This window comes from Melanotaenia boesemani, chromosome 2 (genome assembly GCF_017639745.1).
Source record: "Melanotaenia boesemani isolate fMelBoe1 chromosome 2, fMelBoe1.pri, whole genome shotgun sequence".
NCBI lineage: Eukaryota > Metazoa > Chordata > Actinopteri > Atheriniformes > Melanotaeniidae > Melanotaenia > Melanotaenia boesemani.
This window is the reverse complement of record NC_055683.1, coordinates 5,532,126-5,585,252: the sequence shown is the minus strand read 5'-3', so window position 1 is coordinate 5,585,252 and position 53,127 is coordinate 5,532,126. Positions and strand designations below refer to the sequence as shown.

The window sequence follows — 53,127 nt, the reverse complement described above, 5'->3', positions numbered from 1 at the left end:
TGTATTCATTATTTATGACGACTGCTTGGCTGCACTTGTTATATGTTTTTCATCTGGAATTAACTAATTAGCTTTTCAATTTGACCCATTATTTATTATGATTTTATGTTGGTTTACTCATAGCATTTTGGTCGCCTGTTGTTTGTTAAATGAATAAACTGACATCAGTGTGTTCTTTCTGCCACTTGGGGGTGATGAAATGAAAGTGTGCAGGCACATCACTCGCTGTGTGTTATGAGTAGCCTTAACTAAATGAATGCTCCCTGCCGTGGACCACCAAATGGTGGTCTCTGTACAATGCTGACTGTTTATTACTCACAGGACAATTTCTGTTAATATTATTTATCTAAAGTAAAACTTAAACATCATTCTATTATTCCCACCACTACACAACACTTACTTACTCAAACACACTACACACACAATTACTTACTGGTGCTCTTATTGTCATGCTGCTGCTAATCTAGTAAATAAATACTCAAAGCTTAGAGTTTACTTCCTACATGCCTCCACCACCACCACCACCATTTGCACTGTGAAATGTGATGAATTTTGAAGGTGTTTGACAATTTTCTGGACACACTGAAAATCACTCACAACCCTAACACACACTGATCTAACTCTACACTGAGCATTTACACTAAAAGTATTTTAAAACACACACACATACATTCTTTAATATATTCATGCATCCACCACTATGCCACAGAGTTTTTCCGCCTGGAACCTGGTTAGGCCCTCAAATGTCATGAGGATGTGATTGTAACCTGTTTATTTTAAAGAATATAAGTTTTTTTTAGTAGGATTGAATTACATTTAAAAGATGAAAGTTGGATATTACTTAAGGATGCTAACATGACATTGGTACCAACAATATGCTGAGATTAGAGCAAGATGAAAGAAATTTTTATTTAAAAATATATTTAGGCCTACCTTTGGAACCACGACATCAATAATGAACTCCACATTCCTCAGATCATCATAGTTCAACTCCAGTGTGGTTTGGACCCCGTTAATGAGCTCCTCCACCTGTAAGATAAAGAAAACAACTCTTTTCTACCTACGCCACCTATTACAGTCTTCACACTGGTCTGGAAAAGTCGCCATAAACATCATAACTTCATACTTACATGCTGTTTGCTAAAAACAGTTGACCTGCCATTCAGGATTTGCTTTAGTGTGAGGTTCTGCCCAGAAAATTCTCTGGGACTTCCTCTCCTCGCTGTCCAGCGAGTGTTTGAGTCTGTTGTGATGGAATTGACATGATGATCATTTGTACAACACCCGAAAAAAGTTTTAAAGACAACGCGATTTGTTCAGGTTGCCCACCTCAGGGTCCACATCTTGATTCATACAGGAGAGAAACCCTACCCCTGCCACACTTGTGGCCCCTGGTTTCTGCAGACCCTGAAGAGCCTCCTGCGCATCCACACTGGAGAGAAAGCTTACTCTTGTAAGAAATGTGACCTTCACTTCCGACACAAAAGCCAGCTGCGTCTGCACCCGAACCAGAGACATGGGGCTCTCACCAACACCAAGATCCGCTACAAGGTGCTGACTGAGCCTTTCCAGACTTTTCTGCCTGCTGAAGAGAGGATCCGTCTCATTCTGTCTGAAAATGTTAAATTTGGTAAATGAATTATACATTTTTTCATTGATGATCATCTGTAACTAGCTGGGCTGAATTGGGCATGACATAAGGAGGAAAAAAAATTACATTTAGAGGAGAAAAAACAACATATTTATTCATTTAGCATAACTTCTTGGATGTGCTTTGGAATGATATCATATCATATCGTGTCATGACTGATATGTTATCAGAAAACCTAGACCGATCTTCTTAAATTGAGACGAGAGAAAAAGGATTTAAGTATTGCTGAAGGTTTGCGATGAGATCTAACGATGGGAAAAGTAAATGGAAGAATGTACAATGAATATAAAAAAAACATGTGCATGTGAATAGTTAGAAAGAAGGACGAAGGTCTAACAGCAAGGCAGTGAACTGTGTAAAATTTGGAGTAAATAAAATGGAGCATGGGTTTAAAATTTACTGTAGCATGTCGTTGTGTTTTCTCCTAAATGTGTATTTAACTCTGATTTACCTTAACCTTATGGCCAGGGACCTGTGTGTTGTCCATAAAAACACTAATGGATGCAGCAACATGAGCTCTGACAGTCCAAGCAGGACTTAGTTCTCTTGTTCTGAATATAAAGTGTAAAAATAAAATAATATGTTTATGACAAAAGCATTTCAAGAAGACCATTTAAACAACTGAATGGTTAATTATAATATAAAATTTGTATTTGTATAAATTCATTTGCAGGACAAATTGAAATTAAATCGTTTTTTTATAGAAAAAAAATTCTAAAGACAGCATACAAAATCATTTAACATCAAGGCAAAACACTGGCTGTAATTCCAGGTATAGAGTCAGAACAACTTGCAATCCTCAAACTAAAGGCCTCGCATCAGACCCCCAGGAACCCAAAACTTAATTTATCAACCAAACTTAACTATGCTATCACCCTGCGTTTTGCTATGTACATTAAGAAAGAAATTGAACCATTCACAAAGCACCCAAATTAAGTGTTTCTTTAGAAGTGTGAAGCATTTTAAGATACAATAACTTAGAAAGTATTCCTACATGATAGTTTGCTGTGACAAACTTGAGAGTGTTATTTCAGACCAGGTGGTTGACCTTAAAATGGAAGAGTCCTAAGAGTTTGTTTGTTTTTACTACTGGAACATGTACTGTGAATAAACTTACTCATGATCAGATGGTGCTTGAAATACTGTAAAATACCGACTGATTACTGAAAATACTAACAAGAATAGCTTTTTCAAAAGGAACATGATCATTATATGTAAACTTATTTTGGTTAAATGTGTTTCCAGCGCTGAACAAGGGAGGTCAAGAGTTATAAATAACAGAAGCAAATAATTAATTATTGTAAATTTTATATAATGAATTATTGTTTTTAAAAAAGTGACCTTGTATGAATTTGAAAAGAGTTGCTCATACATACAGCAATCCTCAGCAAACATTAAAATAAGTAGCCTCATTGCCTGACTCCACTTACCAATGCCTTCGACACTGAAGACTATGGAGTATTTTAAATTAATATTCTTCATATGATGCTTTGTTACAGTTGTTGTGATTTTGCAGTAGGGGGCAGTCCCTGTCCTACGGTGGCCGGGAAGTGCAAAACAATATTCCATGCACTGCAAGTCTTTTGCGTTGTCACGATGCATATTTACATAATAGAAACTGTATTTACATTTACAAAACAAAAGTAGAATGGTGAAACACTTTTACCAACCACAAAGCGCCGTTACATTTACCTGAAACACTTTTACTAGTTTACCGAAACACAGACAGGTGTTTCACCAAAATCTGTGACCCTGCAGAATCTGTGACTGTAGGGAGCCCTCTGCACGTACGTCGCAGGGACCACTGATTTAGATGCCTCCCAGTGGCATGGACCACTCATTACACTGTGGTTTTTGTAGCGGTTCTTGATCTGGATCACCAATGTAGTCGTGGCTCAGGCCAGATCATTTTCCTGAGGTCAAAGACCACGAGCTACAGGAACCGCTTTGTTCCTGTGGCTTTTTCTTTTTTCAACAAGACTGTAAGCACTTTATAATCTCCGATTGTTTTTTTTATTGCTTGTTTTTATGTATTAGTTTGACTCTTATTTCCTATTTTATTCTTTTATGGGTTTTAAAAGTTTTTATGCACTTATGTATGTCCTGGCTTTAGATTAAATAAGTACCAACATTTTGTGGTTGTGTATTGTCCTTCTGTATCTGTTATTGTGTTTTGTTTTGTTTTTTTTGTACAAAGGATGACCTATTTTATTTTTTACTGCAAATCAAAACTACCAAAACTACTGGTAAAATATTTCCAAGGGAATATGTCACTGGTCAGTGTAAATGTTATTGCATCATTCAGTTAATGAATTATGAAAAATGTGGGGTCAAATTAAAGACATTTTTGTTGCCAAAGCCCAGCTGCTGTTCAATACAGCAAGAAAAGGCCACTACTACAGGCCACTACTTGCCTTTCTTCAACAACATAGTCCTCCCAAACATGCCTGACAGCATTTTGTCCAGTCACCCTTCAAATGCGATCCATACAAACCTGCAGCTGCACGAACTTTATCTCTCTGCAGCGCTGATGGATTGAAACAATGCTGCTCGACAACAGGCAGCTTTTGCTCATCTCTGGTAATGGTGGACTTTCAGGTTCAGCTTTCAAACATGAGGCAAGCTTGTTTACATCACAAGTTGCACAGTGAGCCGCCCACACTCAGTTCCTGTACAACATTATCGAAACGGATCATATTGTTGCAAACTTGTTTTCACATCACCACCTTTCCTTCTGCTGCTCCAGCAGGACAATTAGATGCGTTCACAGATGAGCATTAATTATTCATGACACCTCAAAACATGTAGCTGATCTAGACATGAGGCTGTTAGTGTTTTTGGATGTTTAATAATGATCACGTGGCCTCTCACAGCTAGATCAGCCTTTTCTAATATAATGACTATAATCAAGACATAAAAGCAATGGAACATTCAGATCGTGCTTTATTAAAATCACTGGTAATTATACCGTCCTGCACCACTGATGATGAGACTCAAAATGCAGACATAATCTGGCAACATAAGGACACTCGGTGACAAACATGTTAAGCACGCTGGTATGGCTTTTTTCAGATTACATTCACCTTTTTGCATTAGCTTGACATTAGTTTAAAAGGAACTTAACGTGACACATGCTGCAACGATATTCACAAAGCTCAAATTGCACCAAACTGAAGATGGAATGGAGTTAAAATATCAGGTTGTTTTTAAAAAGCCTTGCTCAGCCATAATCCCACTTAATTTAATCCCACAACAAAACTGACGGTACCGACTCGTCTTTGAGTCGTTTCACTGGCCGAAAAGACAGAAAAAAAATAATAAAAACAAATCATAAAGTCATTTTTTCACGTCTTAAAACATCAAATACTTTACGCCAGGGAAGGGGGATTGTTCAAAGCACATACTCAGTAAAACTTTATTAAATAAAGACTAAACTGACCTAAATCTGACTCGAGGTTTTGCATCTAATGGCACAAGAAATAAATTAGTCTAATAATCCAACAGTTTTAAAAACAAAACATCAGTCAGTTCATTTAATGACAAAACTGAAACATCAAGTGATCACCCTGGTACAAGACTGTCTCATGCTGACACCACAACACTCCTACGCAACTTTAAAACAGAGACATTCAATACATTTACGTTAAGTAGCTTTAAAATCTGCCTGAACTACATAAGTGATTTCCATGAAAATGCTCACCAGCAGCAAGAATTTGAAGGTGTTATAACACAAAACTGAAGGGAATAACTTCCGATTAAGATGTCTTCTGGGTTCACTAAGAAGTCTGCTCAGGTAAAAATTCAACATTGTCTTGATTATGTCAACCAAATCTATGGAATGTGTGCTAAACCTCACACATTAGTATTAAAAAAAGATTCATTTCAGGGAGATTTGGACAGATGGAAGATGGTTTTGAAAGGGAGAGGCTTGTCACAAAACCAGCTGTAGCGAGCTGATAGTTTTCCCACCAACAGACGTCTGTTCTTGACAGGCAGAAAATGTCAGCATACATGTGTTTGTTAGTGATACTGGGAAAAAAACATGTTTACGTAAAGTTTGGATGATATCAAAGTGGACAAACTGCTCAGTCACTGAGAGGTGTTAACACAGAGCAGACACTGAACCTGTTAGCAAGCTGGCTGAAGTCAAATCAGCACACACAAGCATAGCCAATGGAGTTAGTGATGCAAATATGTGCATGTGTTGAGGAGACTTGCCTTCAAACATGCCAGTAAAATTGTTTTTTTTTTTTTTTACTTTCCATGGAATTGAAACACATTTTTAAAGGCCAACATTCATCTGCTCTGTAATGTGTGTGTAAGAGAGAGACTGTCAACAAACTAGGGATCAAATACACATAAGTAGACTAGTCAAAGACATTCAGAGCTCAGTCTGATTCCTTTCTCCCTGCAAACAGAGGAAAGAACAAGTTTAAACACAGATAAAACAATAACCAGTGCAGTGAGTTTGACCTTTTCAAGATCACTTTTGGTCCAGAAGAAAAAAAAACAAAGTGTGTAAAATGTGCATAAGAATCCTCCTTATTCTCCTTCCAGTGTAATATTAGATTTTGTATAAAACGTTGGCGGTGTAGTCGAAAGTAAAACAAGGTGCAGCTGCGCTGCTGCCGTTGGCAGGCTGCAGATACTGCTGGGTGATGAGCTGGCTGAGGTAGACCAGTATCTGGCTGTCCTCCTCATCTAGCCCCAGCTGCTCCTGCAGGAAGGAGCGGCGTCTGCCGTCAACGACTTTGAGCCCTTCTGTGGAGCTGACCGGCAGGTGGAGGTGGTGGGTGAAGGTGAGTAAGAAGGCCTTGGCTGCCAAGCGACAGAGCATGCTCTGTAGGTGAAGGAAGTAGGTGGAGCCACGGCGGATGTAGGTGCGGTGGTCGGCTATGTTGGCAAGGAGCTGGCCATGATAAGGCAGGCAGCGCAAAGTCTTCTGGTCGGCGTCTAGGATGGAGATGTAGCGGCTGTAGCGAGACAGCGAGTAAAGCATGCTGGAGCCCACAGGAGATGCAACTCTGTGGAAAACAGAAAAGAACTTTTTAACTTGAACGAAAAAAAACCGAATAACAGCGCCGCCATCTGCAGTTAACTTCTCTGCATTAATGCTGCCATCATAGAAATGTACTGATATGAACCCTGTACCATCACAGAGCCTGGTTTTGGTCTTGTTGCTGATGACAGTCTGGATCAGGGTTATTCAATCCAGTCCTATGAGAACCACAATCCAGCAGGTTTTCCATACTTCCCTGTTCCAACACACCTGACTCAAATTAATGAGTCATTGTGCAGAACTTGATAGGCTGTTAGATCCATTAATTTGATTCAGGTGTGTTGAAGCAGGAAAACCTGCTGGATTGTGGCTCTCACAGGTCCGGATTGAGTAACCCTGGTCTGGATGATCACTATCTTTGGTCCGGGGCACAAGGTTTCAATATTTGTCCCCAAAAATATCTTGAATACTGATTAGTGTGACCACAATACACATTTCTACTGTGTGATGGTCCTTCTCAGATACCTCAGAGCCCGAAGGTTAACACTGCCTCTGGACAAAGTGAACATAAGGCTACTTTTTCAGATGGTAAAGTTTTAAGTTGCATTTGTGAATATAACTCATAGACTGCATATAAAAGATGGAAGGAGCCTCAGTGACGTCACCCGTAGGTTTCTGAAGAGCTGAGCTGAAGCTCACTGGGCGGTTCCCACCGTCGCCATCTTGGCAGTGTCACGTGTGTCATCATTCCCGGAAAATTCATAAAAGGGCAAAGAAGTGTAGCTGAGAGGAGGACTGTTAAGGTGGGGGTGGATGATGGACAACCATCAAACTCCGAGCTGCCTGTAGCTAAGAGCTAACCGAGCCAACACAGAGCTAACGGTAGCGAACCAGCTAACGGAGGTAGGCGGCCTAAAGCTAAAGTGCGCTGTTAGCCGGCTAAAAAACGCGACTGTGCCGCACTCTCTCTTCTTTCCACGGATATTGGATACCTGTCAATCAAAAGGACACTCCCTTAATTATACTGAATTTCAAGATTAAATAGCATCCAAACGAATGAGTTAGAAAAAAAAATCCCCCCCATCTCATCCCCAAACCCCCTCCCCTCCCGCCCCCTTGTTATGAAGGTAAACTTGACCTATTAATCCTAAAATGATTTTTGGCTTTAAACATGTTTATTTCTGCTGTGAAGTTGGTCTTTTGAACATGGGAGTCTATGGGGATTGCTTTGGTTTTGGAGCCAGCCCCTAGTGGATGAGGGGTGAACTGCACTTTGGCAAAGACGTCTCATTTTACAGGCGGAGGTTGCCGCTTGATATAACTCTGTATATTAGGGCTTGACAAAGATAATTCTAAATTATTATATCAGCGTTTAATCAGTTTTTGATACAGGTAATTGGACATTACAATTATTTGATTTACAGATGCCTTAAACAAGGTTTCAGGCATCCTCAGCTTTAGTTACTACTAATTCAGTACTAACTAAAGCTTTTTTTACACATAATTTTTTTCTGGCATTTAATGTTTTCATGTTGCATTGATGGGTTGGATTTTTCTAGAGCTACCAAGTGCTTATCAATTAAAATGTAAAACTCCAATTTACAAATAATCCTAAAAAGTTTATTCTTAGATTTAAAACAGAATACCTAACTCCAACTATTCCATCAGACACTGGACACAGTCAGTTTAAGATTATCAACATTAGTCTGTTTACCTTGGAAAAAACTGGATATTGGAAAAGAAAAAACCCAGCTTATTCTGGGTTAAAATGGGTGCTAAGAAAAAGATTTAATTATGTAATAGATTATTATTAATATTACCAAACAACTTGAATGAATTAATCAAATTAATGAATATCTATTGATGTATTTATTTAGATTACTTAATAATGAAATAATAACATATTATAACAGTAATTGATACACAAAATATATGTTTAAAAATCTAATATGTAAATGTGGATCAAATATATAAAGTGTAAAAAAATATATACAAAATATGAGACAGTTAATAGATTTTAAATATAAAATAAGTCATCTTAAAATAAGAATTTTATCATTGCTAAATATTTGAAAAATAAAATGTTAGTCGTGAAATAATAATAAAAAAAACATAACAAATAACTATATTTATTTATTGATGTGTCAGAAATGCCAGAAAATATTCCTGATTGAGTTCAGTTGCTTTTGGGACAGCAGTGAAATGAAATGTTAAAGTATTTAAACTAACATGGTCGTTTTTTTTGTACTTTAATTAGCCTCCATTCAGACTGCTGTTACTGGAAAAGAAGCCATGCCAGGAGAAAGTGCTCTCACTGAAGTGATGCCCTTCCCGGCATTCCCACTAGATCATCCACCGCTATGTTATTGGCAGTTCTCGTCGAAGCATGACATCATTCACAGACAGTCGCATTTATAAACCCACCTTTTAGATGTCAGAGGTGTAAACATTCTGTTATTTCATTTACATGAAGCTTTTTGTCTGATAAATAAGCCCCGGCACTTCGACACACCACAGTTATAGAGGATGGACTTGTATGTACAAATCCATGAACTTTGTGCTTAAAGTAGAGGTCACAAACGATGCACACACAGTCACCTATGATGCAACAAAATCTCCACCCAGCTTCTCCAACTATTTTAATGCTTGGTAACTTTAAAAGCTCCTGAATGAGCTCAGTGTCTTGACATTTGAATGGTTTTAATATCTTACAGTGTGGGGAAGTGGTTAAGTTTCTAAGAAGTTTCAAAAGTTTAAAGATGATGAAGTTTATTTGGCAAGATGACCTAAAACAGTTGCATTTTATATCCAACAGTCCTTAAGAAGTCACACAGGAAGACATTTCATAGTGCATTTCTCTTCAATTTAATGTTTTTTTAGCCAGACCTGATGTGTCTGTATAGTGTAAAATTGTACATATATACTCAATCATCTGTACATTCTTTATGTGAAGAGGGTTAGGATGTAACAACGGTTTGATTTGTCATCACTCGTACATTTTAAAATCCTCCTCACATTCCTTTCACAGTAGATTACTGAGCTTAACTTGATGTTTAATACATAACAGTCTGGAATCAAAAGGGTGCTTTCTCTGAAGAGACTCACAATATTGAATTTGCTGTTGTGTAAAGCAGAGGTTTTCCAACTTTCTAAGTAACGACCCCAAAGATAAGATGCCTTGTTGTTCGCAACCCCCACCCCCATGCGACGACTTAGTGATTAATTGTGTAATATATCAAATAGGTCATCCTGCAGCATCTTCTAAATCAGTGTTTCTCAATCTTGGTCCTCAGGACCCACCGCCCTGCATGTTTTAGAGGTGACCCTTCTTTAACACACCTGAATGAAATGAATGGCTTGTTAACAGGCTGCAAAGAACTTGATGAGGAAGTTCATTTGAATCAAGTGTGTTGGAGTAGGTTCACACTGCAGGCTGAAGTGACCCAAAACCAATTTTTTGGCCCCTACGTGACCTGTATCTGATCTTTTCATAACAGTCTGAACGACACAGATCCAATTTTTTCAAATGCGAACCAGGCCACTTGGATATGTGGTCCTAAATCTGATATGTATTTGATCTTTTGCCATGCGACTTCAGTCTGAACGGCCAGGTCGCATTAACACGACCTACACATGATACACAACATTGCTTATAAACTGTTGTCTGTAGAGGCCTCGCATCACTCTCTCACCACGCTGACTGCAACTCCATCCCCACATTTCTCTGTACAGACGTTGCTGCCACTGCTCCACAAAATGCTATGGCCAAAAATCTGGCTCTCCTCTTTTGTAATCTGTCCCTAAAACGATGCCATTGAAAACGTGCTGGCAAACACGAAGACGTGACATGCACGCTCACTGTCACATCATCGTGTCTTCTATGCGGGAAACTTTCGGTGCGCATAAGGTTCATACAGGAGATCACAAACAAGTCGCATTTAATTGGAAATGTGAACGGACTCTCAAAAAAATTGGATTTCACAAAAAAAAATCTGAATTGAGCATTATGCCCTGCAGTGTGAACCTAGCCTAAGACATGCAGGGCAGTGGGTCCTGAAGAAACACTGCTCTAAATGTAAGGCTGGAAAAAATCTTCGTAATTATGGAGGATAAAGTGTTTTTTGCTGGTTTACTGCTGTGACAAAGCACATACATGCCCGAAATCAGCATCTTTCGCAAAGATAAGGAGGTTTAGATTTTAAATATGGCATGTGTACTAATTTTGTTGTTTATGCATTACTGTGTTAAAAAGATTATTGTGCTAATTTTAGATATTTATCAGGTAAGAAAAACTTATTTAATTCCAGGTTAAAGTAAAATAGTTTGATTTAAAAGGCCAAGTCTGCACTAATTCTTTTAAGCTTTATCATGTTTTAATACTATTTTTATCTAATGCTGTCTTATTCTTTTCTGTTTTAATTTTAAATTATGCCTCTTATTTTCTGATGTTTCAGTAAAGCAATTTGAATCTCGTTGAGTTGAGTTGTACTATACAAATAAACTTGCCTTGCCTTACCTATTAATTAATGGTGTAATAAATGGTTTTTACATTTATATGGCAACCCCCTGAAATCATCTCATGACCCCCAGTTTGAAAACCTCTGGTGTAAAGAGTTGGACAAAAAGAAAAAAAAGTTAAAGCCTTACACAGGACCACTTTGTCCTGTTTAAGTTATTAAAACTGTTAGAAAAAAAAATAAAGATTAAGCTAAACCATAGTTTAAAAAATCTAAAATATTAAAATACCTTGGGGGAAAAAAATCAAAAGACAAAGTTGTTCTGATTAAATTGAGCAGAAAAATAAGTACGTTAATGGACGGATGTGCAGCTAAGTGTGAAGTAGCTCTGTTGCTGTCCTGCCTGTGTGAGTCATCGAGGACTGAGTCAGACCAGATGAGTAATAGTAGCGTAAGGTGTGATAAAAACAACTACCCTAACAATACCATCAAACTCCAAGGTGTATTCTTTATGTCTTGTTAAAACATAAATGCAAACTGGACATTCTAAGCTTTGTCTTACCTTTGCAATCCAATGAGTTTCCACCTTTGTAGGTCGGTAAGGGTGAAGGGACACGACAGCCAAGCTTGAACCCTCTCTCCACACTTCCCAGGGCCAGGAACAAAGAGAGCCAAAGCAGCCACCAGGCGACGGACTCTCCCCTCATCTGTCCCAAGAACCACCAGGGTTCTGCCGCTCAGCAGACACCACAGAGCTTGCATGGCAAAGGGATACTGACGGACAAACCTCAAGGCACTTTGACCGGCCTTTTTCCTCTGACGGAGGGTCACCACTCCCCCATAACCGAGAGGTGAGGCAGCCCGATCAGACCCGGTTGAAGCACTCATGGTGCAGTCCGATCCATCTTCCATTGAGGTACGAGAAACTGTATCTCCAATGATGCCCACAGGAAGCTCCAGTCCAGCTGCAGGACTTTCTGAGCAGGGAGAACCCACGGTGTAATCATCCTGGAGTGGAAGAAGGGCTTGAGGCTCCTGGTTGACAACCAGGGTTTGAGAGGGCTGTGTGTGGACATCAGGGGCGGATGCCTCATAAAGGAAACCCTCTTGGGCCATACAGCATGCCGTGTCTATTGGAACCAGCAAGTCTGACTCATTCACAGCCTCAACCTCGTCTTCCTTACAAGCCTCCAGCTCAGACACCACTTCCAGCAACGAGACAGGTGTCTGGTCTCCAATGTCACCCTCATCCTCCCCTGCAGTGGTCTCCATTTCTTCACTGCTACTCTCCCTCTCTGGGTCAGTATTATGATCAGGGTCAGGGGTCAAGTCAGAATCAGGATCAGGTCCTTCTGACCTGATGCTAGCCAGACTCTCATGTTTCTCTGTTTGATCTGTTCCACTCTTATCACTGCTAAAGCTTCCTTTAGTCTCCTCTGAGCTTTCCTGTGTTTCTAGAGTCTGGTCTGAGGGGGAAGACTCAAGATGGTTCTCCCCAAGCCCAAGCTCGCCATCCTGAGTGGCACTGGTCTTAGAGGCTGGATCTAATGGACCTGGAGCTTCTGGAGCATCTAGCTCAAGAGGTTCAGGTCCTAGAACAATATGAGGTGGATTTAAGTTTATGTAGTTGACTATAGTATGGTTCACAGCACAGAATGGTCTTAGTGTTCCCAATTCATCATCATCATTGTCAGCAAGTTCCTCCTCAAATAGAAAATTGACAATTGTCAGTTTCCTACGCAGTGCCTTGTCCAGGCGGCGTGTGTGCAGGTAACAAAGGTCCCCCCGGAAACTCCTCTCTGTCTCTTTTAGTAGTTCCACAGTGGCTTCGTAGAAAGTCTCATCACACAGTTCTTGCAGGGTCTTCAGGCGCTTGTCAAAACACTTGGCAGACTTGGCTTTGATCAGCTGTGGCGTGTAGGATGGCTTGCGTTTAACACCCTCGTCCTCTTCCTCATCCACCTCTTCTTCACCTCTGTCATCATCTAGCCAACCCCGCCCTCCTTTGCCTTTCCCACCTTTTTCACTGTAACTGAAAGGCTCGGCGAGCTTTGCGTATTTGTCCAACAGCTCTTCACACTGGCTCAAGCACTCGCTCATGCACTTCTGGCAGGTGACGGCGTGAGGATCCCGACGTGGACGGCGATGGTAGGAGCTGATCTGCTTCAGTAGGTCTCTGTGCTCATAAATACTCTTTTCTACATTTGCAAGCTCATTAGCTTTCTCCACAGCATGAGCTGAGTACATGCACTGAGGGCCAGCCTCTCTCTGCAGGCCCTCCTCCCGCTGCAGCACAGAGTGGGTGTACCTGGGGAGAAGGAAACAGGCTTAGTGATGCACAGGTCATGCATACACAAATGTCAGGATCAGTGTTAAAATATCTCAGCCTAAATAATCCTCTGACACTTCACTTTGTGTCACCAGGATTGAATTTGTTACAGCTGCACCTCTATGACTTAATAGCTAAATAAGAATAACTAAATCTTTTAGGTCTTATATGGGAAAGTAAGTAAAATATTTAGAGGCTCTTACTCCAGGTCCTTAAGTTTCCTCTGCAGCTCCTTGGCAAATGCTCTCCTGTTCCCTGCCTTCAGACACTCAGAGGCTTGCGAGAAGCGGAGGGACAGCTCTTGAAACTGAAGCATAATTTTCCTCTCATCCGCTGCAACGTACGCCATGCAGAATGGCCGCACAAAGCCCCTCGCTTCCAGGTCGTAAAGGGTAAGGTGATGGACATAGGCAAACGCCCCCTCCTTTGAGTCTCCTAGCACAACTCTCGAGTCCTCCACAAAACTGAGCCTTGGATAGCCGCTGCCAGGTGGGTGGCCTACGAAAGAAGCCTGATAGTCCACGGACATGATGCGGAGGGAGAAGTAGTTGAGATCAAAGGTGCCGCAGACTTTGGGATCATTTGGGATGGTGAGGAGAGGCTGAGGGCCCACCTGCTCGGAGAACTCAGAGATAAGGATGAAGTCTTTGGTGAACTTGGCATATGAGGTTTTAGCCCAAGGGTTGGAGTCAGCAAGAGGATGGAGGGGAATAGAGAACTCCTCTGGGAGAGCCCAGGGGTCTGTATTAGTCTGCCCATACTCATCCTCTTTGGTGAAAGCCACCACATCTGGTGAGCCTATCATAGTGGTGTTGCTGAGAAAGGCATGAGAAACAGCAGCACTGCTAACAGTCATAAAAATCCTGTCAGAGCACAACAGTGAAGCACAGCCACATTAAATCCTGCCATCCTGTTCAGACATTATCCAGACATCACTGTTGGTGGTATCAAACCAGGTGTTGATTTAGAGATAAAAATGTTCAACAAAACAACTGGTTTATATAATTTACAAAGGAAGGCCAACACTAAAATGAACATAAAAAAAATTCTGCTGTGCCCATGCACGATATAGATCACAGCATAGGATGATTGATACGTGTTAGAAATTTAACTAAACAGCTCTACTGACATACAACTCTGACTGTTAACAAAAGCAATTATGCGGCGCCAATCACAGCGTCCGAGTAGGCACCATACCATTAACGGTGTGCAGACAGGGGAAACATGTTAAGCATAATCAGCACAGAGCTTCTGTCTTCCTCCTCTTCAAGTCGCCATTTCTCGCGTCCATCACGTTAGTAATCTCTGGGCAAACGTATGACCCGTTGGTTAAATTAGAAGCACCGTTTACAGACAGAGGCGCTACATCTAACGACCACATCCAGAAACAGACGCCATGTTTACCCAGCTGGATGAAGCCCGGTCAGGTGACCAATCCTCCTCCCATTCGGAAAAAAAGCCAACCTAAAACTAAAATTTCTAAATTTTTAATGCTCAATATGCCCCAGAAACGCGGCAATTTGGGCATTGCTATTTAAAAAAAAAGTCAAATTCGTACTTAAGTTAAACAAAACAGCAACGTTACAGCAAATTCACTCAACGAGTAAGATGGAAAGACAGTTATGAATTTGGGTGTATTTTCCCTTTTAACAACAATGTAAATATTTTTATTCTAAATATAACTGTCACTAAAACGGATAAATAGTAATACAACATATGTAGATAACAGCAAATTTGAATATATATATATATAATGTGTTAATCGTTGTAAGCTAAATTACTGTAGACAAGTTCGTGTCTGGTGCTTTACGACAGTTTTACGACCTGGACTACGGCAGTTTTTGACAGCCGGGCGCGGATTTTATAAACACAACTATCATTGCGTCTGAAGTCGAAGTTATTTATCTTGCTGTTTTTGTATATCAAATTGTCTCGTGTTATTTTTCTATTTCCTCGGTGTCTCATTCATCGGAAGTGAAGTTATTCAACCAGTGGCAAGGTTTAAGCTCTTTGAAAAACTTTCTGAGAGCTGATACAATATCTTGAGCTAGCCCCGTCAACAAACATGCTAACACAGTGGAGGGAGAGCAGCATTCTCGCTGCCTGGAGGGTCGGCAGCTGTATGTGAGAGCAACCAGGCATGCTATTGGTGCGTCTCCTTGGGCGATCTTCTCTTCGATCGGGTCTACCTCGGGTAAAAGCGCAGCTCAGGCACTTCTGTGGTGTGCAGATTCGTCTGTGTCCGGACACGCGACAGGAGGCAGACATGATCCGGAGCCGGACTCAAATCAAGCGGGTCCTTTGCGTAGCTGAGAAGAACGATGCAGCCAAAGGCATCTCCGAAATCATGTCCAGCGGCAGAGCCAGGAGGGTCAGTCTTATCTGTCTGTTCGCCTTTAAACACCCCAAACATGTAATGATTATATTTATTTCAAAGCTTTAACAGCCGTTCAGTGACCTACAGACTAATTTTATCTCACAAAAATGCCAAGTATTTGCATCTCCTATTTCTGCTTTTCTCTGATCTACTTTTGTAGGATTGCAGCTAAAAAGTCTGTTGATTTTGCGGCTGTGTCCAAACAAATCAACTTCCAAGGCATCAATTTTTATGGAGCCAGTCTTTATGTGTTTAGTGTTAAATGAGTTGTTGAACATCCCAGATTGGATTATAGCAAGACAGATGTATAATCCAAAAGTACAAAACTAGATCAGCAAAAGAATTTAATTTCAACACAAGACCAAAATGAAGTGGAACAGTTCAGTAAGGTGCAGTTCAGGAGAAATTAACTGAACTGAATTTGGGTTGAATGTCTTTTATTTGGAAAGTTGCTAGTTTAATTTCGATCCTTCGACAGGTTTCATAGTCCGTGACCTTAGGCAAGATACTGAATCCCACATTGCCTCCCAGTTGGTCTGTAACACATTTGGATAAAATAGTTAAAACTGCTAAATGAATTCACTTGTACTTGGTCTGTTGAGCTGACTACAAATCTAGGTGATCAATTATAGAGCCAAAAATTACAAACCAGGAAGTTGTCATTGTGTCTTTTGTAAGCAATGTTACTAAAAAAGATATAATGCCCATGATGTAATGAAGGGATTAGGCATATTTAAACTAAATGTGCATTTGTTTAATGTTTAATAGAAGTAACCAGCATTGTTGAAGACACCACTAGTAGCAACTATGTTATAAACATTATAGGTACATTGTTTATGTGTATATCAGCATATTATCTATTTTACCACCTCTCCTTACAATACAACTGAGTATACCTTATGTAACTTATGTTATAACAGGGTCGACACATACCTTTCTGACATAGTCTGAACAAATTTAAATCTAGGTAGATGCCAGTTTTATTTTTTGAAACCATCCATTACACAGACACAGAAATAAAACTGATAATCCATCATTTGATGACCTGGTAATAATCACTTGAGCTCTAAAGAACTGAAAAATCTATGTTTGATGCTGTACTGATTGTTTTATTATATTTCTTATTTTGTTTTAGAGGGAAGGAATGTCAAAGTTTAATAAGATTTACGAGTATGACTATCACCTGTTTGGCCAGGTGAGCAAATACACTAATTAAATCTGCACTCATGCACCTCAGTTTCTGGTCTTCTATGTTTACATCGTTGCTGATTTTTGTCTCCATCTTGCACCAGAATGTGTCTGTAGCGATGACTTCAGTGTCAGGCCACTTACTAGGTTTGGAATTTAAAGCACCTTTCCAGAAATGGTACGTTTAAATAAAGAGGATTAATTTTTTTCGTGTGTAATTACCATCACAGAGTAGGAAACATCTGACTTGATGTCTTATTTTTCCCCCCAGGCACAGTTGCAATCCTGTGTTGTTGTTTGATGCAGAGGTAGAGAAATACTGTCCAGATAACATGATACAAATCAAGGTATGCTCACTTCATGTCCTTTCAGAAATCTAACAGTAATCATACAAATAATTTGAAATAAACACATTTTGGGTCTTCGTCTCGGTTATGGGTGGATGATTAACATTTGACATGAAAAAGATATAAACTTAACCCTGTTCACTAACAGTCCAATTTTTACCTACTACTTAATTTATTCATTTGATACATCAGAGCTTCCTTCTTTCTTTCTTCTAAATTCCTCATATGTTCTTTTGCTTCTGTAGCGGACACTAGAGAAGGAGGTGAGGCAATGCCAGGCCTTGGTTATCTGGACAGATTGTGATAGGGAGGGAGAAAACATCGGGTTTGAGATTATCGATGTTTGCAAAGCAGGTATAGTAGAAATTTGTTGGTATGAATGTGTCTACAGAGTTAAATGCTTCTAAAACTGATTTGCTGCCAGGCTACTAATATTTTGTGTGTGCTTTTTAGTGAAGCCCAATGTACAAGTCTTCCGGGCAAAGTTTTCTGAGATCACCCCTGCCTCAATTCGGAGAGCTTGTGAGACTCTAACTGAGCCTGATGCTAACATCAGTGATGCTGTTGACGTCCGTCAGGAGCTGGATTTACGGATAGGTGAGGCAGCACTTTCCAGCAAACCAGAAGAGATTCTTTTACCATTAGTAAAGACTCAGTGGGTAAAAGTGTAGCATAAGCTGTATGTCTATATAGAATGACTTTATAATCCCCTCTCTTTTGGTCTTGTTCTCCAGGAGCATCCTTCACTCGATTCCAGACCCTTCGTCTGCAGAAGATCTTCCCAGAGTCGCTGGCCAATCAGCTGATCTCATACGGCAGCTGTCAGTTTCCCACTCTGGGCTTTGTTGTGGAGCGCTTCAAAGCCATTCAGGCTTTTATTCCTGAGACTTTCTATAAGATCAAAGGTAAGAATCCATGACTGGACAGAAAAATCCCAACTGTGATGCAAAGATTCAGTTTTTAGAATATCTGTATCTGTCTCAGTGATCCATGAGGTGGAAGAGGACACTGTGGAGTTCACCTGGAAAAGAAACCGTTTCTTTAATCACACGGCTTGCCTGGTGCTCTACCAGATCTGCATGGAGGTATGTCTGTGTTTGAAACTGTGATATCTAGGCTTCATTGTGTGCTCCCTTGCAATGTTACTATAAACTTTTAATGTCTGGGAAATATGTAAATGCTTTGTTTTTACATTTGACATCTAAAATTCCTTTTCTCCTTTTTTTGATAGATGCCAAATCATGTCAAAGCAGTCAGTATTAAATACAATATTTAATTATATCTTTATATATAGTTTATATATAAGCTTTTGTTATATGATAATATTATCTGTATGTTTGCACATTTAATCTATAATTATTGTACTGTAGCGAAAGCTGATAACACAAACAAAGTCATTATTGCTTACACACACTATACTTATCATTGTCTTTCTGTTTACATTTTTATGAAGACTGTACGTTCGTGTGGGTACTTTTTAAAATAATTTCCCTCTTGTCTGTAATTCAGCTTTTTAAGATCTTTTAAACCCCTTGTGGTTTCATATACTTATGATTTTAAAAGAGGTGTCATGTTATCTGAATCAATGACAGTCATGGAAAAACAAATATTTCTTGCCAATGATGCAGACAAGCCCTGTAATTATCACTTAGCCGGTTCTCACTGTTTCCCAGTGAGATGTGAGTGTTAGGAAGCAGACTCAGGCCACTATGCCAGGACTCAATCACAAATCTGCGGTCATTTCTTAATGTGGTTATTGAGCTTGTCAGACAAATAAATATAGGTTGAAGATAAGTAAAAGTAATATGCATCTGTACATATTTAACATGAAATTATCTGTGACATTCTTGAGGATGTGACTTGTAAAGCCATTCTTCAAAAAAAAAAAAAAACCTTTTCCAGTACACAGTCTAAATGCTTGAATACTGATGCCTTACTCAAGTGTCTGATAAAATGTTTTTACAGTAAAAGCTTGATTCTGTTGAAAAAATCAGATTAGGTCAGCAATCAAGTCCCTTCATTATGCATGAAGCTTCACTCGCTGTGATGCAAAGAGTTGAGTGTGTTAGTTAAATCTGCAGACATATCAGACTCAAGTCCTCAACTTTGCTGACATTGTGAGTTTTTCTATTTTTTGGATTTTCTCTTCAGAACTAGATAAAACTCAAATAATGAGGCTTAAACTGGGAGTATTCTTACTTATATTAGCTCTAGTTTTAATTCAGCATTCCCCCCAGAAAACAAACAAACAAAAAATCTTTTACATCTAACTTAGGTTATGCACAAAAAAAAAAAAAAAAAAAATTACGGCCTTTTTGCAGTCATGCTGAAACACCTCTACTGGGTAACTACAATCTTCTTTCACTACGAGAGCTTTATTTCATTAGTTCATGAAATTTATGGATTATTATTAGACCAAAGTTGGTCTGAAACTGGTCATGAACTGGTGTCCAGAAGCTTTGTAATTAGTTACCTTTGTTGTACATACTGTAAAACAAAGCTCATCCCAAATGCAGAGGCAGTGTGTTTAAAAATAAATAAATAAATAAAATTCATTACAATTAAAATGTTAGTCACAACCAGGTGTTGCTAGTCATATGCACTAATTAATCATCAGCGTGTGTGCATCCATACTGCTGCTCTGGAGCATTCTGGTGTATGTTAACACAATGTCAAGGAGGAAAGACATCAGCGGTGATGAAAGAGAAGCAGCTGCTGCTGGCCACCATTTCTTGGGTTATAAGTATCATGGATCAAGGTAGCAGGAGATAGGACCCAAATGTAGGACTCACAGGTGGAGGTAAAATGATTTAGTTAAACAAAAGACACAACTTAAGAATGCTGACGGACTAACATACAAAACAGCTAATATTACACAACTGAGATAACATAACTGACACAGTGAACATGAAAACAAAGGTGTGCCAGTTAGGAACCAGAATCAGGGAGCAGGAAGTAAACATAGTAGAATACACAAAGGAATAAACTTTACAAAATAAAACAGGAAACAAGACAGAGGACTCAAAGACAACAAAGACCAGAAACTAAAGAAAAGACAACAATAGAAAAACAAGAACTAAACCAAAAACACACAGACGTGACAATAAGGTAATTTCTAAACACACTGGAGTCCTTCATTCTACAATGAGAAAATGATTCCCAAGTGGAAAAAATTCAGGCCAGCAGCCCAAGAGTGGACGTCCCAGCAACTTCACCCCAAAGTCAGACCATTTAGTGTTCATAAAAACTTGGTTGTTTGCTTGGGTTGTTTGCTGGAGAGAAAACTTTACTCTAAAAAGAACATGGCAGCATGGCTTAGGTTTGCAAAGTTACATTTGAACACAAGACTTCTGGAACAAAGTCATTTCCACATTTGGTAAAAACCAAAGAGAATAGCAGCACAAGCACCTCATACTAACTTGTCAAGCACGGTGGTGGAGGTTGATGATTTGGGCTTGTTTTGCAGCTGCAGGACCAAGACACCGTAAATGCCTCTGTTTACCAAAGTATTCTAGTGTCAAACATGAGGTCATCTGACTGACAGCTAAAGCTTGGTGGAAAGTGGATCATGCAACAGGATGATGATCCCAAACAGCAACAAATCTACACAGAATGACTAAAAACAGAAGAGAATCAAGATGTTGCAGTGACCCAAAGTGCAGACCGAAGTTCGGTCAGGCTGTGGCAGTACCTTAAAAGATCTGTTCATTAATGAATACCAAAATGACTCCACAATGCTGCAAATGTTGGTTCACCAAGCTGTTGAATCTGGGGTGTATTTGGTTTTCATACACTGCTTTTGTGTTTTAATTTAATTTTTGTTAAATAACAACATGGTGTTATGCATCATGTGTTAATCGGACGTTTTATGTGCCTAATTCTGAGATGTGATAAGGATTATATATATATACATACGACAAATGACATTAATGACAACATAATGAATGTATTATCTTTTCTTTTATAATATAAAAGAAAAGATTTATTTATTATATAAATCCAAAAACACACTAGTAGAAGTCATACCTTCTTATTGGGAAACACTCCATGGACTTAGGCCATTTATGTGTGTGTGTTTGTATCCCTTCTGTCTGTAAGGGAGCATAAATATTTGCAGCTACTTTTGCAGCCAGCACAACTCCTCATAAATATTGAAAGCCGGGTGAGTAAAGTGATTTGAAAGCCACTTGTTAAAGGAGAATATAATGTTATTCCTTTCCAGGATCCCATAGCAACTGTCACCTCAGTAACTAGCAAACCTAAGAGCAAATGGAGACCGCTGCCTTTGGACACTGTGGTAAGATAATAACCCATAAAGCATTATACATCATTAAACATGTGTGTGCTATAGAATGAGAAAAATGCAGTTCAATTTTTAGCATAGTAGAAAATGAGTTGTTTCATCTCACTATGGAAACTCTTCTATATTTATCTGACCTACAGGAACTGGAGAAACTGGCATCTCGAAAGCTCAGAATAAATGCCAAAGAGACCATGAAAATAGCTGAAAAACTCTATACACAAGGGTGAGTGTGGACATACATGTGCTTCAGGAGGGAAGCCATTTTATGTGAGGCTGGTTGAAAATGAAACAGTCAAATGTGTTTTCTACATACTCGGTTGTCAAACAGCTTCCAAGTTGTTCCTACTTTTTTTTGTACATAAAAAAGCACCAACATGCATTTGATTGAAGAGTTAACCATCAGAGTCATATTTTCGTTGTGTTCCTTCATTGTTTGCATACAGATAACTTGTGCCTGCATTTTTCCTCTCTTTATTTTTATTCTCCTCAGGTTCATCAGCTATCCCCGCACAGAGACGAACATTTTTCCTGCAAACCTGGCCCTCGGCCCCCTGGTGGAGCAGCAGACGCAGAGCCCAGTGTGGGGGACGTTCGCCCAGCGGGTGATCGAGCAGCCAGGGGGTCCCAACCCGCGGCAAGGCAAGAACTCGGACCAAGCCCACCCCCCCATTCACCCCACCAAATACACCAACACGCTGCAGGTAGGATTGCAAAAGCTGCTTAATTTAGTTATTTCTACATTTATTCTTGCTTTTTTTCCACCATTTCTTTTCTCTTTGTGCTAAAAATGTATTTATTTTTACATTTTAACATAGAAGTTACGAGTTTTTGTTGTTTGAAATAGACATGTCATACATTTTCAATCCTGATGTGCAATATTTGTAAATTATAAAGAAGTTTTTTTTCTTCTTAATATACAATGTGCCAAGAATGAGCTGTATAAATAAACTTTGCTTGTCTTGCCATTTTAACGAGTGCTCACGTACCAGCCAATGTGACATCACATATACCACAAAATTATTTTAAAAGTTCCTAAAGTGCATTTGGAGCTTAGCAAAACTATGTTTTTCTTCTATGCAGCTTATGTATAAAATGAGCTTTAAAATACCCCCGTTAAGAACTACCCTAAAGCAACATAGTTGTTCTCCTATATTAAACCACTTTTGTGATTTTTCATTATAGTAAAGTGCCGCTACTTAACTTCAGCAGATTTTCACACACTTCGCCTAACGAAGCCTAATTCGACATCCATCTTGCACTTTCTCTATTTCTTTTCCTTGCTTCCTCAGATAATGTCCTCTTGGGTTCTTCATACTAAATCAGCCACAATGCGCAATCAAAACAGCCATCGTGTTAATATCCACGCGGCCGTGTGACTCTGTGCCGTAAAGCAAAATGCAGCTGTGGTGTGATGTTCCTGGCTGGTTCCTGAAGTTGTGAAGTGCGGTTTCTCAGCCTCAAAATGCTGTGTGGCAGGGGAGTCCAGCTCCAGCCCTCAAGGCCCACAATCCTGCAGGTTCTTGATGTTTCCCTGCCCCAACACACCTGAATTTAATTTAAGAGTCACTGTGCAGAACTTCATAGGCTGTTTGATCTATTTAACTTGAGTCAGGTGTGTTGGAGCAGGGAAACATTGAAAACCTGCAGGATGGTGGCACTTGAGGACGGGTTTTGAACACACCTGCTGTAGGGCAATGGCGGCCCCTGGAATGTGCATAAAAGAATCGATCTTAAAAAGTTTTTTTAGTCATACGGCGGAGGCTGTGGACACAGATTTTGCATATCAGTAGCATTAATAGATCATGCAAACATTTATTTGTTATAAGACCATTTTCGCAACATGATTGAAAAGAACATCTGATGGGAGATAGGAAGAGATTTCCTTCACTTAAATTTTATAATCTAATTCAAGCACTTCTTGCACTTTCATGGACTTTGCGATGAGTAGGGATAGAGTAAAATGTAATTATCTGTCTCCATTTCTTTCAGGGCAACGAAGGACGTGTATACGAGTTCATTGTTCGGCACTTCCTGGCTTGTGTATCCCAGGATGCTGTGGGCCAGGAGACAGTGGTGGACATAGACATCGCTCAGGAGAAGTTTTCCACCTCAGGACTCATGATAATTGCAAGGAATTATCTCGATGTTTACCCGTATGAGAGGTGGAGCACAAAGGTACCAGACTTTGCTGTTTGAAGCCCAGTTAATGACGTTATTTTTCCTTAGAGAAGTGTAAATAATTGTCATTGTCAGCTAAAGACACAAGCTGAACACTGATGGAATCTTGTCATTGAATATCTCCTGCCTGTTGAGATTTGTTTGTGGTATATTCTGTATTTTGTAGGTGATCCCAGTATATGAACATGGCTCCCAGTTTCAGCCCTCTGCTATAGAGATGGTTGATGGGCAGACAAGTCCACCACAGCTTCTTACAGAAGCCGACCTCATATCTCTCATGGAGAAGCATGGCATTGGTACGTTTTACACAAAGATAGCAACTTTGTTGTGTATGTTATTCAGTTCATTGTAGATTTCAGGGCTCCAGTGGGCTCTATTTGACAGTAGATTGACAGGAAAGGGGTACAAGAAAATTCAATTCACATTGCAGCCAATTCCCTTATCTTTTAAATATTTCTAGTGCTAATATTCAGTCCTCTGTTAGCATATTTTGTTTATGCATTCATCCACTTTCTTCATCCACCTAATTCAATTCAGGGTCACTAAACCAGTTGCTATCAGGCAAGAGGTAAACTCTGAACAAGTTGCCAGTCTGTTTACATCAAATTTATAAAGTTTATTTCTTCATTTGCTTGTGTTTTGTCTCCTTCACTTTTCCCATAATTAGCAGCACATTGATCGTTCTCTACTGTACTCATATGGTGAATAAAATCTCCGATGTCATCACACCGATGTCAACACGTTTAAATATTGTCTCTTCACGGTCTTGCTCAGTCATGTGCAGCATTGTCTGCAGCAGCCCATGAAGAGTAGAAACAAATCAGGAAAATATCTACTGGTTGATGTATTACAAGACTCCTGCAGCACATGGAGATCATCATTTAAGCTGTACATTATCACAGTATTCTGTGGGTGGACTGCAGATTTGCCAGTTGGACCATGTTTGTGCGCTTATGTTTTTATTTCAGCACATATGCACACAGAAAAAAAATGTTTTCCCTTTTTATTTTCCAGTTCCTTCTTTGATGAAAGCAAATAAACACTTGGTTAAAGTTAATCTGCAAACTCTGGGACCCTTAGTGCTCACTTGTTGAGTTAATGCAAACTTTGTTTCTTAAATTTATTGTTTTATGCATGATGTAAACTATACTGTTCAAACTATGTATGTCACAGGCACAGATGCCACTCACGCAGACCACATTGAGACTATTAAGAGCCGCATGTATGTGGGTTTGACTGCAGACCAGAGGTTTCTCCCTGGAGAGCTCGGCATGGGACTAGTGGAGGGTATGTGTACACCTCCCCATATGCCACAGTATACCACAAGCTTTAAGACAGAACTGCCCCTCGGATGTGTGATCAATCTAAGTGCATGTGTTTGTCTGTTTAGGTTACAACTCCATGGGTTACGAGATGTCAAAACCAAACCTTCGTGCCGAGCTGGAAGCAGACCTGAAGCTGGTGTCAGAGGGCAGGAAGGACAAACAGAGCGTCCTTCAGCACCACATCCAGAAATACAAAACTGTCTTCATTGAATCTGTGAAGAAGGCAAAAAAGTTAGTTTCTTTTTCCCCCTCATATATTATGTTGTATGCCTGATGCTCCCTGTGGAGTCCTGTCATAATTTACAGAGATGGAGCAGCTATTCGCATCCTTTAACACTTCATCATGGTGGTAACAAGTCAGTTTTGTTTTTGCCGCAGGTTAGATGAAGCCCTGACGCCGTATCTGGGAGCTGCTCTGGAGATAACTGAAGCAGATCAGCAGGAGATGGAGATCCCACTGCCGGTCAGGAAGTGTCCTAACTGTGGTCGGGACATGGTGCTGAAGAAGAGGAGAGAGGGAAATGGGTGAGAACAGATAAAAAGTAGGAGGTCGAAACTAGAGGTGTAAAAATACAAAGATCTACATTAATGCATCAGTTCAACGATCAACAATGCAATAGGATCGATTGAAAGGTGTGCTGTGTAACAATGGGAAAGTCAGACTGTACTACCTTTGTTATTATAATTTTAGAAAAAAGCAATGAAATTTGTTGATTAGTTTGTTTGGGCTTATTGGCAATAAATCCTATATTGCTGGAAAGCCTGTTTATTTCTATTTTAAATTATACCACATTTGTCATAATTAACAGATTGTGGTTCAGTCTATTTTAACACAATTGTTTTTTAATTTAAATGTCTGAACTCAGGAATAAAATGTCATATTGATATTTTAGTTGCTTTTTGTGTTTTGATATAAATGGAAGTGATTGTGGTATTAAACATGTGATATGGTCCCATCGATCACAGGCTCCTGAATCGAATAAAATGGTTTTGTGGCAGGATTTGTGATATTGAAAAACATTGAATCATTATCCATTGACTTGATATAAGGTCATATTGTGATCAAACCTGTGGTTTATATCCCTAGTTGAACCCAAACTAACCCACATATTTGTCTTCTTCCACTAAAACCACAGTTCTACGGTTATTTTGTTTTATTTTTTTTAAAAAAGCAGCACTGTGCTGTACCTCTCTCTTGTTTTAGCCTAACCCTTGCATACTGTTTATAGTTAGTGCTTTTATAGTATACTCCGGTTGAACCTGGCTAAGATTGCCGTCATAGTAAGTGTCTATACCAAATTTTAACCTGTAGATCTCTTTAGAATGTTTAAACAAGGTATATATTTATATAGATAAATGCATGATTAAATCTTTGTAAGTGTTTCAGAGAGCAGCAAGAGTGTATTTTTTTAGGAGAAAAACATCTATTACATAGTATCATGTCCTCTTTTACATAAAACACAAAAGCTATGAAATCGTAGATATATTTTACTTAATTTAATAATGGCATAAAATTTCTAGAACTATTAGAATTCATAATATAACTACGTTTAGCCTTTTCAGTCATTAAACATTGCCTTCACCGCTATATCTAAAGACATCATTATTATCTTTTTTAATTTAATTGGCTCTAGTAGTCTTTATTTTGCAGTTAGTGTACAGAAAAGGGGTTTACACAACTGAAAGGGTTCAGAAAGAGGCTGAAATGTGCTGCAAAGAACCTCAAGTGGGACCGAACTTCTTCTCAAAGAGCCATAACCTTTGTACATGAGACGGCAGTTCAACCAGTTGAGCTTAACACCACGACATGATTATCAATATTAATCTACCATTTATCACTTAAACAAAAAACATTAAATAATAATATGCTTATAATAAACTAATTTCTGCAAATTTTCCAGTCATTTGAAAGACAGAAGTTACATCTCCTCCTCTGTCGCCTTGTGTGGTAAAACCACCACTCTCCTCGATTTGACCCACTCCAGTAGATCTAAAATCCATTTAAAGAGTTACGGGTCAAATTTCACCCCAAACAGCCCCAGTGTGCAAATTTGGAGCACTCATACAAAAGTATAGAATTTGAAAATATTTTTTTGTGTCACGTTTTGAAAATTCATCACATTTTAGATAAAAAGAATGATGTTTAGGTTATTTTCACTGCTGTCAAATGTCAAAATGGCTCAAATTTGACCCGAACAGTATGCAAGAGTTAAGCTGCACATAACTCTTATCTCTTATCTCACATAACTCTCTCTTATAACTTTTATCATTTTTTTAGACATGTATTTATTTTCTTTGATAGCTTACAGTCCAATCTGTGCAGCTCTTTTTTAAATATCTGTATTATTCCTTTAAAACAGCTGGAGGGATTTGACTTTCTGAAAATGCAGCTTATACTAGCTTTAATAAGCTCTGTAGCGTAAAACATAACCTTCAGAAAAGCAACCAAGTTTCAAGTTGCTCCAAGCTAATAAGTGATATTTTTCTCTTAAATGGCTTGATTTCAGAGTTTGTCTGAAAGACAAGAAAGTTATTACATTAAATATGTTTTATTTTTATTTTTTTTTATTTTGCTTGAATTAGATGAGGCATAACCTGTCATTAAAATTGGTCTGTTGTTTATTTTTTTTACCTGATTGTCTCCCCCTGCAGTAAGTACCTGTCATGTACGGGCTATCCAGCCTGTAAGACAGCAGTGTGGTTCCCAGACATGGTGCTGGAGGTCAGCAGGGATGAAAGCATATGTCCCACATGTCAGCCCAGCCCTATTCACATGTGAGTATGGATTTTTATTTTTATAGACAGACAGATATTTTATTGACCTAAAACAAAATTTCATTTGATGGTCCTCAAGAATCAAGTTAAACCTGTGAATATACTGATTGTTTTTCATAAAATTACATTAAGGTTTATATATAGCATGTGGTCACATATTTGACATAAAATATGACTCATAAGGTGAGCAAATATCAATGTTGCCATATTTGACAAACAAAACTTATATCTACTTGAAATGCTGATGTTGGAAACTGGAGTTAAAATTAGAATCAAATCAAACCTGTTTATTTCTAAGCAGCAACAAAGTCCCACACAAGTAATGCTGGTTAAACAGTAAAAACATCCAAATAACAGCAGAAAAAAGATGTGGTGATTAAGAGCTCATGCTTTGCATATATGTGCTCCCGGGTTCAATTCCCGGCACCGTGCTCTCTGAGGGCCGGTCCCAAGCGGATAAATGCAGAGAGTTGCGTCAGGAAGGGCTTCCACTAAAGCAAGTGCGGAGCGGTTGATTCGCTGTGGCGATCATTTCCCTGAAGGGAAAGAACCAAAAGGAAAGAATAAGGTGTTGGGGAGGTCTGGATATATAACGGCAGGTTGCTGTGAAGTTTTGGTGCAACCACAGCGAAAGTCTAATCTCTGATCTGTATTTTAATCTGCTGCTCGGGACAGCCCGGAGCGGCAAGAGAGTGATCTCTGAGGAAAGTTCATGGTTAAAAGACCGATAGAAATCAGAAAGCACTGACCCATTTAATGACGGGAAGATTTTAAAATCAATTCCATAATTAAATAGAAGCCAAAACTGGGAAGTGCGGTCTCACCCGTCAGTGGTCGAGCTGCAGCGTTTTGGAGAAGTTGCAGACTAGAAAGCAGAGATGGATCGATACCAGAATATAGACTTTTACGGTGGTCAAACCTCAGTGGTTTAAATTACTTTCTCAAACTGAGTAATGAAAATAAGGTGACGTTCCTCTGACAGCAGCATTTGTTTATTCATAGTAAAGTTGTCAAAAATCCCTCGTTTTTTTTTTTTTTTTGCATGTTTTTTTTTTTTTTGTTGTTGTTTTTTTGGGGTTTTGTTTTGTTTTGTTTTATCCAAAAGGTCAGAAAAGTACCACTTTGTTTTTTCTTATTCAGGTTAGAAAATATGTCATAGTGACTTTATGTCATAAAAAAACCTTAGACAGTTTTTTTCCTTAGGAGTTATACATTTGATGTTTATCTGCGTAGCAATCAATGTGAAATGGCTCTAAATCACAAACTTGCCCTCCATATATTATGGATACTGTAATAAAAGACAATACAAATGATATATGAATGTGTTGGTCAACAATGTTCCATGTAATATGTAGCAATTACATGTGATATGCTAACATGTTCAAAGCATTCATTCATTCATTCATTCATTCATTCATTCAAATACAATATTGTTTGATGATTAAAGCGAATGAGCGTATAAAAGAGGAAAAGGGAACGATACTACACTGATAGACCTGTGGGGACCACACATATGAGAGGAGGTAATATGGGTGAAAAACATCCTGCCTGATGCAACACTAAGGTCTAAAAGCACTAAAATAGCAGATTTTTTTAAAAGCTATTTATAAAAGATCTGAACAAGTGCTGTTTCTGTTTCTCTGTTTCAATGACCCATTTCTGTCCAGGAAAGTCTGGAGCTGATGTAAAACAAGTTTCTCGAAAACCTTGGAGAGCAATGTCAGCCTACAAATTGGCCTAAAATTATAAAGAATACTACCAACAAGCTTTGACTTTTTAATCAAGGATTGATAACCGTCCTGAATTAGCTAAATAAGACACAAACTCTCTGACAGTTTAGAGGAGAAAGGATTAATCTCTAGGGCTGATCTTAGCTAATGGGAATCTGAATAAAGGTTTATTGTAATAGTCTGATGCATCTGTTGAACTTGGCGGAGCCCTTGGTCTTAGCGTTAGCAGCTAAAATAAGAGGTAATAAGCTGCTAAATAGTTTACATGTGAATTTATTCCAAGGGTTAATGAAAAAATCTGAATTTGGCTTTACCCTGATGGTGATTTATGGCAGGGGTTCTTAACCTTTTTTTACACTGGTGCACAACTTTTCTAGTGCAAAGTCATCTGCATGTCATTCAGCTCTGCAGAGGCCTGGTAACGAGCCAGTCATTTGACTCAGGTGTGTTTGAGAAGGGTTGCTTCTAAAAGTTGCAGGATGGTAGATCTCGAGGACTGGACTTGGGCAGTTAGATTTACTGCTCCATACGTTCCAACAGAAAAGATGGGGGGTTTGAGATATCTTTAGACTGTCCCACAAACATGACTTCATGAATTGAAATTTCCCTGTGTGTAGTTTTATTCTTGCTTTGACTCTTGCAATAAAGTAGTTTGAAGAGTTCCCAACATACCTGCTAAATTAAATGCAAATGACTGATGCAGTATAAGTGGCAGGCAGGTTATTTACAGCCTTTACAACTTCACCAAAGAGAGGATTTTTGTCATTGCAGATACAACAAGGCAGTGTCTTAAAAACGACAGAGTTTTTCTGAATTCAGAAAACAAGTTTTGTAACATGTGCGTGTTGAGCAGGAAATGTTTTGGATACACAGTGGGGTTTCTGACAGTAAAATCTAGCCATATTTTGTTCTCTCAGCACATTTCAAGCTTGCAGAACTAAACATAAATCAACTGCATTAAAAGTATTTTTCCGTTCAGTGGTCTCTTAGGTGCCATTCACCTTCAGTGCCTTATTTTTCACGCTGTGCAAACACCAACAAACACTGAGGACACTGCAGCTCTCAGTGGCCTCGCTGATATGAGAAATTTGTCTAAATTCTTGTTTACACAAGTAGGCGGTAACCCCTTGAGCAGTAGCCTCAGCTCAGTCCAAATATAGGGCATGCTCACTAGCAGCAAGCTAAAGAGCTCCACACCAGCTTTCGTTACCATAGTAACCAATCTGGTACAGAGCTCAAAGTTGAGCTCCAGCAGTTATTCTAAAACAATATTTGAAAAGAAAGAGCCCAGCAGCTTTCAGCTTGTTGGATAACTTAAGCAGCAGATGAGTGCAAGAAGAATGTGTTGCTTTCTGTTCCTCACTGGTCACCATGGCAACGTGATGTATTAATGAAATGAAAATGAAAAAATCTATTCTTTATAAATTACGAAAGGGAAAATATGTTGTCAAACTTTTTATTTACATCTGTCCATCTATTCATATATCTATCTATCTATCCATCTCTCCATCCATCCATCCATCCATCCATCCATCCATCCATCCATCCATCCATCCATCCATCCATCCATCCATCCAAATTCACTCACCCATACAAATAATTGAAATCAGATGTTCTAGTCCATGGCCACAGGTGTATAAAAATGAATCACTGGGGCATGCAGACTGTTTCTACAAACATTTGTGAAGGAATGGGTTGCTCTCAGGAGCTCTTGTGAATTCCAGTGTGGTACTGTGATAGGATGCCACCTGTGCAACAAGTCCAGTCCAAAAATTTCCTCACTCCTAAATATTCCACAGTCGACTGTAAGTGGTATCATAACAAAGTGGAAGCGATTGAGAACGACAGCAGCTCAGCCACAAAGTTGACTGAGCAGGGTCGGCGGATGCTGAGGCGCATAGTGTGCAAAGGTCTGCAGTCTACTGCAACAGACCTCCAAACTTCATCTGGCCTTCAGATCAACTCAAGAACAGTTTGAAGAAAGCTTCATGGATTTGGTTTCTAGTTTCCACAGCCGAGCAGCTGCATCCATGCCATGCATCACCAAAAGCAATGCAAAGCGTCAGATGCAATGGCGTAGAGAACGCCACCACTTGACTCTGGATCAGTGGAAATGCGTTCTCTTGAGTGACGAATCACGCTTCACCATCCGGCGATCTGATAGAAGAGTCTGGGTATGGTGCTTGCCGGGAGAACGGTACATATCTGACTGCATTGTGCCAACTGTAAAGTTTGGTGGAGGGGGGATTATGGGTTGGGTTTTTAAAGGAGCTGGGCTTGGTGTCTTTGTTCCAACGAAAGGAACTCTGAATGCTTCAGCATACCAAGAGATTTTGGACAATTCCATGCTCCCAACTTTGTGGGAACAGTTTGGGAATGGCCCTTTTCTCTCCCAACATGACTGCGCACCAGTGCACAAGGCAAAGTCTATAAAGACATGGATGAGCAAGTTTGGTGTGGATAACATTGGGGGTTTATCCTTAATAATTTATATCATTTATATTTCTTGCAATGCACAACAACAATAAAGGTTATTCTGATTCTCATTCTAATTATGAAGCCACAGGTCTAGCTCCATCCTTGGTCACTTACTTGCTGTGGGATTTTTTTTTAAATCAGGTTTGTCTGGGCCAAGTTCCTTTATCCTCCTCTTTTTTTTCAAGTGAAATCTGCACGAAAGCATTTTTTTTTAAAGAAACTACCAAATTTTCTTTTATTTTCTCCAAAGCTGGCATTTTCTCCTTAGGTGTTTATCATTCACTTAGCGCTGTGACATTCACGCTTTAGACACCAGAGATGTGACTTTGATTGACAGGTGTAGAATCGCTTTAAAATATATTTATACAAGATGTTTTTAACCAAATACAGACTATTCTCAATAAAAGCTGACAGACTACCTTCCAGACACGAGCAGTCCCACTGTATCTACTTTAATGTACTTAATAAATTTGCATTATCTATTTTTTTTTATGTTTTAAGGAGGTAACCTTCTCGATGGTGGAAGCGCCCTAGCAGCCTGCATTAACAAGCCGCTACTGATGGCTAGAATGGTTTTGATAGTGTGTACAACAACCTGATTTAAAATGTAGATATAGAAAGAGAATTTAACAAGGAATCTGTTATTCTCAGACTCCACACTGGCATCACCTCAGATCATTTACTTTCCCGAGTATTTAAACAAGTTCTTTGCTGGACAAAATAAATCCTTGAAAGGATGCACAGAAATCCGACTTGTGCGTTGTGAAATTTTTACTTGCTGTCAGACAATAAATGACATAATATCACTTACAGTCCCTGACAAAAGTCTTGTCGCTTATCCATTTTGTAGAAACAAAAGCTCATAACCTGACTTTAAATTCATCGATTGGTTTTAGAAATGTCTCATATGAAAGCTAAAACCCTCCCAAATTATGCTCAATATACTAAAATAAATTTGCTTCACTGAAGAAAGATTGATCATTTAATGAACACAGAAAGGTCAGATTTTGGCAAGACAAAAGTCTTGTCGCCTTGTCATATGATGCACCCAATCCTAGATTACAGCCTCACCTGTGATCAGTTACTGATCAATCACTTAGTGGGTGTGTATAAAAAGAACCCCAGCACACCAGACCTTCACATCAACTGCAACTTGACCTCTGACAACATGCCTAAGATCCACCCTGAGACCAAAGCGTTAATTATCAAGAGGCTGAAGACCAGATCCACTGCTGAGGTGGCTGACACCTTCAATGTGTCTCAGCGTCAAGTACAAAGAATAAGAAAAAGATATGAAAAGACTGGAGATGTTTTTGACAAGCCCAGGTCCGGCAGACCCCGCAAGACAACTGCTCGGGAGGACCGTTTGTTGCTTCGAAAATCCAAGGCCAGCCCCTTTTCCACTGCAGCAGAGCTCCACCAGGCCTGGTCACCTCAAGTTCCTGTGTCAACCAGAACAGTTTGTAGAATCCTGTCTCGAAATGGCCTCCATGGTCGAATCAGTGCACAGAAACCAGCTCTAAACAAAAGGCAATTAAAAAACCGTGTGGCATTTGCCAAGGCCCACAGCCTGCTAAAAGGATGGACACTGGAAAAGTGGCAGAAGGTGGATTTCTCAGATGAATCCTCGGTTGAATTACATCACAGCCGCCGCAAATATTGCAGGAGACCTACTGGAGCCCGCATGGATCCAAGATTCACCCAGAAAACAGTTAAGTTTGGTGGCGGAAAAATCATGGTCTGGGGTTACATCCAGTATGGGGGTGTGCGAGACATTTGCAGGGTGGAAGGCAATATCAATAGCCTAAAATATCAAGAAGTATTAGCTACCTCTTACATTCCCAACCATAAACGGGGTCAAATTTTGCAGCAGGATGGTGCTCCATCACATACTTCTATCTCTACATCAAAGTTCCTCAAGGCGAAGAAGATCAAGGTGCTCCAGGACTGGCCAGCCCAGTCACCAGACATGAACATCATTGAGCATGTCTGGGGTAGAATGAAAGAGGAAGCATGGAAGGCAAAACCAAAGAATCTTGATGAACTATGGGAGGCATGTAAGACTGCTTTTTTTGCTATTCCTGATGACTTCATCAACAAATTGTATGAATCATTGTCGAACCGCATGGATGCAGTCCTTCAAGCTCATGGAAGTCATACAAGATACTGAATATGGATCTCACAGCACTACTACTTAATTCACTGATGTTATGCAACATATTTTTGTATTTGAAGTAAATTATTTGTTCAATTTTCTGTAGGCGACAAGACTTTTGTCTTGCCAAAATCTGACCTTTCTGTGTTCATTAAATGATCAATCTTTCTTCAGTGAAGCAAATTTATTTTAGTATATTGAGCATAATTTGTGAGGGTTTTAGCTTTCATATGAGACATTTCTAAAACCAATCGATGAATTTAAAGTCAGGTTATAAGCTTTTGTTTCTACAAAATGGATAAGCGACAAGACTTTTGTCAGGGACTGTATGTAATATGCTAATGTCTGTGACTGACTTGGTCTTCTTTAGTTTAAACTTCTTCCTGTTTTCTCTGCATTTTGCTGCTGATTCAGTTCTGTCAATGAGATTGGTTTCGCTGTGTTTCTTTTTTCTAGGTTGAAGTTTAAGTTCCGTAGAGGTAGCCTACCTCCCATGATGCCACTGGAATTTGTTGGCTGCATTGGTGGCTGTGATGACACGCTCAGAGAGATTCTGGACTTGAAATACCTCAGAGGAGGGGGAGGAGGGGAAGCAGGGGGAGGTGGTGGGGGAGGAGGAGGAAGAGGAGATGACCCTCGCCCACCAGCTCCTAGGCCTGCTAGACCACTGCCACCTAGAGCCCTGAGTTCTAATCCATTGTCTTCCCTTCCTTCTGTCCCTTCCTGGACCCCGCAGCCGAGATCTCCCTCAGGTGGCAACAGTGTCCGTGTCGAGAGCAACAGTGATGTGATTGTGTGCAACTGTGGTCAGGATGCACTCCTCCTCACAGTACGCAAAGACGGACCCAACCAAGGTCGCCAATTCTACAAGTGCAACTCTGGGAGCTGCAACTTCTTTCTGTGGGCAGATCAACCGAGTCAGCAGGGGGCGCCGCAGAGTCGAGAGCCTCCGCTGACAGCTCAGAGGACCAGCCAACCTCCAAGGCCGTCACTGGGGTTCAGAAACACATCCAGAGGGGGCAGAGGGCAAGAATTGGGCACGTCGAGACATTTAGGACAGACAATGTGCAACTGCAGCGAGACTGCTGTGACCCGCACGGTGCAGAAGGATGGACCAAACAAGGGCCGCATGTTTCACACTTGTGGGAAACCAAGAGAGCAGCAATGTGGCTTCTTCCTTTGGGCCGACGAGAATGTACCCCCACAAGGTGAGGCTCACGCACACATAAATGCATTCAGTCTTTCAACACTTGTCATCAGGCTTTTTGATGTGCCACTGCCTACATAAATGTTTTTAACACTATGCGTCAATAATTTTCCACTATGTTTATATTATGATGCCAACTAGTATTTTCAGGACAACTAAACCTGCTTCCAAAGTGGATATATAAAGTAATGGATTAAAGGAGTCAAAATTCCAGTAACCAGGTCTCTAAATGAACAGCCACCAACCCGCCAAATACGGTTTTTAATTTAATTTAGTGGGTATAAATCAAAACTTAGGAGATGGTTAATAATGTGTCTTTTTATCAAATGAGAAGGGCCAACTCCCATCAGGGAGAATCACACAGTCTGAATGACACAGCGTGCATCCAATCTTATGCGAGGATAGACTAGGACTAGACATTATGTGAAAGAATCAAGGAGCAGAGACGGTCCAAGTGAGTGTAGTGGTACAGGCCAGGGCCCTCATTTATCAACAGTGTTTTGCACAAATCGGTGCATATTTGGTGTGTGTGTGAACAGTTCTGGGCAACGTGTGTAATTTACTATCTTGTAAATATACTTAAAATGTTCTTTAAAATTATTACAGCTCTGATCATGCGTATGCACAGAATCTAGTGGTAGAACAGGGAAAGTGCATTATTTTTCCAGGTGTCATTTGGCCCTTTCCCAGTAGTACCTACTTAGCCCTACCTTAATTCAACCTACACTCCACCACCCCAGTTTTGATAGTTTCTATTACAAGAGAAGGCAATTGAGATCGTCTTAGCAAGGCAACTAGTAAGTATTGTGAAGTCATTTGTTTGCGATACACAGGGATGTTGTGCTTGTGAGGTACATGCTGTTAACCCTTTAAAGACTTTTTTTTAAACATGGCCGGGGGAGTCTCTCTCATGATTTATCCCATGTCGTCAAATTCTGGCCGATAGTGGCCTGCTTTCTCTACGTCATGATTTTTGAGCAGGCTCCACACATTCGGAGCGCTGACGGAGTAGGTACTGAAAATACATGGACTTGCCCCAGGAAAATCCTGGTGGGAACACCTACAAATTGGAAGGGGTGGTGTCGAGCTGGGCTAAGTGAATACTAGTGGGAAAGGGCCAGTATAAGTCTCAGCTTCCACATGAGTTCTTTATTTCATCGAAGTAATAACTACTCAATTAGTAATCTTTTAGAAAGAAAAATGGACTTGTAGCTTAATTGGCTTAAAAAAGACACCTGTCACAGACAGGTGAGAACTTAACATTATTGATCTGGAGTTATAAAAAAAAAGATGCTTCAAACTGAGCTCCTCTGTGGGTGTCTCATTAGACAAATCATCTGTTCAATGAGATCACCAAACGCATCAGATCACCGAGGCTGAGGTCTGTGAACTTGGTGATCTGTTCCAAAAAGTAGCTGAAAACCAATCTCTTTAATGTTGCTTTCGTTGTTGTCTTTTATAATTTTTTTTGTTCCTTGTATTCTTATAAGGAAGCACATTGTGATTTTTATCAAATCAAACTTTATTTATAAAGCACTGTTCATGCATAACAGCAATACAAAGTGTTTTTGTATCTTAAAAACACAAGGAATCACACACCCAAGTTCATGACAAAAATCAAAGCACACATCTAATCCTGGTTCGCACACACACAAACTAAAATTACATAGAGCCCCACCCCACTCGCCTTAACCCAACTCTAAAACAAATAGTCTCTAACAAAGAAAAATAACAGTTTAAACAAACATAATTCTAGGCACCGATGAACCAGGTGAGGAAACAGCAACCATGGGGTCCATCCACACCAAGTTCCAATCCTAGAGTTCGTCAGCACGGTATCACCCATATCTGGGCAGACAGGGTCCACATTACAAACGTAGGACTGCAGTGCAGGACCCCAACTACTCACACAATGACAATCACCGTGGCAACGACCACGCACTCAGACAATGCATAGCTCCCAATGTGTAGGACCCCCATGGGGAAAGCACTGGAGTGGAAAAATAAAAACTAAGATCAAATCAATCTAAAAACAGTAGCAACAAATAGGACCAACATGTATAAAAATATACATAAAAGAGTTCATGTAAACTATGCACTTGATTAAAATAGATCAACAATAAAAGCACAATTAAATACTATATATAGCACTTACTTGTAACAAGTATATACACCTATCTTGAATACAGTGAATATCCAAGTGGGTTTTTGATTACTTACATGAGGTAGAAGATGGTTTGTACATTCCCTGACGATCAGTGAGCTGCATTACACCATCTGTGTTGGATGTAGGCCTTTCCCTTGGCCAAAATTAATTTATTTGTCTCTTGAATTCAACACCAGACTGAAATCGAACAAGATTGCTGCAGGGATGCTGAGAATGTGTTTTTAAGTTCTATCAAATCGAGTCACTTTTATTTTTACAGAACATTTAAGCCAGCTGAGTTTTAATTAAAGAGCTTCACAGGATAATAATTCAACATTCATAGAAGGAAGTTCTACTACAAGGAAAGATTACAAGGCTGAGTGCAGAATTTGTAAAGCAAAAATATGTGCCACTAAAAATGTGCTATCTAAAATGTCATAATGTTCAGACTTTGGCCTTTTTTATTGTTTGCTGTGTTAAGTTGTTAATTTAAAACTTTAATTAAAATGTTAAACAATAGTAACTTTTTGGGACAAATGCATAACAATAAGGTATTTATGAAAAGAATTAATAAAAACTGTGGTTACCAACACACAAACTGATCCATCCATCCATTTCCTTGCTGCTTATCTAGGGTCAGGTTGCAGGGGCACCTGCCTAAGCAGGGAAGCCCAGACTTTTCTCTTCCTGGCCACATTTGCCAGGTCGTCCAGGGGATCCTGAGTCTTTGCCAGGCCAGCCGAGAAATGTAGTCCCTCCAGTGTGTCCTGAGTCTTCTCCGGGGTCTCGTCCCAGTGGGATGTATCCAGAACACTTCACCAGGGAGGCGTCCAGGAGGCATCCTGACCACATACCCTAGCCAGCTCACCTGGCTCTTCTTGATGCTTAGGAGCAGCGACTCTACTCTGAGCCATTCGTGATCTCGTTCTTTCAGTCACTACCCACAGCTTGTGATTAAAGATGAGGGTAGGAACTTCATTGACCACTAACTTTTCCAACCAGAAGAGGGCACTCCACCCTTTACTGGGTGTGGACTATGGCCTCAGATTTGGAAGGGCTGATTTTTATCCCAACCTCTTCACACTTGGCTGCGAATCTCTCCAGGAAGAGTTGGCGATCACAGCCCAATGAAGCCAAAGGTGGAGCCCAACCCTCACTGGAAATGAGTCCAATTTACTGCTGGCAATGCAATTCTCCCTGGCCACAAAGCACATGTAAACTGGTTGGACAAACTCCCATGCCCCCTCCAAGACCCTGATGAGTGTAAAGCTGGTCCACATTTCCATGACTGGGACAAAAACCACTAGGGCTCGGGCTGGGTATCGTCATAATTTCCTTAATCGATTCTATTCACTCTTTCCTTAGCAGCCACCTTACAGTGGTGGAGGAGTTTGCGCATCCTGATGATCCTAGGAGCTATGTTGTTGGGGGCTTTATGCCCCTGGTAGGGTCTCCCAGGGCAAACAGGTGTCATAGGGGGGACCAGACGAAGCACAGCTCAAAGCATCCCTTTGGGGCTCCCCCTGGAGCCAGGCCTGGAGGTGGGGCACAGAGGCGAGCTCTTGGTGACCTGACTTTTGCCCATAGTGCCCAGTCAGGCTCAGCCCGAAAGGGTGACATGGGCCCCCCACCCGTGGGCTCACCACCTGCAGGAGGGACCATAGGGGTCGGGTGCAGTGTGAGCTGGGCAGCGGCCAAAGGCGGGGACCCTGGCGGTCTGTTTCTTGGCTGCAGAGGCTAGCTCTAGGGACGTGGAATGTCACGTCTCTGGCGGGGAAGGAGCCTGAGCTGGTGTGCGGGGTTGAGCGGTTCCATCTAGAAATAGTTGGACTCACCCCAACACACAGTCGGGGCTCTGGAAACACTGTCCTCGAGAGGGGCTGGACTAGGCCTGTCATGATAACAAATTTTGCTGTACGATAAATTTTCTCAGAAATTATTGCGATAAGCGATAATATTGCACAAAGCAATAATGTTGTCATTTTAAAATAATTTTCAACTAATATAATGACAATGCCATAATAATGCAAGTACACCCTTTCAAAGATCAATAAACTTTAATTTCTAAAGAACATTTTACACTGGAACTGGAAGAAATTTTAAATAACAAAACAAAAAATAGAATGGACTCTCAGTCTCATTAACAATGGATGAAAACCAGTATGATAGAAAATAAAGTCTCTGTTCTGTAAACAAAATTGCTCTTCAAAAAATAAATTTAAAAAAATATTATAAATATAAATATAAATATTAATAAATAAATAAAGAATTCTGTACAAGCTGACGAAGATAATGGAAGATCCTTCACACCCTCTACACAACGCCGTGACGAAACAACAGAGTGTGTTCAGTGGGAGGCTTGTTCAAGTCCGATGCAAGACAGAGAGATACAGAAGATCCTTCCTTCCAGCAGCTATCAGGCTGAAGAACAAAGCCCTTAATTAATTAATGTGATTGTTTTACTAAAAAATTACTACTACTACAATATTGAATTTCCCTTTGGGATTAATAAAGTATTTTTCATTCATTCATTTCATTTCATAAATGGGGCTCAGGGGACAGGGAAAACTGGTAAAACTGCCAGTTAGTGCCATTGTATTTAAAAAAAACTAGAAACAAACTGTGCATCGTTGCTGTTTATGAAGCTGAAATATTTCCCCCTCATCACTTTACATATGTAACACCACCTATTTACAGCTATATATTTATATATTTACAGCTAAATATTATTTAGCTGTAAATGAATCGATATTGAATTGAATCAGATTTAATCAAATCGAAATAGGCTGTTGTGAATCAAATCAAAACTATTCAGGAAATTAGTGACGATACCCAGCCGTACTAGCAACAGTCAGGACCCGTCCACCCACCCAAAGGTCGAGGGAGGGTACCCTCTTGTCCACCAGGGTAAACCCCAATGTACAGGCACCAAGTCTGGGGGCAATAAGTATGTCCACACATGCTTGGCACCTTTCATCGGAAGCAAATCCAGAATGGAAGTGGTCCAGTCCTTCTTGAGAACACTGGTTACAGAGCCCATGCCATGTATCGAGGTGAGCCCAACTATGTCTAAACACTCAACAGCTCAGAGAGGTGATGTTTTACATCCCTAGAGCTGGCTTCTGCAGCAGAGGATCAGTTCACCAAGGTCCCTGCCTTCGGCCGCTGCCTAGGACACACTGCACCCAACTCCAAAGGCCATACCAACAGCCTGAACTGTTGTAAGTGCTAAATTAGGCAAAAATATAAGCTAAGAGTGACATTAAATTAAGGGCTATTTGGGAGTCATAAGAACCAGTTCTTCTAAGAGAGCTGAATCATTGAAGAGATTCTGATCTCCCATCTCTTTGTTTAATGAAGCAAATCCCTACATTTCACATAAACTTTATTCATAAAGCCACTGAGCAACGTACAGCTTTATGAGGAGAGAAATTTATTTGAAGTAATTAATGTGTAGAACGAAAACCAAAAACGTGGCGGTAGTTGTACTGTGGAAAGAACGAGGCTGCACTTTTACTTTATTGCTGTTGGTAGATGCCAACAGGCTACTGACTCCATCATCGTAGTTAATTTGACCAAATACATTGGTCAAACAAACAATGAAGTTGTTCTTTACACTGCAAGTAGAGTTTGACCTATATTGGCGTGCATTCCTTTCTAGTTGTATGGCAATACCTGAGTGTGTCAGCTACGTGTCTGAATAAGCATCCTGTTGTTTTCCTTTAAAGATGATAACACTCATTTTACTGGGTGGGGTTAATTTTACATTATTACTTTCACTATGGAAAAAAAATCTAAACTGTTTGCAGTCACATTGCTGATGGAGTTTAATTTGGTACAAGATCTGCTTTCGCAAGGACTCACACAGTTTTTGTCATTAGATAAATAAAAGGTTTTAACTTGTTTGCCTGAAAATTCATATGAAGCCTGAAAAGCCCAATGAGACTGATGACAACTCTGCTTCTACAGAAAAGTTGCACCCCTTTCACACTTGAATTAACAGTCATGCTCATGCACATTTGCATGGATGCACCAAATGATTCATCACCAAACGTTTTAAGAACAATCTAACTTTATCTTTCATATAGGACTAATGGCTTCCTTGGCCTTGCATGACCTTGTTCAGAAGACAAGATTTCATGTTCATAACCTACGTAAATCTGTGTTTGAAAACAAATGGCTCCTTGTTTGACATTTTTTTCAAGTCTGTACTTCAAATTCCACACAAAGAGCATCTTTGCACTTTATGGTATTTGAATCGTCTGTTTCTTGGTTTCATTGTGGAGAATGAATATGTTTAAGTTTCAATCGAAAATGCAGATGTCAGCTGTTTGCACTGAGTCATTGATGCACTGTTTCAGGGATCTTTTATTTCCTACAGAAAGCTCTGTGTGGAACAGCAGTATTGGCTTGTTTCATTTTAAATGCGCTATGATTTCATACATTTGCAAAGTGAAAACCATCCTGTGGATGGTGGCCCAAAGAAAGATGGTGGGATGGTGGTTGCAGTGTCTGAACCTGGCCTGGAGTCAGCTCTGTTTGCTGTGATACATACACTTTGCTGGTAATGAAAGCAAATTAGATACACAGATCAAACATTGATGAGAGAAAGAACTCTTAAGTTAAAGGTGAAAAAAAGCTGTCACGACTCAGACACTGAGACCTTGATGCATTCACACACCAACTCTGACGTGGGTTTCTTTAGTGCTAACAGAATTACCTGATGCTTTTTTTGTCTAGTGGGTCTCTAACTTCCTCATGTTGTTTGGCCTGTGTTCACTATTGTCAGGAGGCGGAGGTGGAGATGGCGGGAAGGGCGGGAGGAAGACGATGGGAGATGCTAACAGACCCCCTGCTGCTAAAAAACCCCGCACCTGCGGCATCTGCCACATGCCAGGACACACCCGAGTCAGCTGTCCTCAGCGATGACGGCTGCCTGGGGTTGAGGATGCCCCGGAGCTCTGTGGAGTGACTAAACTTACCAAATTTCGTTTTCAACTAGCTGTAATCATAAGTGCCTCTTGTAGGAAGTGGAAGTCTTCTTCAGCTTTGAGTGGAAGACCTGATGTTCCTTTCACTGTGTGCCACATGCTGGCAAGAGGGATCAAAATTAAACTTTTTTGTGTGTTGCTTAAGACCAGAATGTGCAACTTTCCTTTATGTTTTTATTCTGCTCTTATCTCTCAGCTGTTCTCAGATCTGCAGAAGACCTGTTCAGAATGTATGGCTCATTTTATCTCCTGGATGGAAAGACACCTGTCATTTTATGGGGAAATGGACTATTTGTGACTATGTTGCACCTCCAAAGCTCATCTTTATTTGTGAAAGGGAAATCTTAGCAGGACTGTAAAGCATACTTTTTGTAATGTCAGGATGCTTGTTTGAAATTTTTTGCAGCATGACTAAAGAGGCACCGGTTTACTACTTTCTCACTGCTGGGGAAAACAATCTGAGCACCAGAGGAGATGCAGCAGCACATCACACACTGATGTTTTACTTTTAAGACTTGTAGGTGTTCGTAACCACAGTAAACTGAGCACACGTTAATTAATTGGAAATTTGCTTTGCTGACCTTGGATCAGATTTTTCCATCATTTATGGAGTCTGTGTATCCACAGTCCTTGACTGAGGTCATTTGGAAGGAAATGTTGCTACTGGAGCAATGCTGTCTTTCATAAATACACATGCCTTTAAAAGTATTTAGCACTAATTTCATTATTAATAGTATGTTTTGACATGCTAAGTGTTATCTTTTTGGATATGTCAGTAATTTTTCAGTGTCTTTAACGGTAGCCGGGTATTTAAAATGTTGATGAGTGAAGGGGAAAAAGAACAAAGGTGTGTTTTAATTCTGTAAACGTAATGGGTGCAAAAAGAAAGAAGCATTTTCTGTTTTTTCTTTAGGAATTCTGAAGGAATGTCAGCTCCTCAATTTTTAACGTCAATTCTGATTAACGCTAATAAACTTTATGCTTTATCCCTGCAGATTTCTATTTTCAGTCTGGTCAGAAGTTTACGTTTCATTCTGAGCCAAGTGGTGGTTTTCTCTTTTGTCCTGTTGGTTTTATTTTGAGTCCTTGCTTTTTTTTTTACCCTTATTCCTTGTTTCATCTTGACTCAGTTAGTTTTGCTTTTGGTTTTGAGTATTGAGCAGGTTATGTTGGGGAAATGCCCAAACTTATAACTGTTAAGTCATATTAGGCCAGAGCATGACTGCATCTCCTGTCTTGTCCTTTAATTAAATAAATAGCCCACAATGAGCAAAAAACTCTTTTCAAAACAATGACTGAATGTGCTTTCATGGAGGACGTCAGTGAATGTGATTTGCTTTGCTGGGGCTTGTCTGCAGAAGTGTAAACTGGTTTTTCTCACCAAACCTGGGTTGCAACAAACGAAAATTACAAAGAATTACTAAATTGAAATGCAGATTTATGTTTCACATCAGATTCTAAGTGGTTTAATATTCCCAGAAATGCTGCTTTACTCCCCTTTTCACTGGAAACCTAAGCATGCCTCGCAGGTATAAAGCAGAACCAGAAATGCGCAAATTCCCGGTATAAGGCTTTAAGTTACCCTATTTGTTTTCCCTGCCCGTCATCCCCCCATCTTCTCCCTCTGCATGTGTGTGTGTTGGTATTCCAGAGCAGTGGCTGTGATCGCCTTACTGGCACGTTTGGTGAGTCATACGTGACTCATAACATGTAGGTGGGAGTGAACGATGCGATCCGTCTTGCCGTGTTGTTTTTCTTTCTTTCTTTCTCTCCCTCGTTTTTTCTCTCTCTCTCTTTTCATCCAGACTCCCAATTCCGCTACAGTAGTAGTATCCGGGCAGATAACAAGTCATGTGATTCCCTGTGTATTTCCTCTGAATTGCAGGCAATAACCTCCTACTTACGGGAAAAAAAAGCCGCTGTTTCCCTGCAGGAAGACCATACATGCGGAAAATCACCCTTCAGAGCTCTTATATTCCCGCACGATCGGTTGGAAAACTACTGGAACCCGTTTTATCTAGTTGCAAAGTCACTGCTGGACACAAGAACCATATTGAATAAATAAGCCAGCCCCCCCAAAAAATACAAATAAATAAATAAGTAAATAAAATCAGGGAATTCAAGAACCAGGTCACTGTCAGCTAACTCATCACCTCTTGTCCTGCAAATGACCCTGATGATGTGACAGTGATGTCATCATAAGACATTCAATGTGCATCATTTAATTGTTTAGAAAATTACTCAAATAGTACTATAGATTCTGACCAATTAAAATTGACACAACTAAGATGAGGCTTGCATGTGGTATTCTCTTTAGTTCACTACTTTGGGATTCTTAAGGAAAGAAAGAAATTTAATTAAATTCAGGATGACTCTTTACATAAAAACTGCAACTGTCAGAAAATGAATCATCGGAGCTGTTTATATAAGCTCAGTAGTGGGAGGTCAGAGTTCAGGGAGTTCGAACTGCTCTGCGGCCCTGAACTGTTCATCGACTCTTCCTGCTGCGTCACCATCATCATCCAGCTTTTCAGCAGTTGCCACAGAAACAGTTGCCATGACAGTCAATGCCAGTAAGTGATGCAAGTATTCCAGGTGTAGAAAGAGACCGTGGATCATAGAGCCTGTGTAGGGACTGTTTGTGTATGCAGAGTAACAGAGTTTTACTGTAAACTGATCCACGGAAGCTTCAATGAAAGATAATAGGAATCTGGCTCTGGGCCATTTTTCCACAGCACCCACCCCACCTTTATGAGCTGGTCCCACCTGGGGGCTGGATGGACAGATGATCAGGCATATAGTAAGAAAAGTGTTTGATCCCACAACTGAACTGATATATGTTTGCTTTTGCAAATCAGTAGTTGTCTTCACTGAAACCTTTATGTTTGCTCAGCCTCATTTCCAGCTCTTCTCTCTGCAGATAGGCTGCTTAGCATTAAGGATGTAAATTTAAGACTTTCAGTCAGTTTTTAGTTCCATATTTGGATCAAAAACAGTTGGAGGGGTGGACATTTCCACTGGAGAGTGAAGCAAGGCTTTCATTTCCATTGCAGATTTTGATCTTCCAAGCTTTACTTCTGTTACATAAAAATACATGAGCTCACACTGTTTCACTCCAAAGTTCAGCGAGTGCAGTGTTTTCACTACGCCGCTTCATATCTGATCCGTTTTTAAATAGTCATAAAATTTATATTTTGGCACTATGATTGGACTTTCATTTCTCTTCTTTTGTCAGTATTTGAAAGGATGTGCAAGCCATGTGTAAAGAATTTGGGAAATGACCTTAATAGAGTTTTGATGCAGAGGTTAAAGAAATTATTTATTTCTATATCATATATGTATATTGGGCAAAAGCTATATGTAGTTTCTATTTGCAGACTAAGATTTGCAGATTGCACTATTTGCAGATTAAGGGCTGAACTTAAGTTTGAAGGGGAATAAATTGTAGTAATCTTTGGACAGTGTGGCAAATTTTGGGAGTTTTTGCTTAAGCTAAGCTAACATGCTTAAATCACTAGAGAGAATTAGTCCAAATGTAATAAAATGCAAATAATAATAATAATAATAATAATAAAAAAACATAATTCCTCAAATGTTGTACTGTATCTGAAAAAGAATATACAAAAGGTAAGTCTGTGTCAGACAGAAGCTCATTTCATGGGGTTTTTAACATTTTAATGTAAGTTAAAACATAATTTAATTCTCCTTTTGAGATTTTAATATAGAATTGTTTTAAAAAAAGACTAAAAATACCAGTTTCCCCCTCAACTTTAGATTGACAGAACTTTCGGGATTGGACCCTCCTCCTTCATCCTCTGGCCCTCCTTTGCACTCTGCTCTAATTTGCGTGCCCGTCCCCGTTGTCATCGCGGGAGCGCTCATTGGGGGCTTGGCTCTACGCAATGGAAAACGGGGTCGCGCGCGACTTTAAAGAAGCAGCGCGCCGTCCAGTGTTGATGTGTCGCAGATTTTAAAAAGTGAGGCAGGCGGACGGCATGAGTTTGATATGAAGGCAGCGAACGGGCTCAGCGGAAAAACTAGCACCCTCACTGGGAACCAGCGCCGGCCGTGACACTTTGAAGGAACTGTTAGTCTTTTTTTAGAGCTCTTGTGCATTTTTTCTAGAAGTTTATTTCTGCGCCTAGACAGAAACAAGTAGATAATCCAGTTGAGTCCTGTTTGGAACGTGCAAGGCAGCGCGCGGCGATGGAGCTGTCATCAATAGGAGACCAAGTGTTTGCAGTTGAGTCAATAACAAAGAAGAGAGTTAGAAAGGTAAGAACCATTCTGGTTATACATTTGGAATAATAAACTCAACTTAATTTCCCGAGATGTCGTCGCGGCGTGTATTAATGTGAAATCTTTCCTCATGTAGGCTACAACTAAACTAGGTTACGCCGGCACCCTACAGTTTACGTAAAAGAGATGTTTGGACTAATCTCTTGTTTTTGTAACGGCGACAAAGTTTAGTGTAGTTCCGCGGGTCGACTCGCATCCTGCTCCCTTCCTGTGCAGCGGCTGAAGTGCTGCAGCATGACCGTGTTTTGGAGGAGCCTACGCAGTTGTAGTAAACATGTAAAAGGGGGTGTGTATCCTTAAAGCTGGTGTTCGGTCCGTGTGTGGGGAGCTGCGCAGTTGGTATTGGTTACGCCAGCGAACGGAGCCGTGGTGGCAGTATCTGGGTGAATCTGCTGCGTAATGAAAGCTGCTTGATGCTGACCCCATTGATTTACAGTACAGAGGTGTTGTGGAGTCACTGAATGATAAAACCCACAACTGAAACGAGCTACAAGTGTTCTGTGACATGTTTAAACGCGGTGCATGCGCTTCTTTTTAAAAACATAGTTTATTTAAAGCGGAAAGAGTGCAGCGTGTTTTTCTCTGTAGCCGTTTCTAAGCTGTTATAAAGTTTCCGATGTTGTAATATAATAATAAAACCCTGAGGTCCGTATTGTTAAACCGCTTTATTAAATCAGTAATTCACTTATTTTCACTTGACTGGTAATTGTTTCGGACTCGAACGTTGCGCAACACTACGTTGTTTACATGTTCCCGTGGCCCCACCTATCCCAGCCACCTTGTTCTAGAAAGTACCCGAGAACTGTGGAAACCGGCTCGCGGAGCGGTAACGTCATCCTGAAAAGCTGCTGTTTAGAGGCCACGCAACCCCCACTGTAATTGACGTCACCCCTCAGAAAAAACACCGTTTGAAAACGAGAAAATTCTCCACGAGCCTCCCTCCTTCCTTCACTCCACTCGTTAAAGCGACAGCGACTCTCTTCTGGCACACACAGCGTGAGTCTGTATAAAGGGCAGGTTTCAGTGAGGGGCTGCGTGTGTTGGCCTCTGCTGCATCTCCTCTAAATGTGACACCTTCTCCCCTCTGTTTATCCCCTCAGGGTAACGTGGAGTATCTACTGAAATGGCAGGGATGGCCCCCAAAGTGAGTAAGCCTCTTCATTGTCCTGTGACCTCATCACCTTATTATAGTAGCAACATTATACTGCTTGAAACTCGCACACCATGCCACTGAAGAATGGATGGTATTTGAATATATTTGTGTTTGCAGGTACAGTACCTGGGAACCAGAGGACAATATTTTGGACCCTCGCCTGGTCTTGGCCTACGAAGAGAAGTGAGTAACACTGGAAGTCTTTTAAACATGTAAAGTACTTTTTTTTTAAAAATTTGTCTGATCTCCCCCTCCCTCTGTCCACCTCCCTTGCAGTCAGGAGAAACTCAGAACTCTGGCCTATCGCAGGAAAGGTCTCAGGCCCAGGAGGCTCATGCTGCGGGTAGATGCACTCACATTACTTCTTGTTTCACAAATTTTTGCAACTTCCTGTATTGCTTACTGCTGGAGGGGTTGTTAGTTAAAAGACAAATGCATTATTATACAAGAGATGGCTTTTGGTGTTAACACGGACTAAAAAGGGATGATTCCTAAATAAATTCAAACAATAAAAGGGCATTTTATTAACCACAGAAATGGGATTTCCTTAGTTAAAATAAGCAACAGCTGGGATTTCCAGATTATTCAGCTGTTTGTTTGGGTTGTTTCCACTTTGCATTTTAGCCAAACAGGTTTATAATAAAAAAATCAACTTGAAATTAAAATTGCAGACTTTCCAAAAGAAGTGTTGGGTCGAGAGTAGGGCTGGGCGATATGAACCAAATCTTATATCTCGATATGTTTTACCTGAATCCCGATATACGATATATATCTAGATATATATATTGTTTGTCAAGTAACCAAAGAGACAACTCTAATTTACAGCCTTCAGTGCTAAATACACTTTTATTAAGGATCAGCAGCTCATGTGCATTAAAACAGCTGACTGAAATTAAAGTACCTTTATATTAAATTAAATGCTCCTGAAACAAAATAAATTAAAAATACTTTTCAATGACAATAAAAATACAGCTGTGCAAAATGCAAAAGAAAAGATGCTTTTAACTTAAAACAAGATATCTCGATATAAATGATATTCCCTCCTTCTATATTGCGTCTGATAAAGTCTCAATATATTTGAAAATCTCGATATATTGCCCAGCCATAGTCGAGCGTGACATTTATTTGAAATTTAAATGTAAGTACAAATGTTTTATTATGTTTTCTTCCCCCATTTTTGTGCTTGAATCCAAAAGTTTTGTTAGTAAACATTTAGTTATTGAATTTTTATTTATTAATTCAAAAGATTTTTGGAAATCCTGAAAATCTAGAAGTTTTCTTTTTTTTCTTTCTTTTTTTTTTGTTAAAAAACTGAAAAGCTTCATTTGCAACTTTATTTCTTAAAGGAACAGAGATGTAGGGGTAAAATTGCAAATTCAAAGTACCTGGAGTTAATTTTTTAAATCTAGAGTTTAATTTGTTTGCAAATATTGAAGTATTTATTTATTTACATTATGCTAAGGTTTGATTGAGATTTTCAAAGGTTTGCTCAGAAATGTGAGCTTTATTAGCAAATCCAAAGTTTTGTTTCGAGTTCAAAGGTCGTGTTTTTGAGTCCATTTGGATGAAAATCAGAAAAATCCTGAATCCCTTAGTGCAACTTGATCTTAAGCTCAGATGACATCACTTTCATGTCATCTGATCAGAGTGTGGTTTTTGTCTTGGGGAAACTTGCTGTTTAGTCCATCTTTAGACAACTGTAACTGGAGTAAAATTGGTGGAATTCCCTTTAATGTTCTGTAATTACTCCATGTGAAAAAATGAAAAAAAGTTGTCAATGGTTCAACAGTGAACAGTAAGATGTTGAATACAAAATATTTCAGCAATGTAAAACATCATGGGATGTTGTTGCCATGGTTACATGATAAATTCAGCTGTTTTCATCAATAATCACTCAGCCAGGAATAAAAAGGCAGCAGCAGAAATGCAAGTTTTAACAGCCTCAATAGACCAGAATGCAGTGCGGCTGGGAGACATGCTGTGTTTTTAAGGGAGGCATGTGACTCTAAAGGACAGGCTTGATCTTGCTTATGCTATCACTTTCACTACAATTGTTTTTCTCCATCATCTTAACCTCTTAGGGCTTAGCGGACAGCACTTTCTAGCTTGTATGTCCACAACCGTGAAATTTTAACAATTATCTGCCAACCTGCCAATCTGATCAACCCATGAAACTGATCCAGTAGTTTAAATGTTCAGAATGGGCAAAAATGCAATGTTCCTTATGTTGTTTTTTTTTTCTCTCTGATAATCAAAACATGTTAAAAAATTTGGTATTTGTGTTCTTAATAGATTCAAAAGCAGCCAGGAAAAAACACTGCTATGTTCAAGGTGGAAATACAGAGTTTTTTCATTCTATTACCTAAAGTTGACCTAATTGTCTTTTATGGAATTTCAGAACATTAGTCCACATATGTGGACATCATTTTTCTCTAAAAGTACATAATATCAATATATAAAGCTTGGTTTTTATTCTAATTGGGTTAAAACAAGCCCAAATGACAAAGAGAAATAAAAAATGCATGTAAAAAAACTGCTTGGGCCTTAAGAGGTTAAAGTAGGTTTGCACTCCATGTTGATGAAATGAGTTGTCGGTTGCTAACTGAAATATTGATAGATGAGGTCCTTTTCTGTAAAAGCAACTTTTTGGGGCCACTCTTCACCATTATAACTCCAGAACCCGAAGAGATATTGTGACCACAGTTCACACTAGCACCCAAAAGCTGCAGCATAGTTTTGTTTTCAAAATTAATCCACTGATCTGTCCTTCACAGAATGTCTTTGCCATGGACCTCCGCAGTGCCCACAAGATCACAGAGAAGCCCCCACCTCGCCTGCGCCTCTCCCTCACTCGGTCCACGAGCACAGATGTGGACCAGGTGTACTGTCGCCCAATCAGGAGGAGAAGGCAAAGGGTGATCAGAGGCAGGAACTCTTCTAACAAACCACTCCATCAGCAAAGGAAGAAAGTGGAGCCTATGGAGGAGGACTGGGGAGGCACCAGCGGTGAGGAGAAGCCAGAGTCCGAAAGCGCCACTGAGGATAGATGTGAAGACAGTTCATACGGTTGGTTTGTCAAGCCAATAAATTCACCAAATGAAGTAGCCTAGTTGCTATATTTAATTTTAAAACTAATTAAAACTTGTCCCGTCCTCTCCTACAGGTCAGTCAGAATGCAGCTCGCCTCCATTACTAGAGCGACAGGACTTGGACATTGAGGTGGAGGAGAAGGCAGATGCCCACCTGACAGCGGTACACACAGAAACATGGGCCGACAAATTAGATGGAGGAACGTCTGAAACATGTCAGAGACAAACACCTGCTTGCGACCAATCAAAGGACAGCGACTCACCATTTGAGGCCAGACCAGGAGATGCGGTTTCCCAGGGCGACGGCACAGTCTGGGACAACAGTGAGAAAGGCGTGGAGGTGATGTCGGAGTGTCCCAAATTGGAGAGAAACAACACAACTTCAGTGATAGTCAGGGTTCATGGAAGTGTCAAGATGGCAGGTGACACCACCACCGTCTGCTCCATCACTGAGTCAATGAAGGAGGAGGTTAAAGATGGCAATCAGACGATTGCCATGACAACACCAGACAGTCTGACTCCCCCTGATGCAGCAGAACATCCCAGGAAAGTGATTGTGACACATGTGACTATAAACTCCCTGACGGTGACTTTTAAAGAAGCCATGGAGGCTGAAGGCTTCTTTAAGGGCTATTGAACGAACAGAAATAAAAATGGAGGGATCAGAATAACCAGAATTAGACAGGCCACTCATTTTGTACATGTAGATACTCACGTGTAAGATAATTTCACATGTTTACAAAGCTACACTCATTTCCTACAGACATTATTGCCTTTGAATTTAAAAAGTGAGTGATAATTTTTTATTATTGTGGCTCATTTATTAGGCGTGATATGAAGCCTGAAGCCGCTCCAAAGTACTCGAATTATCCATCACAGTCCAGCAGGCTTAATGGATCTCAGTGGCAGGTTTTATTTGTAGGGCCACTGGGTTTAGTGAGAGCTGGAGACAGATGGTGAGGCAGCAGCCTAAAACAACACAGATGACACAACTATACGGATGCAGCTATTTTTTCCAGTTGTCCTCAGTGCTTTCCAACAGGACGTCAGCCTCACTGTCAGATCTCCTTTTTTTCTTTTTTCTTTTTTTACAAATAACATTTTGTAAATATGTTGCACTGGGTTTTTTTTTTTTTTTCTCGCTAACTGCATGGCCTGCCAGTCTGTGCCACACATGCACAAAGCTCTGTCCTGTGCTGTTTTGGAGAAGTTTATTTCTGTAACAAAAGAAATACAACAAAGAAAGAAGACTAACGGCTGCCGCTTAGATGAAGTTCTGCATTTCAAGGAGGATGGATGCACAAAAAGTGCAGCTGGTTGCTGTCTGTCCTTTAACTTTGCAAGTATGAAATGCTACTGGTTCTATTTTTGTATTACCAATTGATAATCTACTCTTTTTAGTAGCCTTTGTGCATATCAAAAGAGGAGATATCAGTTTGTACTGCTGCTTTTACGCTACGTAGATAATGTGCAAACAGAAGCAAATGTATTTTAGATCAAACTCTAGTGAGCTATTATTTATTGCATGTCACTTGTATAAGCTAAACTAATTTATGTCACTTTCTGTGTCTGAATCAATCTCTCTCTGACAAAGATCGATTGTCAAACATGTCTTCTCTCTATAAAGTCATTTTTATCTGACTGCATTTACAATAAATGTGTACTAAAATAAATGCGTCCTGGAGCGTAGTTATCTTGGATGGCGTGGCCACATATTAACCTCAAAACAGAGAGTCACATTTCTAACAGTGGTTCTGTTTCTGATAAATAATCTGAATTGATGAATGAAAAAAAGATTATTGGTCACCACCAAGCATGTAAACATAGGTCACAACCAAAGGGTAGGGGCAGAAGCTTCAGGTTATATATGACCTGCATACATGCATACTTATATCCATATAAGACACACACAAACACATATGCACATACACACAGATACATACACTACAC

At 39.9% G+C, this 53,127-nt stretch overlaps 3 protein-coding genes across 4 annotated transcripts; 2 read left to right on the top strand and 1 right to left on the bottom strand.

Moving 5' to 3' along the window:
• Positions 1 to 4,576: 4,576 nt before the first annotated feature.
• smcr8a (Smith-Magenis syndrome chromosome region, candidate 8a) lies at positions 4,577 to 14,860 on the bottom strand. The gene is made up of 3 exons (XM_042007671.1): positions 13,640 to 14,860; positions 11,670 to 13,415; positions 4,577 to 6,675 (listed from the first exon to the last, which is right to left on the bottom strand). The coding sequence occupies exons 1-3, from the start codon at positions 14,290 to 14,292 to the stop codon at positions 6,216 to 6,218; spliced, it is 2,859 nt and encodes a 952-aa protein (XP_041863605.1). The 5' UTR covers positions 14,293 to 14,860; the 3' UTR covers positions 4,577 to 6,215.
• Positions 14,861 to 15,272: 412 nt separating this feature from the next.
• On the top strand, positions 15,273 to 43,894 carry top3a (DNA topoisomerase III alpha). 2 transcript variants are annotated; one of them, XM_042007626.1, is made up of 19 exons: positions 15,273 to 15,807; positions 16,949 to 17,008; positions 17,106 to 17,179; positions 17,273 to 17,348; positions 17,594 to 17,702; positions 17,802 to 17,945; positions 18,083 to 18,253; positions 18,333 to 18,433; positions 21,571 to 21,645; positions 21,792 to 21,874; positions 22,142 to 22,352; positions 23,641 to 23,826; positions 23,996 to 24,125; positions 25,003 to 25,116; positions 25,220 to 25,385; positions 25,533 to 25,679; positions 27,807 to 27,929; positions 34,749 to 35,500; positions 42,435 to 43,894. In XM_042007626.1, exons 1-19 carry the CDS (start codon positions 15,577 to 15,579, stop codon positions 42,572 to 42,574), a joined length of 3,093 nt encoding a protein of 1,030 aa, XP_041863560.1. In that variant the 5' UTR covers positions 15,273 to 15,576; the 3' UTR covers positions 42,575 to 43,894. The 2 variants fall into 2 exon arrangements, with proteins under 2 accessions (XP_041863560.1, XP_041863568.1); XM_042007634.1 differs by lacking the exon at positions 16,949 to 17,008.
• Positions 43,895 to 46,579: 2,685 nt separating this feature from the next.
• cbx7a (chromobox homolog 7a) lies at positions 46,580 to 52,850 on the top strand. Its single transcript, XM_042008483.1, has 6 exons — positions 46,580 to 46,911; positions 48,036 to 48,079; positions 48,206 to 48,271; positions 48,365 to 48,431; positions 50,863 to 51,154; positions 51,252 to 52,850. Exons 1-6 carry the CDS (start codon positions 46,843 to 46,845, stop codon positions 51,812 to 51,814), a joined length of 1,101 nt encoding a protein of 366 aa, XP_041864417.1. The 5' UTR covers positions 46,580 to 46,842; the 3' UTR covers positions 51,815 to 52,850.
• The last annotated feature ends 277 nt before the right edge of the window (positions 52,851 to 53,127 follow it).

Coding starts and splice junctions, on each gene's coding strand:
- smcr8a (XM_042007671.1), bottom strand. CDS start 14,292: ATGACTGTTAGCAGTGCTGCTGTTTCTCATGCCTTTCTCAGCAACACC. Junction 13,416..13,639: donor AGGAAACTTAAGGACCTGGA/GTAAGAGCCTCT, acceptor CCTTCTCCCCAG/GTACACCCACTCTGTGCTGC. Junction 6,676..11,669: donor AAACTCATTGGATTGCAAAG/GTAAGACAAAGC, acceptor TGTTTTCCACAG/AGTTGCATCTCCTGTGGGCT.
- cbx7a (XM_042008483.1), top strand. CDS start 46,843: ATGGAGCTGTCATCAATAGGAGACCAAGTGTTTGCAGTTGAGTCAATA. Junction 46,912..48,035: donor CAAAGAAGAGAGTTAGAAAG/GTAAGAACCATT, acceptor TTATCCCCTCAG/GGTAACGTGGAGTATCTACT. Junction 48,080..48,205: donor TGGCAGGGATGGCCCCCAAA/GTGAGTAAGCCT, acceptor TTGTGTTTGCAG/GTACAGTACCTGGGAACCAG.
- top3a (XM_042007626.1), top strand. CDS start 15,577: ATGCTATTGGTGCGTCTCCTTGGGCGATCTTCTCTTCGATCGGGTCTA. Junction 22,353..23,640: donor AATACACCAACACGCTGCAG/GTAGGATTGCAA, acceptor CATTTCTTTCAG/GGCAACGAAGGACGTGTATA. Junction 24,126..25,002: donor CATGGAGAAGCATGGCATTG/GTACGTTTTACA, acceptor TGTATGTCACAG/GCACAGATGCCACTCACGCA.